Below are 71028 nucleotides of genomic sequence, written 5' to 3'. Positions count from 1 at the left end.
ATAAAAGTGCTAACAGAAATGAATGTTAAAAATTAGGTTTCTAAAAAACAGAAGACCATCTTTTCCTCTTTAAGTCAACAGTGTAATAGATTACACTCAAGGTTAATTTGAACAAACGAGGGCTATATATTAAATTAATGTTTTTAAAATGGATGATCTAGAAGGTATGGGAATAGCAAGGAAGAATGGCAACATCAGCTAGTAGTGAGAAACATCTGGACAACACCTTAGCATATTTAGTAACGCTAGAAGGAAAATACACCTGTCAGTTCTTCGGCTTTAAATATGTATCAGGACATTATAAAAATCATTTGGTCTTAAAATGATTTAGATACATCAGATGAAAAACAGCAGATGACTAATTACTCAGTCTCATAATTTATTTAATATAAACTAAGTCAAACACTGATAGAAATTCTATTGTCCATTTGCTGCTGTGCTTGTCCAGCTGCATGACCCCAATTTTAGCCAAGCTTTAGATGTCAGACAGATGGGCTCACATTTGACTCTAGAATACTTTGGAGGAGTCTTGTGACTGCAAAACAAGCCCAAATCATCACCCCTCCACCGTGCTTGACAGTTATGATGAGGTGTTTGAATTCATGCTACTGTACATTGTGGCCAAAAATTCAGTTGAATTTGATTTTTATTTATATTGCGCCAAATCACAACAACAGTTGTCTCAAGGTACTTAAGATAGTAATAATAATACAGAGAAAACCCCAATAATCAGATGACCCCATTTGGACAAACACTTGGCAACAGTGGGAAGGAAAACAGGAAGAGCTCTCTGGCAGAACCAGAACCTAATTCCTATAGAACAGTAAAGGTTTACTTAGTTTTTCCACACACTGTTAAATAAATAATGACATAGTGTAATATATCATATTACAGGCTTCATCTGAGCTTGTATTTACCTAATATTAAAACCTCCTAATGACCCGATTATGTTTTATTATGTCCTGAGACATAAAATCTTAGACTTTAATTAAGGTGTAGCTTCGTTTTACTATGACTGTAAATATGATGATGTAACATAAAATGTTTTAAATCTCTGGCAGTGTTTTGGTAAGTGTTGTAAATGAGACTGTAAGCTGCTGAAAACATAACTGTTATAGGCGAGCTGTTAGCATTTCCCCAACAAGCATTACTGTCTGGCCTAAATCTCACTGAAACCACATTAATATGAGTTTCTGTTTGAATTAGCATGAAATTCAATCATCATGAGTAGATATAGAAATTCAATTGTGATCATTAATAAAAATAGATCATTATAGCAATCCGGTTGGGAAAAATGTGGCCTCATTAAAATGCTGCTTTCTTATCAATTGTAGAAAGGTTTACCGTGTTTCTCAATTTACTTTCGATGCCATTACATTCAGAAGGAGAGTTTAATTTTGAATAGGTATTGATTGCCACTTCCATCAGCATAATTTGCTAATTTAAGTCAATCTCCATGACATGGCTCCACAAGAGGAATGGCCAGGGATGAATAATCTTATTGCAAGACTTGACAAGATGTAAAATGGTGAAAGACCCAGGAATAACCAAGATGTGCAAAATCAGTCATAGTTCTACCAATCAGAAATGCAGTTCCCATCCCAGATTAATGCTACAGACTGTGAAAGGCGAGTTCCTTGGCAGCGGGATCATCTGGATATGGATGGTATCCCAAGTGGATGTCCTCATTTGCTGTTTGGCACAAAATGTCAAGATTAAAATTTGTTAAGAATATGATAAGAACTGGTGACTACACAGAGCACAATCCTCTAAGAGATGAGATCAAAATATGTTTGTTGTCTGTTTGGCTTTGTTTATCACAGTGCCTCCCAAATGATGTATCATAAGGAAAGTTTGGGTGTGCCTTGTGATTTTGTTTGGACCATGCATTGTTACTTCAGTGTATAACTGCACAAAAAGTAATACATGGTAAATTGACTTGTTCTTATATTGCGCTTTTCCAAAATACTTGAGCACTCAAAGCACTTCTAACGACTGCATCGGGAGCAATTTGGGCTGCAGCAGACTGGAGCAGCCAAAGATCAAACCACCAACATTCCAATTAAAAGATAACCTGCTCTACCTCCTGACACATTTTTGCCAAACAAGCTAAAGGAGCAAGTCCAATAACTGTCTGAAGAAGTCATCAAATTGTAACATTGTGCCAAACAAGCTGAAGAAGGTCCTATTAATGCCAAACATCTGCTCTGAGAGAAACCTGGCCTACTTTAAAAGACCACTGGGTCTGAATCAGAGGCAGCAAGAGTATTTGTTGGACTGAGTGAAGGTGTGTAATAAGGCCAAACAGGCGAGTTATACGCAAATGGAGTATGTTTCAAAGGGGGAAAATGCAGGGACCGAGACAGCTGGCTACATGTAACACACGCTTATAATGAGAAGAAGAACTTGCACGGCTTGCACTTAAAATGACTGGCTGAGCAATCCCGGTGTAAATTTGACCAGGACTCCACACAGTAAAAAAATACTGGACATAGAGGATAGCTGGCACATCGGATGTTAAGACTCCCAGTCTCTACCATCCTGAAATAAAAACATCCTTCCAGTGTAAACTGTCAAAATGATACAAGAACTACTACAGAACAACACAAGTTGAAAAGTAAGACTTCAGACCAACACAGCACCTATTTTATGTAAAAGGCAGAGTAACACAACCCCTCCAGCAAAAACCCATCTCTGTGAAGAATAGCAGAACACCTTTCTCCTATCCTCGACACAGAGGAAGATTCAGGCATCCAAATAAAAATAAAATAAAATATTGAGCTGCATTTTTAATGTGGTAAATCTATAATTTTAGTACTTTAAGGTTCAAACTGCAACTAGTGCATTTACTGTAAGGTGATGCGGTGATATTGCACAGCAGCATCTTTTGCGTTGCTCCCTGTAACTAGAAGAAAGGAGATCGACTGGGTGCTGCATCTGTTTTCTTTAAAGTGGGCCAAAGGTTGTAAAGCATAACTGTTTGATCAGTAACCTAAAAAAATCCCAGATGAAGACATTTTATGCAGAATGTGACAGAGGAAGTCTTTGAGGATCCCACCTTAATGATGTCTGCTGCTTGGGTGTAGGTGCTAAAAAAAAAGTTGGGAGCGGAGGAACGAATAACAGACTGTTGGGAAATGTCTTCAAAGCAGAAGATGAGTGGGGGAAATTATGAAGGAAACAAACAGCTGATTAGGTTGAGAAGGAGACAGAGACCACTGGGAAGGAGATGCACATAATAGATGAGCTGTCATCTTCTGTAGCCCACTCACTTGTTCAGCTGCACTAGTAGGTGTGCGTTTCTTTCTTCCCTTCGTTGACTGGAATCAATTCAGCTATTGATTCTGACACAATCAAATCAGTGGAGCGGTCCTTGAGAGCACCTACTCAGCGCAGGCTGGAAAGCAAGAATCAGCACTGGCAGCAACAGCTAGATTTTCAATTACATACGCAAAATCATGTGTGAAGGGTTAAATTGAGTTTGGTGCTACAAATCATCCGTCCAATTTCTTAACCATTCCAACTGGAGCATATCCCAGCAAACAGAGGCACAATACACCCCCATCCACACCTACGGCTAATTTAGAAGCAACTATTAAGCTAACAAAGATGAGAAAACCAAAGCACTGGAGGAAACCCACGCAGGCACAGACAGAACACGCCAGCTCCACACAGAGAGGCCCCAAGATCCGTGCTCTTTTAACCACTGCACTGCCGCGCTGCCTGATGATACGTGCAACCTAAGTGTTACAGTATCACCCTGACAAATAGCTTCCACAGCATGAACACCAGGTCAGGGCTGATTCAGGATCAGCTGTAAGAAAAGCAAAACACAGTCAGACGATTCTAACACACACTAGCTCAAAACACGAAGCACTCCGAGAGTGCAAGGAAGCTCACTCTCTGAGCAGGATTGTATTTTGTAACAGTAATAGTCCTGTATGTTGTTTACATTCATATTCATATATTGTTTATAATGCAGTGAAAATCAGATAAGAGTAGCATGACAGATATTTCGTTTGAGTGCACAAAAGGGTAAGTGATGGATAACAGCTCGTTTTATAAGGTTTTAAAGACATTTTTTGAAAGTTTGACCTTATTTGACCTTGAAGATGAGGCTAGAGGTCCAAAGTCCCCATATATCATTCCTTATATGCCTATATGTTGTCAATTCAAATGATGGTGGGAAGAAACATAGTTTAAATACCTCTCTATATTATCACTTTGATGTGTCTTACTAAACCATTTACTTCCCTCCAACCATAACCTGACTCGCTGCAAAGTGGCACGAAAGCTATTATGAGGCAAAGGCAGAATTTTCCCGCATGAATTCTGATTTCAGTTTAGCATTTAACCTCAGATCAGTAGTCACTTACTGCCTCACCATACTGCCCAGGGTCGACACATCTTGTTCTTAAAGGTGATGTAAGGTTTATTATAAGCACTTTGACTGTGGTTATTTATTATTAGTGTAATACACAACTCTGGGTCCTGCTGCTGACTGGTATTGCCGGTAATGAACCCAGAGGAAAGGCTCCAATGAACAGCTGTTCATTCATTCCTGTAACCTGTTACAGACTCTGTTTACAAGCTGTATTTTATGGAGAGTTTAGAAAAAAGTGGGCAAACTCAGTAAGTGAAAACATAATGTGGGTTTTTTGTGATTTTGGAGGTCTGGTGTGGATGCATAAACTAAAGCTGTATGATATGGACAAAGGTATTGAGCCACACTTTCTTTTAATCTTTACACACCTGATCTGTATTGTCAGGCTAGCAGCTGTGTAAACACTGTATCAGTGCGTGACCATAACTTGCTTAAAGCAAGAAACAGCCCAGCCAGGGTTCAGCTGGGAAAACATAGTTGTATCTTTTTTTGTCATTCCCCCTCTAGAGCAAAGCCAACGCAGTGTCAGAAACAGGAGATGAATGCTGGGCTTTTACAAATATGCTAACTCGTGCCGACATCTCGTCCATTAAAGATTTTTCTCTACTGACTTCTAACCTCAGAGCTCGAAACTCCACAAAAAAGAGAGAGGGATGCACTTGAATAAAAATTGCTTGCTGAGAAGCCACACAAGCTTTCCACCTTCTGGGCTTAACGTGTACATTTTGCTGGATGACTGTGCACAACTGCTTTCATAGACTTTCTGAATGTTTCACAGACAAAATCTTTAATGGTTTCTGGCTGATGATAAACAGGAGACGTGGCATTCATGGACTCCTGAACAGCAATCCATCGGGAAACTCCAAAATGCTACAGGCAGCATTTTTCCACCCTTACCAGCAAAGAATCAGAGAAAAGCTGAACCAAGAAAACGTATGAGCTGATGTGTTGCAGTGACAACAGTGATAACAGTGTTGACTGTGCGATCTTCCTATATTATGGTCCCGGTGTATGGTTACCATAGTAAACATGTGAGATGTTAGCGGGCATAAGTGTTCTTGTTTTTCTTGACTAATCATATCCATATCTCGAGTTTGCATGTACTTATATTGAAGTATTTATTTGTATCTTGGTCACCCCTGAAATAAATGTTAAGGCTCTTAGCGGACCTAGCAAGTTTCTTTGATAATTTCATGCTTGCTAGCTTGTGTGGTAATATGCTTTAGAACAGGATTCTCTTGTTGAGACCGTTGTTGATGCCATGACCAGTTTGGGGAACTGTTTGCTTTGTCCTGATATCCTCTGACAGATGACTTTATCCCCTGAAACAGTACAAACTGTGCTGGGCACTTCAGGATGAAGGGTATACGAGTGAGTGTGTTTTGCACTGCCAGCTGGGGACATCAAAAATCATGCCAGTGGACACTTCTGACAAGCTGGGTGACCAGGGGGGAGGACATGCCATCTCACACACACACACACACACACACACACACACACACACACACACACACACACACACACACACACACACACAAACTGCACGCAGACTTGGGGAAATGTGATACATTACTAAGTTCGGTAAAGGGAAACATGATAAGCTTTGTATTCATTTGTGGAACATGCTCTAATGCAAATACACTGCTCAGTGCTACAACAAAGAGGTAGAAGATAATTAATGCACAGTAATGATTAGAATTTAATATAGACAGCAGGATGTTTTCAGTATTAGAGCACGATCACTGATTTCCTTTTATCTTGTAAAATTAAAGTCAAAAAACTGTGAAAAGTTTAAAAATTTTCTGATGTGAATTTGAGGCCCAACGTATATATACACTGGAAGCATTAGATGTTTGTGAATAAAAACATGCACTGTAAAAAGATGATGATGCTTCTAAACAAGAAAAGAAAGAAAAAAAAGATTCTGGGTTCAAACGATTCTCAGGAGAAGACAGCAGCAGGGAGAATTTCACGGTTTCCAGGAGTTGAAGCTTTATCAGCATCTAGCTGTGTGTATGTGTGAGGTACAATAGTATCTTAGATTATTGTATATTCAGTACTGGTGACCATTTTCAACTCAGAGTGCACTTGTTGCCAAATGCAGTGGTCTGATTGGTCAGATCTGTTTATTGAGCTGATAAAATAAATACTGCAAATTGGTCCTTCAAAGTTATGTGTTCAGTGTAAATGGCTGATAAAGAACAGGTGAGTCGGCAGAAAAAAATGTAATGCACAACATCTTTATACAAATTTTATGTGTCAGGTCTGTGAAGGTCTTAAGATTTAATTTTATTTTTTTTACACTGAAATGTAAGCTATTTCTTCATGGCTCGAGAAAGGAAGACGTTTTTTCCTGGTGACAGAGAGCTAGTTTCAATCTTTTAGCGTAATTTTAAGGATTTAACACTCTTACTTTATGCACTTCTTTTAGAAATAAATTAACTGGAAACATCAAAAACTCAGACAGATGCAATCTTGTTTTGTCAGTTTACTTGGAGAACTGAGGTTAGCACAATTAGCTTGCTAGCTAATGCAAAATAAGAAGCTGCTTGTTCCGTTAACAGATTTTTTTTTAAAAAGCATTGCTTCATAAAAACAGCTAAGAACATGGAAATTAAACTAGCCTCTGTTGTCAGAGTAAACTCCAAAGAAGCTGTTTGACAGGGAAAGGTTTCTCTAGGTGTTAAAAAAATCTTAAGAAGCTTTGATTTCTGCTCCCTCTAAAAATGTTTTAGAAGAATTTCCATCTTGAATTTTTATGGTCTTTATGGCCTGTCAGCTTCATTTGTATAAGTTTGCGTTGGTTTTGAGTCTTTGTGCAGTTTTATTGATCCTTTGTGCTCATTTTGTGTCTCTATAGTCGTATAGGCTTGAATAGTTTGTATGAGCCTCTTTGTGATGATCGTCCATGTCTTTTTGTTCTTTTATGCTCTTTTGTCTCTGTGCATACAGGAAGCTTTGGCCACACAATTATTGTTAAATAATGCATGGGTCTAGCTCATGTTAATTTGTTAAAATATAGTACTATGAATTGTTGTTATATACAGCAATATAATGACAAAAACACATTAATAACACACAGGCAGATTCCTCATCTAAATCATGATAAAAATAAAACATGTGGTCATTTCCATGCAGTGTTGACTGAGCTCCTTTGAATGCTGAACCTCATAAATCAGGCAGCAGTCGGACTGTAAAGACATGCTGATAGAGTAAAACGACTGCTGGAGTATCAGAAAACAGTCCCACTGACGGAGGAGGTGCTTCCACTTTAAGTGTGATATAGCAGTCATGTTTTCCACTGACACATGAAATCCGGGTAGACGCAGCTTGAGGCTCGTTGGATAACAGCACCAAGCTAATGGTGTGTGCTTGTGCTACTCTCCAGCTTTAGCATGCAGAGAGGTGATCAAGAGGTTATGTTAAAATACAGTGAATGTACCAGCACAAGGCACACCCTCAATCAGAAGCACACTTGGTTTCACTGTTTTTAGATGAGCACAGTGAGAAAGTTGTTGTGTGGAATGATAAGGCTGTTAGCACTTTGCATCATGACTCGGCAGACCACCTGCACTTTTGTGCTGATGAGTCTGTCTTCAACTCAAATTAATACAAGCTCTGCACTGGAAATGAAGCTGCACTGCACCATTTACAGGGTGACGTGGTAGGATGGGCTTTTTTCAGAAAGCCATTGTGTCGTAGACTTTGTAAGTGACTTGTTGGTTTGATCCATTTGCCTTCTGGCCAATGGTGACATGAGAAGGTTTAAACCTTTCTCATATTTGTGTAGTATGTAGCCAACAGCTGATGTGCTTAGCTCAGCACAAAGCCTGGATGCGGAGTTGGAAAAATGAGAATTGTCATTTTAAGAAGAACTTTGTGCCAGGCTAAAGAACTATTTCATAACATCCATTTGACATTAAACAAAGGTGTTAACCATACTAATTAAAGTTCTGCACCTAAATAAAGCTGGACCTTCATTAATGCAGTTGGTAACACCACTGTTTACCTAAGATTTCATGTTAAAACAACAGAACCTGAGACATTAAGAATCTCCAGGCAATAACTAATAAAGGGGACTTCTTATATTAATTTCAAGTTCCATATTTTATCATCTGTGTCTACAGAAGTTGCTTATTTATTTCACTGAGGAGTCATGTGACTGCTAACTGTGTCATTAACTTGCCCGCCATTTTGGATAAGTGGCAATCATGGTGACAATGTAGGGTGAGTGCACAAAGTCCCAGAGTCATGCAGGCCTACAGACTGATCCACAACCATCTGGCAACCACTGTCGGTGAGGCAAACACCTCTCTGCAACTGCTTTGGGTTGCTAGCAGACTGGTACAGTCACTGGAACATGCTGGGAATCTGTGATTGCCTATTAGTGTTTGCAGACAAATACATGTCTTCCATCCAAAGTAAAGCTGCCCCAGCAACCTGACAGTTTTGGGGTCACCTACAGTTTGAATGGAAGACATGTGTTTGTCTGCAAACAATAATAGTCAAGCGGTAGCTATCATATATAAATCATAAGGAGGTTTTTGGTACAGACACTCCAGCGACAACTGGTGACCTTCAGGAACCACTCTCCAATCAGATACACATTTCCCCTTGTAACTAGTAGTTGTATCACATCCTATATGGCGGACAGTTCTTGTGTAAAGTCCACATAATGTTGCATGAAAAACCTCTATACTGGGATGCGATGCTGCTCCTCAGTTCAGTGTTTCCTGTAGGGTAGGGTTTGTGCTCGGTCATGGACACATAGCAGCTTTAGAGAGTGCGGACAAATAGTCATTACTGGCTTTTCAAGTCCACTTAAAGTTTGCCTGAAGTGAACATGTGTAAGTTAGCATCATAGTGTAGTATCTTGTGAAAAAGTCTTCGCAGTTACAAAAAAATGACAGACACGCATGTATCTAGTGATAAAATTCTGTCACTCTGAGACAAACAGACTTACATGATGCCAGATGTGAAATTTATCTTAAACTGGAGAGCTGGTGGGACAGAGTCAATGCAAATAAGCTGTGGAACACTGAGAATAAGGAGTGAAACTCAGTTAAATGAATTTCAATGTTTGGGTTGTTTATGACACTGCTGATCTTAATTTCACAAAAATTAACTTGAATTATTTTTTGTAATTGAAACTGTGCAGCGCCTGCTCAGGGCAGGTAGAAAATTTTCCGACTGGGAGGGGGGAAATTAATGATGCATTCGCAGCATGTGGGAGAAAAAATCCCCCAAAGTTAATTACATGCAGACAGCTTAATATTGCCATCGCAATTTATACTCGATGGTTACGATAAAGCCATTTTAACCATTGTACGTGGACAAACGTAACACATCGAGTACATTTGATATATTGCCCACCCCTACATCCACCATTATAACAGTGTAGTCTTGGCACTTTCTTTTTACAAAGTGAAAACAAATGTGATAAAACGTTATCTGGTAAGCTTTAGAGAAGATCTTAGTCTGACTTGATTGCCAGGCTAACCATGTCCACTGTTTGCCTGTTTTATGCTAAGCTAAGCTGAGCAGCTGCTGGACGTAGTATCATAGTGATATCAGGTGTCAATATGTTTCTCCAGAGTCATACATGGAGTCATGGAGGTAAAAGAGGCCTGGAATAATGATATATATACATCTGCAAAAACGAGAACATCTGTCAACTGTCGATATTTATCTTTTGTGTGGGCTAAAAGTTCAGAAGCCCTGCAAACGGTATTGTTTGTTTACAAAGATTTCTTTGTTGGCTGAGGACAAAAGGCTAATAAATTACAACACAGACACAGAGATGTTGGTGGCTTACCCAGAATTTCTCAGTATATGCCACCCTAGTGACCAGGTTGCTATTTACTGCATTTACTGTTTCACATCTGGAGAACTGTGTTTCGATGGCAGGGCTGTGCCTCTGTTGCATAATAAAGGCAGCAGTCTGGGGGTATCAGGGTTTAACCCAATAATTCCTACTGCAGTACCAGTCCTAGTGTTATTGCCAGGTGTGACCTTATAACTGGGGCTGTGTGAGAATGACAGCAGGCTACTAGGGCAGGCTGAGGCCGGTTACCTGACATCATCCTCCCTCTGCTTCGACAGGTTGCGCGGAACCTACATATGCACACAGCCCACCAGTCAGCCGTGCTGCTCTGCTGCTTCACACCGCATCCAGCGCTCCCTAACGCCAACACACACACACACACACACACACACACACACACACACACACACACACACACTGGAGCACGTAAGGCTGTTTTCACCCGTGTCACCAAACCACCACTCTGCGCGTCCCACACAACACCGTGCACCCTTCCACGCATCCACGAAGCTTCTCAGTGGTCGCTTTTCACGCAGTCGCGTCAAGGACAAGCAGAGCCCGGGATTAAGCACCGAAGCAGCTGTAACGGGTTGGGGTGGGGGGGCTGGTGGCGAACACACCGTCCTGTCGCAAATTGCTGCACAAGCTACGCGTTATCACACGGTGTGAAATAAACACCAGAGTCCGCAGTCGCGGTGACATTCAGGTGCTCCGTGTACCGAGACCCCTGACAGTCCGCACATACGGCTCGCCCGACATTTTGCTCTGCGGGTGCGCTTCTTTCATTACCAGCCACGAGCCGGAGTGAGAGCGATTTGTTACAGGAATAAACGCAGCACACGGAGCTTACCCGGGTCGCCATCTTCACGGTTGCGGTAGATCAGGGGGTCGCAGTTCGAGTCAGCGGCACACAGGACAGCAGGGACGGTCAGGGCGAAAGGATCAACAGCAGATGGGCTTATAAGCTGCGGCGCACTCGGCTCTGATTGGCTGATTCGAGCGGAAGCGGAGGGGGACGTCACCCTACTTGTCTGGATCTTTGAGCAATTCCACGAGGCAAAAGTGGGTCTACATTGTTAAGAGTGGAATCCCGGTGGATAGCGTTTGCATATTTGGCACGTGCACATATATTAGACAGTCCCCCCCCCCCCCTTTTTTTCTAATAACAATAATGTGAACTCTCTAAATTCTAAAGTGACTTTCAGTGCAGTAAGTGTCATCGCACATTTGGTGTCCTGCCTCCATTTATCGGCTTTTTATTTTTTGGTAAATGAAGCCAGAGCCTCAGATTTCTGCATGTCAGCACCACGGACAGCGCTCTGCCCCACACGCTGCTGAACTGCACCACCCCACGGCTGAACTAATTCAGCACCACGGACAGCAGCGCTCCGAGAGCAGCGATGTCCAGGTTGTATGTTTGTTTGATCGCTTAAAGGTCCTGACAGCAGCTGAGACTTGCTAAAGCGTACAAAGTTAGAGCAGGAAGAAGCAGGAAGCTGAAGAAAGTCTCAGGCAAACTGCAACGATGATCGGCTAACTTCTGTGTTTACATTAAAGAATCATATTGAAACAGCAGATAACACTCTAACATAAACTGGACATTATCGCAGGGGTGTTTTTAAATGATTTTTTTTACTCTAATATTATTCCTGCAAGATCTCTTAGATAACTAGCAACAGCACATTGAAACTTAAAACTTAAAAGCATACTTCTATTCTATTCTATTCTATTCTATTTTATCAAAAGTTGGGAAGTTGTGTAAAATGTAAATAAAAACAGAATACAGTGATTTGCAGATCTCAAAAACCCAAAATCTGATGACAGAAGGCAAAGAAACCACCTGGGAAGGGACCATTGATGCTCAAAGGTGTATATACAGATTTCACAGCAACATCTGCTCCCATCCAGTGATGCCTCTTTAAGGGAAGGCCTTGAATATTTCAGTAAGACGATGCTAAACCACACACTGCATCTATTACAACAGCATGGAACGGCCTGCCTGCAATGCAGACTTTTCACCAACTCAAAATATTTGAAGTGTCATAAAACAGAAAGCAGAGCCAGGACTGCTGAGCAGCCAGAATCCTCCATCAGACAAGAACGGCACAACATTCCTCTCCAGCAGCTTCTCTCCTCAGTTCCCAGAAATGTATGTGCTGTTGTTGAAAGAAGAAGTGATGCTGCACAGTGGTAAACATGACCCTTCCCAGCTTTTAGAGACATGTTGTTGATGCAATCATATTCAAGGTGATCTCTCATTAAAACCATTAAACCCTTTAAGGGAAGAAGTAGAAGATTGTTACTGCACTTTAATTACTTCATTTCAATCTTTAAGTTTCCAAAATTTTGAGTTTGACTCTAACTTTGATCAAACATGCGTAACTTCTTCAGCTGTTGAGGTGGAAGGTTAGCTGACAGAGTTCAGTTAAGTTCAGTTTAAATGTACAGAATTAGACTCGTCTATATGCACCAGTGTTTGATTCAGATTCAGACAACTCCACGCTTTATTTAGTTATGGTGATTTATTGTTAAAAATTGTAATCACAAAGTTATTCCTGCCAGAGTGGGGCAACTACACTGGGAAAAGCAACTGATTGGTTTCCTTTGTTTTCCAAGCATTCAAAGGAAGCAGGTCAGAGGTTACATCAACAAGCTGACTCATGTACAGTCATATTGTGTCATATGAGGTCTGTTCTGTAAGTCTGCCTCGTCCTTATCTTTTCCTGGCCTTCAGCCATCACGTCTGTTTCTTAGTCATTTTCTCATCATGCAGGATTTAAGGACCAGTTTGGGCCTCTATCCTGGTGGTGTGAAATGTTCTTCTTCAAAGATGGTTGGATGGTTATCCTCTCTGGTTCCTGTAAGCACAGAGGAAAAGTAAACTCTCACGAATAACAGTTCACCTGCGCTCACAATCCAGTCGTCACTTGTAAATGAAAAGGGACCAGCACCTACCTGCATCTCGCCTGCCTGACCATTCTCCACTGCCTTTCTTCTCACTTCCTGTTGATTATCTTGGCCTGCCTGCTACCCCACCATCACCACCTTAAAGAAACAAACTATATTTCCATTTAGGCTCTTGTAAAATAATCTATAGACTTGCTATACTCACCAGACCTAAAGGTCTCTTTCTGTGAATTTCATAGCCTCTTTAATAAAAGTTGCAAACAATCCCTGGCAGAGATGGGCAGTAACGTGTTACTTGTAACGCGTTACTGTAATCCGATTACTTTTTCCAAGTAACAAGTAATGTAAGGGATTACTATTGCAAAAACGGTAATTAGATTACCGTTACTTTCACGTAGGAACGCTGCGTTACTGCGTTACTAAAACCGTGATTTTTTGCGAGAATGTCTCATGACAGTGACGTAAGCGAGTGCCACGTTAGTGGCAACAGCTGTGTGCAGATCAACAATGGATAATATATCGAGTGCGGGAGAGAGTATGAGCATGCAGCGTTTAAAGCGTGGAAGTACTGACCTTATTTTGAGTTTGATTCCATAAAAAGTGACAAAAACATTAGTGTCCGTTGTGCGTGGGAAGAAAACTTCTTTTTACAGCGAAAAAAACCCCTAAACTTCCAAGCAAGCAGCGAGTGCGCTACGACTGTAATGTGAAATTCACAGAGAAACTCGCGGATTCTTCAACTGACCGCCGCGGCACACCTGCACCAGGGTAAACCTCCGCCTACCCCACTCCTGCTTTACAGGTGAAAATAGAGCAACAGGACCGCTAGTCTTTGATTTTATTTATTTTCTGCTGTGTTTTACTTGCATCTATTTGAAAGAGTGAGTGTAAACACAAAAAAATATTTTAGGTATGTGCAGAAAATAGGTCTAAATGTTAAACAAATTTCTTCCAGTCAGAGAATGTTGCATATAATTAATTTTTTGCTTGATGCATAAAGTTAAAAGATTTAAAGTTTAAAGTTTTAAAAAGAGACTTTTCCATTTGATTACATTTTGTATGATGGATTATGCAGAAAAAGTAGAGTTGGGCTGAAAGATCTATTGCTTTATCACCTATTCAGGTTGTAAATCGTGTTTTTAAAAAGTAACTAAGTAACTAAGTAACTAAGTAATTAATTACTTTTGAAAATAAGTAATCAGTAAAGTAACGGGATTACTTTTTTGGGGAAGTAATCAGTAATTAGTTAGTGATTACTTTTTTCAAGTAACTTGACCAGCACTGATCCCTGGTGTCAAATCAGGATTGAAATCAGGATGCTGTGCTGTGTCTCTTTCTTAGACAAGTCTCTGGTAATACCTTGGGTCTTTTGTCCCTTCAGTTTAGTGTAAAACTAGGTCTGGAGAAGGACTGTATGTACTATATGCTCAAAAGCCTAGCGGCCGTTGTTTTTTTTTTTGTTTTGTTTCTCGCTTTTTATCAGACTATAGAGGTTAGTATGATCAGTTTTTCAATTGAATATAAAATCATCAGAAACTATGATTAAAGTTCAAGTATTTATGTGTTTAGCATTATCAGTACGTTTCTCTTTATGTCAGATGTATAGAGCAGAATAATCAATGAACTGAGGGATTTGGTATTAACATTTTTTTATCACCAACACAAGTTAAACCTGCTCTTAATGACTCTCAAGGGTCAGGTTAGGGAGCTAGTGAGCAGTAATTGCATTTTTTCAAAATTATTATGATGCTCTTCCTCCCAGCTCCTCTTCAGCTGCCTCAAATGTGCAGCTTCAGAGACTCTCTGCTGCCTTTCTGTGGTCCGAGTAAGAACTGTCTCAATATCAGTCATAACACCTGAACAAAATACAGAACACCATGCTTGTAAAGGTTTTTATATAAAGTACCTGTAACAGTTGATCAAAGTATTCTTATTTCTCACATACATATTCATACATCCACATAGTAACAGATTGCAGCATCAGCACTCTAGTAACACTAGTAGCCTTGACTTTGTTCACCAAAGATTCTTGTTTACACAATATGATTCACAAATGAAAAGGAAGGAAAACCAACTTCATCATTAGAAGCATATGTCACACAATAGTTTTTTTTTTGTTTTGTTTTTTGTTGTTTTTTTTGTCTTGTATGTCTCGCAAGATAAAATATGGCACATGGTTATGAGTTAATCAATGATGAGAGCATGAATCGGAGGGGGTGTTATCAACTCATACTTTCCTTCTCCATTGCAAGAAAAAGGTTCATTTAGAGGACAGCTTTCCTTTACCTTCGGTTTTCTCTTTCTTTGTTGTCCCTGCACAACTGACAGGCCTGGAGCAGGTGGAAAGTGATCATAAATATTTTGGTAATTTTACACATTAAGAATCATCACTCCTAACATCAGTGTCAAAATCGGACACTACAAGGGTACTGAATAAAGAAAATAGAATATTCAGTGTATCAGAGAACGAGTAGCGCTGACCGCTTGTGAAAAATCACGGCTTGTTTAATGATTGTTTAATCACAGCTTAGCAACTGTAACGCAGCACAAGAGGTCTCTCAAGCTTTGGGTTTGTTCACAATGTGGAAAGACGTATTTCCAGAGTTTAAGGTGGTTCCTTATCGGTGCCATTCCATGACAAATAAGTTAAGGTGTGTTTCTCATCGCTAACATAAGATACAATCATTAGCTTAACCAACAGTAGTTACCTAAAAGGCCAAGCAGCTAATTTTTTAAATAATGCAGTGCCCCTTTTATCACTAGCACATCCACTTAGTTGTATATACACTATCTGTGACTTTGATGCTATCAGAGTTTAAGCTAGTGTTAGCAGTGTTGTCCATTAGATCCACTAACATTTACTGTAGCAACCCTAGCTAGCATCACCCAAGATAACGTCACATTTAACAGACATCTTACTGTCCTAGCATTAAAAGAAGAAAAAATAAGAGTCCTACTGACATTATTCCCTATAAGGTATGAACTGAACAGACTAAGTTGATAAGACCAATGTTTTTATTTGGTGAAGAAGCTGACTTTATGCTTGTTAGCTGTAGCCTTTGTCTTCAAGCATGAAGTTGTTTGTAGCAACCAGTTGCTTCATTAAAAACCTTTTCATATTTCTCTAATAAATCAATAACTTTTTGTATCCGCTTGAGTGTGTCTGTTCCTAAAACTCTTGATAAATGTTCATCTACTTCACCCTTACTTTTGGTGTGTTTTGCTGAACATGCTTTGGTTAAAGGTTGTTTTGTAAGAGACTACCAGTGACAAACAACCACTGGCAACCACAGTGACATCTAATCCCCATTTAACAGGGCAATGGGTGTTGGACAATTACATCTCATTAGGAAACCTGTTGTCTTGCTTTCCCAGTTTCAATTTAGCTGTTTATTAGCAACCATATATGCACACTTTATCCATTAAGTGTCGGCGATAGGGTTTCTTTTAAAAAAATACTAGCCACTAAAGCAATAGCTCGCTTTAGCAACTGGTTTATTATAGTGACACAAACAAGGCAAATGCTATTGTTAGCATTCACAGTTCACCTGTGCATTTTACAGACAGAATTCATTCCAACAAGTAATTTTGACATGACTCAGCTATAGATAATAAAAAATAATTTAGGGAATATTTTAGCTAATGTTTATGTCAAATAGCCATCAAGTTAGTTAGCCTTTTACTGTTGTTCTTTAAGCCAGTAACCTTTGTTAGCTAGAAATGAGAAATTTGTTTTATGGAATTCTTTTAAGTAATGAATTAATTATTTATTTTTGGATCAATTACAATCTAAGATTTGCCACCACACCTGCTGCCCTTATCACTGTAAGATTAGACAACTATAGGCTTGGCCTGTGTTGTGGGGCTAAGCAAACCTGTACCCTTTAATTCGAAAACTCTGTCATTCTTCTATTAAATCTGTTAGATACTGAAAGTACTGACATGAATAAAAATTGCAAATTCTTGTATAACATTAACTTATTACAGTTCACATACATCTTGTTATGGAGTTGATGATTTGTAACCATTTGACCTTTCTTTTATCCTTTTGCCTGCAGAGAGAGATCCTTTTGGATCGTCAAGTATAACAAATTACAAACAGGATTATTCAACAGTCACCTTGTGAATGCCTTTGAGGAATATGCTACTTGTCTACTATTCAACCCATCAGAAACAGCTAGGAGGAAGGACATGTAAACAAGCATGTTTGCCATGGATTCATTCTTAGAGTGCATATTTGTCTCATGAGGTCTGACTCTGGAACAAGGCTACATGTTTTTCTTCAGAGCATGAAAGCGCTGCAGCCCAGTTGGTAATCATCTGAACATGAAACATCTCCTGCTTTGTGAAGAACGAGTCTGGAAAGAGGCATGACATTCTGTTTGATTGAAAATCCATTTCCTCATTTTTAAAAGCAAAGTCTTCATTTCTGTGTTTGTTTTGTTTTTTTCATATTACAAGGGAAGGCCAAATATTATTATACACAAATTAAACTGAATGTTGAACGCTCCAGTGTTGGATGACTCCAATTTTGGCATACATTTTGCAAAGTGACACACACAACTTCTCTGTATATTGAATTTACAAGCTTTCCATTTTGGCATGTATTCCTTACCATGTAAAGAAAGTCTTTTTTTTCTGGTCTACATGTCGGATGTACAATGCAGCAACATTATGAAACGCTTACTCATGACAACTTTATAGTCTTTCTTGGCTCATGTTTTTTTTGTTTTCTTTTTGTATGAAATAATGAGTCTTAGAATGATATGGCACAAGATCTCCGCCCTGCCGACAGGGCGCAGGTTTTCAAAAACTGAAAACATCTTATTGGGTGTTGTTAGACTTAGAGATATGACATCATCAAGGATAACACTCTCACCTCAGGGGGACATGTATAAGATCAGTATATCCATTTATCCATCATAATGTTTTGAAGGACTACCCTTACAATGGTCCTGTAATGGACCATCAAAGTTTTCAATAAACTGATTGGTGACACAGACTGAAAACTCTTCTATAATCTCTCTTGTGATTCTGGAGGAGCTTTCCAAAACTGAATCATAATTCCTTTGAGCTTCTTCATAAAATTCAGTTTTGGGCTTGAAACTTCTAACAAGAAAGACCCATACAATCTGAAGATGTGGGGTCTTTAAAGGTGGACTTTAGGTGATTTAGGAAGAAAAAAGTACCAGATTTAAGCACATTATGGAAATTGTTTGATCACACATTTTTAGACAGGAAGTCTAGAGATTTTAGTTTTCAGCCTGAAAACGTGGCTGCTTACCAAAAGTCAGAACTATTGTACTCTTTACCCTCTGAAGCCTAAGTAATCACCCTATACTATCAGAATATGTAATATTTGTTCATTTTTTCTAAGGCCTAGCAATAAGGGGACAAAGAACATATTGGTTCTAACTGACACATCAAAATGTGTTTACATTTGTCCAAAACACCCCTTTTTTTCTTGTCTACAAAACTTAGGGTTTGGGGCTTAGATCTCAGATGGTTAATGTACAATAGGTTGCTGTAGAGCCACATAGGGGTAGGATTAGGGATAAGATGCATTTTAGCAACATGCTCAACAGGTAGAGTTGCAGAAACGAGATGAAATTACCTTCTAAATCAATTCTTACTAAGATCGCATTCACGTTTGATCCAAAATGTAAAACATTTTGCTTTTACAGTTCATTAGTTCTCAGATTTCTCTTTGGACATACCAAATAAGTGACTAAAGAGACATAGAGGCTAATCTCGGTGGGCCCTTTTAGTCCTCTGTGTACATGAATACCAAAAATCTGTTTTAAGGGCAAGTGCTTGACCTTGCCTTGACTGATGGATTTGTAGTAATGGCATGTCCACTTCTAACCTTTCACATATTGTCCTCATTGGACCGTCCTTGCGCCTGGATGTCACATCGCTCAGTCTAGCTTTCAGCAGTTCAGCATAGCAACTGCTCAGTCTCTTTTGTAACATGAGGCATGGCGTGCCCAACACAAAGCAGCATGCTAGGAAACCTATAGAAGCACACATGCATGTCAAACAACTCCGTGAATAAGTAAGCCATCAGGTCAGTGGACCAGAGAGTCTCTAAATATGGGACAACTGGACTGAACTGCACCAGACAGGACACGACCGGTTCAGACCAGACCGGAGCGATCGAAATGAGAGAGAGAGAATCTGTGTTGATTTATTTTGTCCATGTTGCTGTGGAGAGCCATGAGCAGAGGAAAGAGGGGTGGGTGTTGGGACTTCAAACAGCAGCCGAGGTCTCTGGCACCAAGTGGTGACAGCAACATCAAAGTGTTGTTGTGGAAGAAAAGTCACATCTACAATTGTTGTGTCTGGCTCTGCACTTCCACAGCTGGAGCATACTCACATTTACTTTTGATTACTAATGTGTGTAGTCATTGGCTGAGAAAGCGATCACATGATCTGCTATAAGAACATATCCTCCATGACCCATCACCACCAGTCATTCATACAGTGTGATGCACCCAACACGAGTGTAGTCTTTTAAAAGTATTCTTTCTTTCTTTCTTTCTTTCTTTCTTTCTTTCTTTCTTTCTTTCTTTCTTTCTTTCTTTCTGTTGTCAGCACCAATATGGACTGCAGGAGAAAGTGCAGGGTAAGAGAAATAAATGAGCTCATTCCCTGTGTAAAATGTGCCCTGGAGGGGTCAGTATTGCATTTTCCCACGTATTTGTAAATGTAAACAGCTTACACAAGGGCTTGTTTAATAATTATTCATCTGTGCCAAAAGGATTAGCATGTCATACTCTTAAAAATAGACAAATGGTCTCCTAATTCCCAGAATATTTGACTGGATAAACCCAAATGTTCCTTTAAAACTACAGTACTTTATATAATATGCGGATGCATGAATCCACTACAGTACAATAAATAGGAGTGCCAATTAAACAATCTGGTTGACTTGATCTCATCCACGCTATGCAAGTTAATACTCTTTGTGTTATGCGAATGGACCTTGCAGAACCACTTTTGATGAGTGCAATAAAGCTTGGGAAGGACTTTAGGAATAAGGTAAAGCGGAGTTGGCAATAAGCAAGTGGTCATGTGCAAGGACATATGAAGTGACCTCATGCAATGTGGTTCAATTCTCTATTGATAAAAATGCCTCAATGCTAAATATATACTGTATACATATACAGTATATATATATATATATATATTTATATATCCAGCCTCAGTAACTAAATCTGTGTTGTCTGGCGTCTCTAAACCCATTTATGTTTCTATTAACTTTCACAATAAAACTTAGTCGGGACTTTATTTCTTAACATAAAGGCCAGACTGACAAATTTCTTTACACCCAAGGTAAAAGGTAAATACAATGGATCTCTTGCTCTCTCTATCATGCTGTTAATGTCACATCATGATCTCTGCTAGCCATGCTTTTGATGAAATATGACTTTCCTTTTCTTCATTGTCAGATATATTGTTGCTGGGAATCTCAACAATTGTATCTCAGCTTTAAAACTTGTTACCCTGAGCTCAGGGACCTGGATGCTGAATGCCAACAAGTAGCCTGTTAATCTTGGGAATCTAATCAGATCCAGTCAACATGACTGGTGGTTTGAGAAACACCTCAGCAACCCTGATTTTATCTGCTTTGTTGTTTAACTGCAGCCTTCGGGTAAATTTATCATCAACACTATGTTTCACACAAGGAGCTCTATCTTCTACATTTGAAAAGTTGGTTAATCATCACCAGTAGAGACGCCAGACAACATTACAGCTCAAAGGTAACATTACACTGCATTACATTAGTCTTCCTGTCCTTAACCTATTCACTGTCTATCCTTCCATCCCCCCCTCCCAGCGCCCTCTTATCGGTCAAGGCCTATGAGGAGCTTGGTCTTCTCTTCCTCTTTCTTGCTCTCATTTTTCAGATCAGCAAACACCTGGGTAAAGAAGTGTGGGTCGGTGTTGATCTGGAGCATCTTGCCACTCATGCGGTTGATGATGTCCAGGCAGCGGTCCCAGAAGGCTTCTTTCTCTGCTTCCACCAGGAAGGGCTTCAGTGGGTAGGAGATCTCGTTGCCCATGTAGGAGTAGGACAGATAGAGGCAGGTAAGCAGTGAGGCCTGCAGCTCGCGCTCTGAGGCCACCTCAGCTGAGACCACGTCGCGGCACAGCATGTAGAGGAAGACCACGTTGGCTGGAGTAATGAAGCCCTGATCCTGCCAGCCCTGAAGAAGGAGGGAGCGGTCCACACTGCGCAGCCAAAGCACTGGATCTGTCGGGGATAGACGCTTTAATCTGTAACACCGACGGCACAGGAACTCGCCCAGGCTGCGCATAAGTTCACTCGTGGATGCCTGTGTTTAGGAGAGAAGACTTGATCAAATTATGCATGCGTGAGTTTTTAGTTTTTCTTTTGCTATAGAGTGAAGGTTACCTGAACAATGACACGTTTTGGCGTTCCAGCTGCAGTGGAAGGCTGGATCCCAGAACCTGTGAGGGAATTCTTTTTGGCAACGACAGTAGCTACGTTAGCCAAGGTTTTGGAGGCGGGCAGGTGGGAGGAGGTAGTGGTAGTGGTGACTGCTGGGTCCTGGCTGGATGAATAGGATGAGAGGTTAGCACAGGACTGAGACTTCTTGAGCTTCAGGCTATTGGAGGCTGAGTTGGTGGTGGCGGCTGCATGACCATCCGGAGAGCTTCCTTTCCCTCCATCCCCGCTGTCTGACTGTAATTTTTTAGACCCCTTCCTCTTTGCTGATACAGCCACTATACGTTTCCATGGGAGCACACTGATGATTGAGGGACGTTTTAGGGACTTTGCTGCTGCAGCAGCGGCATCCTTGGCATTCTTGCTGTTCTGGACGGCGGTGTAGTGGCCCACCGTGGCCGGCCCATCCTCAAACAAGGCTGCCTTGCGGTAGCTAGGAGACAGCGATAACACTGTACCCATGATGTCTGGTTAAAGTTAGCAGCAGAAACAGGGTACAGTGGAAAGTAGTGGGGGAAAGCTCTTTGACTAGTCTAGACAAAAAGCTTGGAAAGGGTCAGCGTCTCACTTCTGGAGGAGTTTGAACCTGTGAACAAACAACAGAACAAAAGCAGCAATATTAGTTAGATTTCATTTCAACTGATGAAGTTTAGTCAGTCTTCTCTCAGTAGAGAATGAGATGTAGATGTGGATTGTTTATCAAAGCAAAGAATAGACCTAGACTCTAAAGTTTTGCACAACCATGACAACTTAACACTCCACTAGCTGATGAATATTGAACATAAATGATGAATATTTTTTGCCTGTTTGCAAAACCAGAAGTGAAGTAAGACACTGACTCAAAAGAGAATATTTATCATTGGGATGGTGAACTTTCCCCTAAAGCGTTCAGTCTATCGCCTTCCTCTGCTAAGAGACTTTCCTCACTATGAATTCAACCATCCAGTTAGATAATTTCATGAGGTTGCTGCTGTCAGCCTTGTCAAACATGAAAAATGAGCTACAGTCTCTGAAAAAGATCCTGGGATGAAAGAAAGGCTCGTAGTAATTGTAGTATGAGTTAAGTTTTCTTTTTACTATTTCAAATGCTACAATTCTCACGTCTGAGCTTTGGCTTGTTTTGGTGAGGAGAGAATGAGGAAAACCAAGAAATATTGTTAAAATCTCCCCAAAACATCTGTAAGTGGACCCTGAGTTAAATGGGTTGGGTTATACACAAACTAGTTTTCCAAGAGCAGAATGAACTGAAGACTACAGCCATGACAAGATATCCAGATGAAACACCCCAAATGGCTGCTGGACTTTCAGATAAGACTTTTCACAGTTTTCTAGCACAGGACTAAGGAGAGTTTTTACTTCTCCTTTTGAAAAAAGAGGAAAGAGAGTAACCATTGAGGTCCCATTGAGGTTGACTACTGTCTGCTCCAGTCAACCATGAAATGTGGTTGAAAGGCTCTGGAAAATATAAGCAAACAGACTTTGAACTAAGTGTGAGGTAAAAATATTTAAGTCCAAAAAGGACCTCACACACTTTGGTGCTCGAGGTCTTCACACTAGTCTAGAAATGACCCCTTACCTTCTTTTAACCATAAAAAGTGACAAATTTGGTTGAGAGTCCAAAGATATTTTGATATCTTTAAGATCAGAAAACATTCTATTTGTTTTAGTGAGGGAAAATAGGAAAACTTGGGAAAATGTTTGGGAAAACCTATCAAGATATACTTTCTATTTGTTCTTCTTGGGTTACAAGTAAGGAAGACCTTGAATATGATTTTAAAAAGTGAGATTAGTTTTCGAGACCAGAAAGGACACTCTGGTTCCTACTTTGTCAAAAGCAAATCAGATGAAAATGGCCCAAACAACAGTTCTCAAGGTCTTTTTGCTAGTTATTCCTCCAAGGCCCTCAGCTTGGCTAAATTTTTTAACTAGGAAGTCAAATTCTTGACATTTCAGTATCTCCTTTGCAAACAGCATTCAGACAAGCAGTGCCTTTTTGTTTTCTTTTGATGGAGGAAGAAATCCAAGCGCCTGGAGAAAACCCAGTGGACAAACATGGTTTTCAAGCTACAGGAAAATTTTGTTGTGATGCAACACTGCTAGCTGCCTCACCCACCTACTTTGCAGTAACATACAATAAATATCAATCATATCAATGTTTACAAATCACACATCTATCATTGGTGATCATTGGTGAAAAACCTGGATTCTTATCTGCTAGACCATGAGAAACAACCTGTAACCGGCCAGATAGATATTTACACAGTGAATCTGCTGTCCACTTGTAACAATGACAACTGAAGAAGCTCCTGCCTGGAGGAAGAGCCTGCAAATGCAGATGAAAGCAGGTCACAAGACCAGCTTCCCCCTTTCAGAACACGTCAATAAGAGGATTTTAGGTTAGGTGGTGGGAGTGTTTTTTTGTTGTTGTTTTTTTACTGCGCAACTCTGCTTCCAAGGTCCACATTGAGCTGTTGGTACTGTATGTTCATTAAGTGAAGAAAAGCACCTCAGAGCTTATGGTTACAGCAATATACCAATGAGAGAAAGAGTCAGCCAATTGCATTAGGTGTCTGTGCAGAAACTTCATGATAAATCGTGCAGCCACACAAATAGCTGGCATTCCATCACAGCAGTCATGTATAAATGGCCGCACCTCCCCACATAAAGCTGCATATAGACGGCACTGGTAGCCCCAGCATGGGCCTACCAGTGTTCACCAGCATTATATAAGAACCGAGATAAGGCTACAGAGGCAGGGAAAAGAAATGTGCGCAAGCATCCATCTTAGCTTCAAAATGGAAGCCTTGAACACCCCCCACCCCCGAACACCACCAACACCAGGCAGCATCAGAAACACACACCGAGAGGCATCCACGGCCCTGAACATTAGGGTGAAAAAAATGCTTTTTTCTCTTTTTTTGAGCAGGTGGCTGTATACTGATTGATTCTGCGTTTATCTGAGAATTATTTGAGCGTCTTTAATATTTCATTACCTGACAAGGATGGTGTTACAGGGAAAAAACATGTTTCCTACCTTCTAATTAATCTTCTCTTCTTGTGAAATCCATGTATCCCACCTTGACCTCCCCCGTACCCTCGCTGCTGGGTAAGATCAAAATGTGAAAAGGCTTTCAGCCCACGGTATCCACAACCGCCGGCACGAGCTCGTCCAGCCAAACGGGTCTCGCTCGAACACCGACAGGTCTGCTGCCCGCGCCCCTTCCCTTCAGAGCCTCATTCAGAAAGAGTCTCTCGCTCCTCTGCGGGAATACACACGCAAAGCGAATATGTGCCGCACTCCTTCGCTCGCAGCGAGTGGAGAGATGTCTTCCATTGAGAAGCCCAAAAAACTACACGGTGGAGGCTGTTTGATGCTCACAACTCTCCCAGACATGAATCAAACAGCACGCCGGCCCGCTGGTCTAAAAACCTACATTAACACAAAAAAGCGGTGACAGAGAGAGAGGGGGACAGAAAAACATGGCCACGATAAAGTCCAAAAATAGACGGCAGCTTATTCCCTCAGTAAAGCAGCAAAGCAAAGAGAGAGCGAGACAGGGAGAGAGAGAGAGATGCGGGCATCAGCACTTATTCGGGTTGGATGTGGGAGAGAAACGGCGTACTCTCATTGGCTGCTGCCCGGATGCTGCTGCCGCCGCTGAAGCCATTGGCCGCCCGCGGGCTCCAGCCTATCGCTCTCCGAGGTGCTGAAGCAGCCGGCCAAACGTGTCGAAGCTGCTGCTGCTGTGCTGTGGTGGTGGAGGTGGAGGAGGGTGGCTGCTGAGGATCAGCGCAGTGATTTTTGTGAATCACTTCATCACAGCGAGTGAGGCCCCGTTAACACCGTGTTTGCTAACAAAAAATAGCAGATTCACAGGCGAATCCTCCTCTTACAGGTACAAAGAAAGCCCCCCCCCCCCCCCCCCAACCCACCCACACACACACACACACACACACACACACACACACACACACACACACACACACACACACGCACCTTCACTTCCATCACAGGGCTAATACTGAGGGATGTACTAGTTGCTCTCTGATGTGTTCACTGAAATATGAATGTGTGTGAAGGTTAGAGAGAAAGAACTTGTGTTGTATAAATGAATGAAAGGGGTTGTATAAAGTGCTCAAGCTGAGTAGAAAAGTCCTAAATAAGAACAAGTCTGTTTACCATTTAGTCAGCTGACTCAGTCTTAACCAGCTCCTCTCTTAGAAATAGGGCTATGTTAAAAAATTATTTTCTCCTTACATACACAATCTACATAAATGTAGCGCCCTGGGACTATATTTTCTATTTAACAGGTAACATGAATACATTCTTAAAGAGACAGAAAGCTACATACATGTTCCCAGTGTGTCCGGGCAGGTTGTCGGCTGTCCAGGTCAGGGCTTCTTTGAGTGGTTGAAAAAAGGAAGTCAAATGGACTTCATCCAAGAGTCTTCTTCAGTTCTAAAACCAAATGGTGGAGAGTCCCAGGTATTTAACCCCTAATAGGAATTGTTCCCACAGTTCCGAGGGTCACTAACCCTATTAATCATGTGAGTCATCACATGAGCCAAGGTGTGAAAAAAGGCGTGGATCTTTATCATCACCGGGATTAAGGGTGAAACCCCAGTAATGAGATGAGATCTTCCCCCACCTCATCCTGCGCCTGGGAAGGGACCTCAGGACTCCTTAGGTGTTTTGTCCTTGTGTACTGGGATCATGATTTCCTCAGAGCTGAAACTTCCACTCTGATCCTGAAACCACGACTCCTACATTCCTGCTTTCTGAGCCTTTTATTCGTAAGCTGGTTGACATCACTACAACAGCAGGGATGAAGTCTCACAATCAGAACCTGGTTAGAAAGCTGAAGCTAGCTCGGTTCACACAGATATTGCTGGTACATTTATTTACTTATTTTTTGCAATAAAAACCATGAAGAGTGTGCTCTTTCTAACTGTGTTACATTGGCCACCCCTTGATTGAATCACAGCAATCTGGCAGACGGCTCAGAACAATCAACGCCCACATGCACAGACTGAAAAACAATTGCTTCCTCAGAGCTATGGCCTTCATCACAACCCTCCTGCTCATCAAAGCACTGATTACCGGAAATACCCCCCCCCCATCCACACACACACATTGCACTTACACATACAGATCTGACACCCCTGCTCTTTTTGGCTAAGGAAGAGTGTTTACTTAAAATGTCATTTAACACTTAAGTAACATTAAAAGATATCTAAAATTGGAAACTATTATGAAAATAAACAGTGACTTCAGTGAAATTAGAATCCCTTAAGGGTCTGTCAGCACAATTAATCAAAGAAGAAGCCATTATTTTGATGAAGTCAGTGAACAGCAAAATGCTTTTTTTTTTTTTTTAAAAAAAGAAAAAAAAAAGGAAAACTAGTGTAACTCTGAAAGAAGATAATGAGACAATAATCAGTTTGTCAGTTCAGCCAATCACTACCCAGATATTTCCAAAATGTACTTAGTTATGACGTTATTTCAAAAATGACAACCAGCACTGATCAGGAGGAAAATCACAAACCCTTTTGCAGCCACTTCTCTGGCACTCTGCAGCAGACACCAAAACCCGATGCTTCCCGCAGTCTCTCTCCAGATGAAAGTCAGTGTAAAATCAGCCTGTACAGCTGCTTTCCAACAGCAGTAACACTTTTTCATCCATGATCCAGACTCCATAAAAAGGCAGTGAGCTGGAAAATGGATTTATCTGAATGGCTCTCTTCCCAAATACAGCTCTACCCACGGGCAACGGAGGCCACTGAGTGGGACACGAGGAGGGACTTTTGTAAAGCTTCTTAAAGAGGAAGCTTTATCTAAATTCTGCAAAGAATAAGATACACAGTGAAGCACAGCTGATGGGTGACTGTATGAATATATGACAAATAAATCAATATTCAGATTTATGGATCAGATGCTTAATGATTTTCAATATTCTTAAAGGTACAATAAAGCACAGTGGGGATACAGTATTGATCAGCAATCAGTGCTTTGCTGTTGAGCTTATGCTTTGTGGCATGATGCATTCAGGATGCCGAAACAAAGCAGTATTCAGGCCCACCTCTTGCAGCATCGTATCAACTCTCCCTGGTCCTTTGTCCTGTGTCTTGTGGTATAACCCTCAGCTTATTCCACTGTAGAAGTAGTGTAAGGTTACAACTTACAATTGTCTTTAATTACAGTTTGTTCAGTGAACAAAACTTTTTTTAATTACCAAACTGTTGCCAGATACATTTCTGCATCCTGGTTGGTTCCCAGTTGGCCTAGCCACATCTTTTTTTCCTTTCCTGTGGCCCCGTAGTTAATCTGGCAATGAGCAGAAGTAATTTTAGGATTTAAATGAGTGTAGGAGACTGAGGATGACACACAGTCAGCTGTAATGAACAGCTAACTGTGTGTCAACAGTGTGTCAACAGCTGAATAAACAGATCAGGAAAGCTTTTCAAAATTTTAACATTTGATTATTTTGCTTTGTTGAATTAGAAATATTTATATTTAACTTATTATTGTTATTATTATTTATTATTTCAGGTGTAATTCATTAATTTTGTTTATGGTATAGTATCTTAAAGGGTCAAGGCACCCCTCCAGTAAAACCTCTCAAATATCGTCAGTAAAAACATTTCTTTATATTCGTTTTTTGGTGTTTTCTCTCATAAAATCTATTCCATAAATGGTGGTTTGGACACAGTTTAGAAATCTTTAAAGCAAGGGTGTCAAACATAAGCCCTGGGTGCCATAATTGTCCCGGCAAAAGCTCCATTCTGGCCCTGCTGCGTTGGAAAACATGAAGGAGGAAAAATTACATTTTTGGACTTTTAACTGTTTAAGTTTTACGGCTTTATTTATTTATTCATTTTTTTACTAATGTTACACCAAAGTAATCAGGTAATAGATAAAAAAAATTACATGAAAGAGGAAAGTTCCTGTTTTTTCACTTTTTCACAGTGACTTAAAAAAAACAACTTTCAGTTTTAGAGGCGAGTCACTGAGCTACACCTTCCAGAAGTTTTTCTAAAATTTGACACATTTATTTCCGTATAGTTTCTTTATCATGTAGAAACATTGAGATGTTCTGTAGAAATTATACTTCTTATTATTTTAATGTATCTCAGGGCTTAGATATGCAATTAAACCTCTTTATGCTGACAGAAGATTAAAATGGGATTTGTGTGGTCCATGACGTAAAATGAGTTTGACATCCTCCTTTCATGAATTTTAATACACTCGTGTCTAATCTTATTGCTTACCCATTATTTCAATTCTTTAAAGCTGACAGGACTTTTATTTTATTTATTTTATTATTTATTTATCTATTGTTTTAGTATTTAGTCAAAAACTACATAACCCGTCATGCAATCCGGGTCAGTACATGTCAACTTCCGGGTGGCGGGGCGTAAAGCCGGAATGTTTTGATTTTGAAGTCTTCTCCAACTTTAGCCGGTTGTTTCAAAGAGCAATTGTAAACGGACAGCCTCCACAGACTGTTGATGGACGCTCTGCACAGGCACCGCTCACTTTATAAAGGAACGACTCCGCCATGGAAAGAAACATATCGCAAGGTATTGCAAGGTGTCGGGGAGCTAGTTAGCTAGCATGTTGCTAACTTTTTCAGGCTATGACTCTAACACTGCAGTGCGTTATTTTCTTGTGCTTTTAAGCGCTGTGTAGACAGGCTAAAAAACAGTCGGGCCAGGCTGCTGGAGAAATACCGGCAGATGGGAGAGAGCCAGCAGTGTAGCAGCTCCGGGGCCTCCATCATCGTCCAGGAGGTGATGGAGGAGGAGTGGAGCGCGCTGCAGTCCGAGGACCAGAGACTGCCCTCACTGTGGGGACCTGCGGGCATGGCAGAGGTCTGTCTCTCCCAGCATATCCTCATTTCAGTTCAGTTCAGTTCAGTTCAGTTCATTTTTATTTCAAACATGTGCCTTCACAATCATTTCCAAATATCATTTCATTATTTGTTTGAAAAGGAGTAGGCAGAAGTAATTACTTATTTGTCCCTACCCCCTCAAGTTTTACCTCTCATTCTTTTAATTTTCTTTTAGTCTTAAATTAAACAAACAACATATGAAACAAAAGTACAGCAAAACAAAACAAAACATACATAAATAAAAAAAAAGAAATTAGCAAGCCCCACCACAGTATATTTCTTATTAGGAATGTCTTCTGTGTTTGGATTTCGTTAGTTGGTCATTTTTAGCTGTTAATTTAGATAAAAATCTGTATAATGTGAAAACTACTTTGGCGTTCACACTGTGCTGCATCTAAAGGCTTGATTACAATCACTGATAGCAGATCAGAGCTTAGTTGGTGTAATCTGAACGAGAACTGGTCTGACACTTTTCCTTACAGATGTTGGGTGTTATGAGGGAGTACGATGAACTGGCGGTGCTTGAGGAAATCCAACAGGAGCTCATGTCTGAAGGTAACACAGGTATTTTCAGTGGAGATCCAGCCTGTGTGATCCTGTTGATTCTGAGCCTCTGTGTTTCTCTGTGCTGCAGAGATGTCCATTATTGAAGAGTATGAGAAGAACCAGCTGTTTGAGCAGCAGTACATTTCATCTGTCGTGGAAGGAATGGATGAGATGGGTATTATTTGCCCCATATGTCACACGTGAGTTAAATCAATCGCTTTAAACACGTGACAGCAACAATTGGTTGTTTCTCATTTTGCGATTTCTAACTGGGATTTAAAGCGGTCGACTTGCCTTAAAATGTTTTCTGTCAGAGCGGTCGCACGCACACTTTCTTCTTTGTCACAAATAGAATCTGAAGGCCATTACACACCAAGTGTGTCATGAAACACTGACATGAAATTCAGAATTTTTGGCATGCGATCTTGACAGTCTTGCTTCAACCTGAGCTTGCTTCTTAATCTTACAGGAACAACTTGAACATCAACAGCTTCTTTATCTCCTGCCCCTGTGGAGTTTATATCAACACTAAGGTTTGTCTGCTGAACTCTAATCTATTAAAAAAAAACCTCATTATGAAGGCTTCACTAACTTTAGAAATCATAGTTGGTTGGCACTCTGTTATTGTCCATGATAGCCTTATTTCTATCAGTTTGCATCGTAAATTCAGTCTTTGTTCTCCTCCTTAATAATTTGATACAGTTTTGTAGACCTGTGTGTTCTTCACCTATCCCAGCAGCCGTCTGTCCCGAGTTTAGAATTTGGCTAAAATGTCCCAAAAGTGACAACCTGCTCCTCTCTGTGTGTACGGGCACACAGAGCTGTGTCAGCTTGATTGCCTTAGTGAGGAGATTCCTTCACAGTGTATTCCCTAGCCTGTTAATCCTAACCACAACAATTATGGTTGCATGAAAAAGAACAGGCCATTATAAAAATAAGCTTTTAAAATTATCTAAATACAACTACAGAACCTTGCAAAAGCACCTTTAGCTGCAATAACCTGAAGCCATCATTTCCTGTATTACCACCAGCCTCTCACATCATTGTGAAAGAATTTTGCTCTTTTAAGTTTCTACCACAACATTTCAGTATTTTTTCTTCTTCTGAGCCCTTCTGTTGTTGCTGCTGTTCTTGGATCATTGTCCTGTTGCATGATCCAGTTTCAGCCCAGCTGTAGCTGTCGGACTGATGTCCTCACATTTGACTCTTTGGTATACAGATGTGTGACTCTGTTACTGCAAGGCGCCCAAATCATGACCCCTCCTCCACTGTGCTTCACAGCTGTTATGAGGTGTGGGTTTCCTCCGAAAGGGGTGCTGTGCTTTATGGCCAAACATCTCCACTTGTAGTATTAAAAGGACATTGTTCTTTTGGTTTTCCTTGTAGTTCCTTCATATGCAGCCTTCCAGACCTAAGCTGAGCTGCTGTGTTCTTTTTAGAGACTCGGCAAACCTGCTGAGGACCAGATGTTTTATTTGAAAACTTAGAACTTTCTTATTAGAATGACTGTATGGTCCTTTAAAGTGTCTTTTCAAGGAAACGCATCTTGATTTGAATAAAATAAAAATAGTGTATGTGGCTAAAATATGCTGAAAGCCTGTAAAGGTAAAGGGAGAGGAGAGAAAGTGGAAAAATGATGAAATGTCTGCATTGTCCTTAGAAGCAGAGCATCACTCCTGATGTCCTGCAGCATCTTCTGGAGTCCAGGGTGTCGGAGCACATGGAAGACTGTCTCCACAACCCGGTGTTCTCTGTAGCTCCTAACATAGAAGGCTCTCCCAACCTCATGATAAGCTGCAAGGTATGGTGCCCGTTCATCCACACAGCTCGCACGTCAAGTGTCATTAACGTCTCAGAGTTTGAGGTGCTGTCAGTCTAAAACATCCAGATGTTCTCGTTTGCTCTGACTTCAGGTTTGTGACTACCTGTCCATCGTCCTGTGAATGCAGACGGCTGTCATGAGTGACTCCACTCGTGAGATTTGATTTTGAGTTTTTTGTGCTCTTTGTATATTTTATTAAATAAAGACAATTTTGTATATTTAACAGATGATGACGTTTCTTTTCTTTACTTTTCAGCGTTCTAGCTCGGTAGAGTCGAGCTCTGATTTTCTCACTTTATCTCAGTCCTGATGGAAAAAAAAAAATCAAGAATAAAACAAAAAATATACACAATATATACAATTTAGATAGATTTCAGAAAAGAATTTAAATGAATATAACAGTTTACATTGTTACGCTTGTCTGAGTTTACACAGCATATCATAAATGGCAAAGCTGTCACTGCTAAACTTCACCAAAAACTAGGAGCAAAACAGAAACAGTGTTGGTTTTCTAAACAATAATCGTGCTTGAGTTTTAAATATTTTTTTTTCTTTCATGCTTGTAGAACAAAATGACTGTGTTTAAATCAGAAGTTAGTCAAACTGGTCTCTGCATATACAGCTACCATTGGAAAAACCCATAAACTATTCTAATGGTCAAATCACGTCTTTATTGATATACTCAGATGGCAAAACTCACCGTTAAGGGTAAAGCGGAGGCTGTTAAATGTTGTCTTTATGGGGAAAAAGTTCATATTTGCACCTTTACTGTATGTAAAGGATGTAGCTACAAATCGTCTTACTCACTGGTTTGCAAAGTCCCTTTGTAAAACCTGAGCTGTGTAGTTTTTTGTGTAAATGATTGCACTGCACAGTACCATCATTTAGAACATATAAACCATGTTGTGTTCAGTTTGAGTTAAAACTGAAAATTGAGCCCATCAGCAAAGTGTTTATTGAGGACACTACTCTACTGTAACACGTGATGTGTTTTTTGCACAAGAGAAAGGGGTTTAAAGCCCCTTCACATTGGTTTGAGAACTGGAATATGTGACCATCTTTAATATACAGTCTTTCCCTTGCTGCGTTAAAACCCCATTCCTCAGCATTTTTTAAAAACTTGTCACAGAAATGGCCTCATTGAGGCTCTGCAGCCCCAGTCATTAACGCTCTGCATTAATGACTGGAGGAAACATGTATGTTAAAAATTGTTCAAACATAATTAACAAATGAGACAGTTAATGTTGTGCATTGCTGTTAGAGCTTAATATGCCGTGAAACTTTTCCAAGCGCCGTTTCCCAGCGTAGTACTGGGCGCGACCTGTAGAGGGAGACATTGTTCCGACCCTGTGAACGACCTGACCGGAAAACCACCAGCAAAGTGGAGCGGAGGCAGGCAGAGGAAAGATGGCAGCCGCGGCAGTGGCTGAGTTTCAGAGAGCACAGTCTCTTCTTGGAACAGACCGGAATGCCTCTATTGATATCTTACATTCAATAGGTAAATATATTCCGCAAAACGTGGCGCTAGAGAGAACGTTATTTTACGAGTAGACACAGAGCCTTTTACTTTGCTCCATCAGTCCTGGAGCAGCTCAGTTAGCCAGGCTTGCTCTTTGCTCGCTAGGTAGCGGCTAAGCTAACGCGAGCTAGCTAGCTCAGTGCTGCCCGTGCCTTTTTGCCGACTGCTTTGCACAGTGAGTCAGCAGCAGCGGGCTAGCCGGCTAGCAATATACCGGCTAGCTTATCAGACAAGCTAATGTTAGCTACCCCGCTCATTCATTTGACAGTGACTTGGGTGACAGCTGGCTAGTTAATGTTAGCTAGCAGCCAGTGTTGTTAGCAGCTATCCCTTGTCTGGTCAGATGACAGGCCGACAAAGAAACTTAAGTGAAAATGAGTTTGTTGCCTAATATCACCGTCTTAATCATAACGCATGTCAGTGCGGGGTTGTGATTCTTTCTGTCGTTTGTAAAGGTTTAGCGGTTTAGTCGCCAATGCCGTTTATTGTTTCACTGTGACAGCTCCGGTATTTCGCAGCTTCTGGAGCCTCTTGGCTGCTCGCCATCCACCTCATTCCGCTCATGATAGCTATATCTTGTAGCGTTAAGAGACGGAAGTGGTAATGAGACATCTGCATTTTCACTGTTTGTATATCGCGGTGATTCACGTTAACACGGATCAGATGACATCATCATTATGTGTGTTGTAGTGAAGCGGGACATCCAGGACAGCGATGAGGAGGCGGTGCGTGTCAAAGAACAGAGCATCCTGGAGCTGGGGGGGCTGCTGGCGAAGACGGGACAGGCCGCAGGTAAACACAACGCAGTGTCCTGATTTTTAACACGCTGTTTATGATTTGTTTACATACGCTGTGAATGTTGAGCAGCTAGACCAATAGGAAACCTGTTTTAACCAACTCTTGTTTGGGCGTCTTGATGAAACCTGTGAGCAAACTCCTGAAAAACCTGAGTCACATGAAATATTAGGGCTATGGTCCCTGCTAGATCAAGTACGATTGTTGTGTGTCCTAGGAGTTTGTTCTGGTCTAGGGGTTTGGTTGAATCATCAGGTTTGCTAAGAAAGGTTCATAAGTGAGTGAATGAAGTGAACCAGAAGTTAGGAAAGGTGTTTCATTGTTTCCTTCATTACCCCCTTTAGTTATGGATTCACTGGACCACTGAAAGGCAAAGAGACTGGATGAAAAATTTTTGCCCTCTCAGTGTGAGCAGGACTGGAATGACCAACATGTTTACAGGCTTCCAGGCTGACATGTGCAGATGCCAGATCTCTGGACATAATGGTGTCACACAGTTCACAGCTAGGTTTAATAAAACTTGCCGTTCAGGGAAGCAAATAGGCAACACTACTGAAGCTTGATTTAGGCTTCTGCGGGAAAAATTGGGTTCCAGTTTTAGTGTAAGCTGTGACGTAGATCTGATGCAGAAGTATAATATATAAGTGACGAAGATGATCGTGTCAATGAGTTCTGTCGCTTCCTAGTGTACTGACAGGCCTGTGTCTTGAACACCCACAGCTGAATTCTGAACCTTAGTGAAATCAGCTTGCTATGAAATTGTTTGGTATTGTATTAAATATGATGGTGGTGGGCTCTGTAGTGTAAATGTTTACATATTCATCTAACACATGAAAGGTCCTGGGTTCGAGACCAGGAGGAGTTATAAATACCTGCGAGGGTTGTGTCAGGAAGTGGGAAGAAAATCACGTCAAGGATGTAGATCCACCTGCTGCGGACGCAGCAACTGAAAGAAACTTCATTTGAAATGATAAAAGTGAAATTTTGCCATGTTTTAGGGTGATCATTAATTAACTGACTGCTGAGATAATGAAAGCCTTTATAAGAAAAAAGTTCATGTGGATAATGGTAGCAGAAAAGAGATTACGTGAGCAGCATTTCTTAATACAGCTGTTTGATTTGACTGCTAATGAAGTGGTATTTTTCAGTTTCCTTGTTTGTGTAACCAGAATAAAACACTGACTATGATAATATGGGCAACGAAACTGTGCTTTTTGTAGTTCGACATTGGGACAAAGTAGTTTGAACACTTCAGACCCACAACATCAAAATTCCCTGTTCCTTTTGTAAGATCAGGTAGATTCTGTGAGGCTTTCTTTGCCTAAAGCCTTCAAGGAGAACCTAAAATCTCCTTCACATCTGTCCTTAACTCCATGACGTTTTCACAATGAGGTCAACATAAGGTGACTGATTTTTGCCATGAAATCTGCCATGAGTGATCCTGGCAAATGAAAGGAAACGCGCCAGGAGCTAGTAGAGAAGTGAGCCAGTAGAGGTGGGCTGCAGAGGCTTTGCAGGGTGCTCATTCTGCAAAGTCCTAAACCAACTGGGCCTAACAGGAGTGGCTAGGAAGAGCGCCTTCTGGTCTGTATGTGAAGCCACAGAGAAGGACACAAGGTGGCTGTGGATAAAGAGGACTGATCCATGGGTGGCTGCTCCTGGGATGCAGGATGGGGTCTGATCAACCTTTGCTGGGTCGCCTGTGTGTACGTGTCCGATGTTGAAAGACCTGAAAGACCCGACTGCTGACAACTGCTGAGGACTTTAAAGGATCGAGTTTGTGTTTTTATTGGCAGCAGTGAATGACACAGGCCATTCTTTTAAGTTGTCGGTTGAGTCCAAAGACAGAAAACATTGAGGTTCGTGACTTACAGATGAATCATAAGACATGTGGCTTTATTGAAATCTAAAAGTAACAGACTTAGTGTTTTCCTCCATTACTGAGAAAACAGTTTGAAGTTGTCTTTTTCTGAAATTGCAGTTTATTTTTATTTGCCCAGATAAATAATTTTTTTCTATTTATCCTCTTCTCAGAGCTCGGGGGGCTGCTAAAATATGTCCGGCCCTTCCTCAACTCCATCTCCAAGGCCAAGGCAGCCCGGCTGGTCCGCTCCCTGCTGGACCTGTTCCTGGACATGGAGGCTGCCACGGGTCAGGAGGTAGAGCTCTGCCTTGAATGCATAGAGTGGGCCAAGGCTGAGAAGAGGACCTTCCTCAGACAGGCGCTAGAGGTGAGATGTGCTGCTGTTATGCCTCAACTGCACTGATCACTTTGATCAGTGGCCGGGTCTTTACCTTTCACGTTTATTTGGGCGAGCAGTAACGCTCTGTGAACAGGCGGATGTGTTTAGTTCCCTTTTTTATTGGAGTCTAGTCTTTTCTTGTGGGAAAGAAAAGGTGAGAAGGAAAAACTCCCTTTTAACAGGAAGAAGACCAGGATCAGGATTGAAAGACACCCAGAGAGTAATAATAATAACTTAATTTGTACAGCACTTTTTTTTTTTTTACCCATGTGAACCTAATAATAACATATAGCAGAGCTACAAACTAAATCTCAATAATCTGGATTGTGAGCAGCAAAGGAACCCAGCTCATCACCCTTTACATACCCCAGGATGTTCTTATCAGCAGGAATTAACAGTTTATCAGGTTTACATTCAGGGGGAGAAATAACCTCTCTTCTCTCCTCAGGCTCGACTCATCTCACTGTACTTCGACACAAAGTGCTACCAGGAGGCTCTGCAGCTTGGTGGGTGAAAATCTCCTCACATTTCAGTTTTTAATTTGCCTGACAAGACAAACCTTGTGTCTACAACTTACAGAAAACATATAAGTGTACTATAAAACAATTTTTTAAAATAGTTTTAGTCCTTATTTAAGGACTCCAGGTTTTCCACCTGTCTGAAGAAGAATCTCACGCTGAGATCTGACTCTACTGCATGTCTTCTTTCTCCAGGCTCCCAGTTGCTGCAGGAGCTCAAGAAGATGGACGATAAGGCCCTGCTAGTGGAGGTTCAGCTGCTGGAGAGTAAGACGTACCACGCCCTCAGTAACCTGCCCAAGGCCCGCGCAGCCCTCACGTCTGCTAGGACAACCGCCAATGCCATCTACTGCCCACCCAAACTACAAGCAGCTTTAGACATGCAGTCAGGTACGCTTCGTAAAAGCAAGAAACAAATCAAAATGTGCGTCTGTGCAGCGTTGCCAGCTTGACATTTGTGTGTGCTCACGTGTTTCCAGGGATCATTCACGCAGCGGAGGAGAAAGACTGGAAGACTGCTTACTCCTACTTCTACGAGGCCTTCGAGGGCTACGACTCCATCGACAGCCCCCGAGCCATCACAGCCCTCAAATACATGCTGCTCTGCAAAATCATGCTCAATGCGTAAGTGCTCTACATCACTGGGGCCTTTAGAGGTTAATACAGCTACTGGAAATACAAAACTCTGTTTCCAAAGGAGTCGCCATGCTGTGTCTGACATATCTGCTTCTCTGCCTCAGGCCAGAAGATGTCCAGGCCCTCATTAGCGGCAAGCTAGCTCTGCGGTATGCCGGCAGACAGGTATCACTCTTTGTTTCAACTTTTTATTTTACTTAAAAACTTTAAAAATACAATAGACTTTGCCTGGAACTATTATTTCTATCCTAGCCAGACTTCAAAAAGGGTGTGGAGCTTTGGATTGCTCTGTGCATGGTCCTGTAATCCAGATAAAGATGGACTTAAGTGATGGGCTAGCATTGCTTAAGTCTGCTTTTGAATTACTTTCTTTTGGAGCCAGAAGTGACCCAGTTAACCGTGTTTGTGGTTGTAGCACAAACACATACCTACTCATTAGTGCCAAGTAAGGACTGTGTAGAATACTAGAAAGGCACTCACCAAAACTGAAGCACAGACTCTTTGAACAGGCTCTTCCACACAGCACGCCAAATTATTTAGAATGGATCACAGTATTAAAAATGCTCCAACAGGCCTCAACACAACAAAATGCTGGAGAGGTGCAGTTCAGTGACTCCTTTTAGTGGAGGCGAAGCCAAGCAGACAGGTGTCTGCTACAGCTGCCTGAGTGAGCACAGCTGTAGGTCAGAGTGGGAGCACCCCTAACTTTGAGCCTCTTTAAAAACCAGGCTGTAAATAAGCCTGGTATTTGTAGCATCCACATGTTGCTGCTTAATCTCACCCCAGCTGAACGCCTGTTGGAGGTTTTGGACCGATGCGTTAGCACAACAGCAAATGAGGGAATGTGTTTTGGAAGCATGACGTTCCATCCCTCCAGTAGAGTTACAGAGACGTGATCCTCTCTTTGCACCATGACCTGCATAATATGCTGTGTGAGAATGGGCAGCCGTGGCAACAGTAACCATTTTCCCCAAATGGACAGCTTTCTGCAGCATTTACTGTATATTTGTGAACACTTGGTTGTTTTGTGTCCAGTATCTGTCAGTAAAAGCAGTTCAGTCATATTGACTCTGCTGTTATCCATCCCTCTCTTTCTGTCCCACAGACAGACTCGCTGAAATGTGTGGCACAAGCCAGCAAGAACCGGTCGCTGGCAGACTTTGAAAAGGTGAGTGTATGTAGAGTTTGATGACTTTTTTCTTGACATTGTGGTTAGTAGACTGGTTTGTGTGGGTTACATTTTCAGTTGTAATAATATTTAAACCCCCTCCTGTCATTTGTGATGAAAAATGCCCTCTACTTCCCCTCCCCAGGCACTAACAGAGTACAAAGCAGAGCTGCGGGATGATCCCATCATCAGCACCCACCTGACCAAGCTGTATGATAACCTGCTGGAGCAGAACCTCATCAGGGTCATCGAGCCATTCTCCAGGGTCCAGGTAATCCTCTCCAGTCACTTCTGACAGATATGAACATGGCTCATATAGAATAACCAGCTACCTGTGTAGTTCGCTGATTACTGCTTAGTGTTTATAAGCACTCGTATTCTCTTCTCTGACAGATAGCACACATTTCCTCCCTCATCAAACTCTCTAAGGTAAGGTTTTGTGCTTGCTGGTTAGTATTTCATTTTCATTATGCACCAGTTGCCTGCTTTAAGTATTTCCAAAAGGTTTATATTGTGATAGCTGCACTCATGCTGTGTCTGTCTTGCAGGGAGACGTGGAGAGGAAATTATCACAAATGATCTTGGATTCGAAGTTTCATGGTACGTGTGAGCGTTTTTTGTCAATGAATACTTGGGTTGTGTACATGATATGGATGGTGTAATGTGTTAGGAATGAAAGGATGCCAGGTAGTGTGATGGAAATAAAAACGATCAACCTACACAGGGCTGAATTCAAAGACACACAAGTAAAAAAATGATGCAGTGGGCTGGTCCATTTTGCCAAAATTTCACAATAGCAGCTCAGAATGGTACTGTAGATGATGGATGATGTCCAGCAGAATCTCCTCCCAGATCTGGACCAGGGCATCACTGAGCTCCTGGACAGTCTGAGATGTAACCAGAACATAATGTCCCAGAGGTGTTCTGTTGGATTTAAGTCAGGCCAGGATGGAGGCCAGTCAGTGGTATCAATTCCTTTATCTGTCAGGAACTTCCTGCATCCTCTCACCATATAAGGCTGGGCATTGTCGTGCACCAAAAATAACCCAGGACCAGAATGGGAGTAGGGTCTTATACTGGGTCCAAGGATTTCATCCTAATGCATAATAGCAGTCGGGGTGTCTGTAGAACTCTGTGTGTCCCTCCATGGATATGCCTCCCCAGACCATCACTGACCCACTAAACTGGTCATGCTGAACGATGTTACAGACGGCATACGTCTCCACGGCTACTCCAGACCTTTTAACGTCTGTCACAGGTGTTCAGGGTAAACCTGCTCTCACCTGTGAAAAATACAGATTGCCATTGTCAGACCTTCCAATTCTGCTGTTCTACAGCAAATGCAAGTCGGGGTCCAGGGTGTCGGGCAGTGAGCACAGGGAAAACTAGAGGATATCGGGCCCTCAGGTCACCCTGACGAAGTCTGTTTCTGATTGTTTGGTCACACAAATTCACACCTGTGGCTGCTGGAGTTCACTTTGAAGCTCTGGCAGTGCTCATCCTGTTCCTGCTTGCACAAAGGAGCAGATATTGATCCTGCTGATGTGTTGAGGATCTTCTACGTCCCCGTCCAGCTCTCCTAGAGTAACTGTCTGTGTCCTGCAGCCTCCACAGTCTCATGTTCTTGAGACTGTCCTGGGAGACACAGCAAACCTTCTGACAATGACACACATCCTATTGATGTACCATCCTGGAGTAGTTGGACTACCTGTGCACCCTCTGTAGGGTTCAGGTATCGCCTCATGCTACCAGTGGTGACGGTCACCCTAGCCAAATGCAAAACTAGTGAAAGATGAGGAAGGAAAAAATGTCAGTGTCTTCCAGCTGTAAAACCAGTCCTGTTTTGAACGTTGTCTCATTGTTGCTGTTAATCAGCTGAAACTCTGCTACTTCACTGACCACATCAATGTCCCACAAGTTTAACTGACTTGATGCTACAAGTGTTCTTTCATTCTTGAGCGAGGTATATAAAGTGGATATCTGATACACTAAGTTTTCTTTGCTTAAGCAAAGCCCTTGGGACAATATTTAAGCTACAGGTAAAGTAGCTAAATAACTCCACATTTTTGCATATGTTTAAAAAATATATAACAACTAAAGGAGTTTTACGAAAGTTTAACAAGAAGCCCACAAATATTCCGATCAGCTGACGGCTGTCTATTTATGTTCTACTTTTTTCCCCCCAAGTGTCAAACATTAATTATCCCTGATCGAAGGTCTTTTTTTAAAAATAGAATTTAATTGTGCAGTATGGTTTATAATGTTCACTCCACAGTCCCAGTCCTGATGCAGGTCTTCTATACATGACTGTGTACGAGTGTTTTCCTGTTTAAATAATGATGTTTTGTGGCTCTTTCCTGCTTTCACTCCTTCCTACTCCACAGGTATTTTGGACCAAGGTGAAGGCGTCCTGATTGTGTTTGATGAGCCGGTGGTGGATAAGACGTACGAGGCGGCACTAGAGACCATTCAGAACATGAGCAAAGTGGTGGACTCTCTCTACAACAAAGCCAAGAAGCTTACATAAGGTGAGTCTGATTGAGATCATTCACATGCACTGTAGAAAGATGCTTTTACTTCATTCCAGCAGTCTTGAGCAGTGATGAAGTAACTACACAATAAAGTGAGTTACTCTCCAAAGTATGAATTTTATTTTAATTTCTAAATATTTTGAATCCATGAATCAGTAAAATGTGTGTCTGGCTCTGCAGATCTTACAGGAGGCCAAGAACAATCTTGTAAAAATGAAACCTCAGAGCTTATTTGTTTTTATTAAGCGGTGACCTGACCTGTTTACTGTAAAGTATAGAAAACCTCCGTCAGCCTGTTTGTTACTGAATTAAAGATCAGAACCAGGTGTTCAGTTTGATGCCGCTGCCGTCTCTTTCTGTCACATAACTCGTGTTCACCTGCCAACTGTGAGTCTGGGTGTGGTGTTTGCCTTCAGCGTGATCATTATTGACTCACAGCGAGTTGAACGTCCTGTAGTTAGCGGTTTAGTGTGAGTGTTTACTGCTTCACCTCCATCTCATCGCTGTAAACTGAGCCTCTTCGGAGTTTTGGACTGATGGACGACTACATGAGATTTAAAGGTTTTAAAATGTGTTTTGACAGGTAAGATTGGGAATCGTTTGAGTGAATAGTTCTCCAGGATTGAATGATTTAATCAATTATTCTGGTAGCTGATGAAAATTGATTGAATAATTAATTAATGTTTTGCGGGTTTTTCCACCAGTATTGACTGATATGTGACGCGGCAGGAGAAAACACGGCTAAAGTCAAATATTTTTTGATGATTTCCTTTTTTTATGTTTCCTAAAATTACAAAAACTTTAAAATTAACAAAAAAACAGGTTTCATTTATGCCTTTCAAAACACTTTGACCATGAAGATGTCAAAATAGTCCATTCTTTGAGTTATTGTAGTTTAGTAATAATACAAACACGTAAATACACACTTATAGAACGATTGTAAATTTTTAAACTTGTCATTAAAAACAGCTGAAAAAGCAAAAGTCACCAGTGTCACTAACTGCAGATTTATGCTTCAGCAGAAAATCTATACCTCAAGCACCTTGAGACAACTGTTGTTGTGATTTGGTGCTATATAAATAAAGTTTTGTTTCATTGTGAAAACACATCACAGCGATGCAGACTACAACTATTGTTGTGTTGATTCCTCGTGTGTATTACCGGCTACTTTTTCACTGCAGTTTTTTAATTTATCACGGAGAGAATAAAAATCTCTGTCTCGGTATGAAGAATAATGATCCTAGCACTGATAAAGAATAACAAATGTCAGCAAATTCCTGGGGGGAGATATATGAAGAAGGTACACGGTGGTGTGGTTGCGCTGAGCCAGGGTTTCCTCCTCATGGCGTACAAGTTTGCTGAACAAGGACCTGGGTTACAAACGTGCTTTGTTTATTTGCAGTTTATTCATCAGAAGCTGTTCAAATGATATTTTTCAGACATATTTTTGAGAGATTTTTTGCACACAATGAAGTTAAGATTACAAAATATTTGAAGGTCTGCTTGTTCTTGATTGTGTTTTTTGTGTGTGTTTGTGCAGCCAGGATTCTGGTTCTGTATCTTTAGCTGAGTTTTTGTGTACTGGCTCACATGTGTGTGACAGGTTGAGCACAACTCCTGCTGTAACAGGTCCAGAGGTTTTATAAATGACTTTATCATTGGCACAATAATATGTACATGACAGGTTAAAAAGCGTGTGTACGTCCTCAATCCTTGGAGGTAGCTGTCTGATCCCTCCATCACCCGATGTGCCCAATCCAATGTTCAAACAAACGTAGCACAGAAAAAAGAAGAGCGTTTTCTGTCTGCTCTGTAAATCAGAAGCAGCTAGCCTGGTCCCGAGTGTGGTGTGTCCTGCCTGTAAGGCAAACATAAACTAACCTCATCCTGGTGTCTGTTGATCATTTTTTCTGTCTTGTTTCTCTTTATGGTTCTCCTCAGAGTGACACCATCTGTCCTCCTGTCTGGAGTGACGTGGGCCAGTCTGACCTCCGTCGATTGCTTCACTTCAACCCGGGAGGGACGAGGGGAGAAGGATGAGGAGATCACAAAACACTCAACAACCCAGCAAGCAAAACAACCAGCTGCCCCACTGAAGATGACCCAACAGAACAGCAAACTGACAGGGTGGACTGCCCGCTCCTCCTGGTCCTCCCTCAGCCCTCTGCTCTCCCGCCCCTCCTGTCACTGTCTCTTCCTTCCAATGTAATTGGGGTTGATCAGACACAAAGTGCTTCTCCCTATGGACAAATCCAGGCACTGCGCCTTTCTTCTTTTCTCCCACCACTGATTTTTACTGTATGTAAAATTGGATGAGCCTCTTTTCCTTTTTATTATTGTTTAGTTTTTATTTTGGTTCCTGTTTCTCTCTGCGCTGGCCATCAGGGAATCTTGTAAAATACCAGTAAAGAATACATATACAGCACTTATACATAAATGTATTATAAACAGACACACACGCGCACACACACACACACAAATGTTTGATCTGTTCTCAGAGTGTAAAAAAGGGTGAAGGTGGGTTGGTTGGTTGGTAGATCTGAATTCTACCTGCTCTGTTTAATTTTCCAGCCGGCCCTGAAACCGAACATTTGAATTTTATCTGTTGTTGTGAAAAATGGACCCCGTGTTGTCCACAGGACATCAAATCAGCCCTTCTTTCCTTCCCACAACTTTTGCCACCCTCTCCCTTTAACGTTTTCACCCTAAGTGTGCTCACTCGCTCACTCACAAGGCATTCTGGGATTTGTGGACCATACAGGGAATTGCTCTTCTGTCCACTCGGGACCATGCCATAGGAAAAGGGGAGAACAGTCATCACACCATGCTGGGGTCTCCAATACCCCCTCCTCTTTCCTCCCCTCTGCACTCCCACCTCCTGTTTGTATATAACATTGCCAAGCGCCTCTGTTCATCCCAGGCCTGATGATGTATTCACACTGTTCCCCTTTTTTTATAATCCATAAGAACAGAGTATACCTTGCCACTGAGAGCTCGGTCAGTCACATGAAGAGCTTTTGAGGTTTAAGATGTGACTTGATGGTGAACTCTGTGTTCTGAGATATGATGAGTCGGTTGTGCAGAAAAGGGCAGTCTTTGCTGAAGAAAATAAAGCTGTACATTTCTGGGAACTTAATTTTGCAAGGACTCAAAGGTTTACCATATATGACATAGAGAAAGAAAAATGCTAATAAAAAAGTCAAACCTGCAAGCGGTGTGCTTTTACAACACTGGGAATAATCAGCCATTCACTCTTTATTGTTCCAGCAACTTGGTAGTATGTTGAAAATGACATTTAACTTGTTTACTTGCCTGTAGTAAACTAACTGTCAACCAATGATATTGATAAGAACACAGTTGTTCAGTTAATTATAAGGCGAGTCTGCTGAGCATCTTCTGGGTGAGCCATGTAAAAGCTAGCATGTGAAGAAGGCTATACAATCAAAGGCAGTGGTTACAAAAATTGCTTTTACTAAGACTAATAATTAGCTACCAAACTGAAATGAAATGGATGAAAAGTATTTCTAAAATGATTACGTTGGTAAAGGATAATGATGAATAACTTGGTAAAAATGACGTTTCTTGCAACAAAGGACTTTTTGCTAAAGCAGTGTTTAAATGTATTCTAATAAAGAAATGTATAATTAGCTAAAGGTAGCTGATACATTAATAGCAATGAATATGGAAATGGATACAGTAGCTACAATTCAGGTTGAATGTGTTTATGAGCAGTTAGAGAAAAGTCGATGCAAGCTCAAGTATATTTCTGTTACTAAGAAAACCAGTAAATGGTTAAAATGTGTTCTTTAAAGCAAAGAATGGTTAACCAAGAAACATATATACGAATAGATACAGTAACAGTTTCAGGTTGGCAAACATGCATTCTAAAGGCGATAGTTAGCTAAAAGTAAAGACTAACTTGCTAACATAGTTAGCTAAAAAGAAACAAGTATGTAGTTTACATGTGTTCCTAAAAGAGGGAGCTTCTCAGTTAAAAGTGTTAAACTTGTGAACAAATCCTGCGATTATTGGTTAGAGGTAAGAACAGTTCTATTACATCAGGCCGGCTGTCCGACTGGTTAATGAAAGCGTTTTCATTAAAAACCCCTGTAGTCTCAACAGCGACGCCTGGTGGTGAGATTGTGTTATTAGATCAAAGAGCCTGTGAGGGAGATGGAAATTTGTGTATGCAAAAAGCCAAATTAGTATTGAGTCTTTAACAAACTCCCTCTGTTACTGCAAACTATAGCACTTTGTACTGTTTCACTTCAAACTGAGGTACTGCAAGGAAGCTTTACCCATTATCCTCCTGTATTGTCTCTCGGGAATGTCACATGCACTCAAAATTTATAGTAGGTTTGTTGCTGGCCGTTTCTCTCCCCCCCATCCCAGGCAGAGCAGAAGCCCGGGGGCCCACATTGACACATGTAAAAGAAGAAAACGACAAGCCTTGATTAACTGTAAATAACTCCCAGCGTGTTCTTAAACAGCACCTGGCTCTATTTGCATTTAAATGGGAGGCAGCACTATTACGTTAATGCGTTAACACTCCTTATCGCAACACCATTACGCATAGTTTGGTTAGTAGCTACATATTTTATCTGCTCTGCTCACGGTCCTCTATGCTAACTTGAATATATTTCGAGGTAGATAAAATAAGGACTTTTGAGTAAGTCCTGCCAGCTGTTTACGCGCTCTGGTGAAGGCCCTAGGAGAGGCTTACTGGAGGTTTATGTGGGGAAAAGAAGGGAGCCAGACAGGCGACAGCGCTGTCTTGGCCTCAGGGCAGAGGCAGGGAACGAGCAGGCGAGCCAATGAGAAGGAGACATCCACTCCTCTCTGTCCTGCTCGGCTTGGCTCAGTTCGGCGCGCCCTGTAATTAGGAGCTCTAGTTGGGTTGGGCGCCGCCACGGTGGACAGCCTGGCTGCTGCGTCAAGGGAGTTTGGGAACGCAAGCTTCAGACTGTGTGAGGAGTTTCTAAACAGTGCTGCTTCGGAGCTCAGAGCAAACCCGATCTGAGACGACAACAGCGAGATAAACGCCTGAAAATGAACGGGCAGTCCTCACCTGTCTTCGAGGAGAAGAAGCCCTCCATCCCCGTGGCCGGCGGTTCCATCTCGGCTTCCAAGGATTCCCCGACCATGCCGGAGTCCTCCTCCACAGATATGGGCTTCTATAGCGGCCAGAGCGCGCTCCACGGCTCGCAGGATTTCTACCCGGCACAGCAGCCGTACTCCGCTCAGCACATGAACCCGTACGCATACCACCACTACAGCCTGAACGGAATGGGTCCCGGCGGTGCCTACCCCGTTGGGAAGGCAGAGTACCCTTACCCCCATGCAGCGTACAGGGAGCACGGAGCATTCAACAGAGAGGTTCAGCCAAGTCTGCAGGACAGCGGTAAGTTCACCCGTAACGGAAAGTTTTAAAAAAATATGAGCATAAATGAGAGAAAAAAAAAATAAATATCCAAACGCCTCCTCTGTGATAAGCACTGTTGCTTAAGCTGCTCTCCATCTTTGTCAAAGCCACACTGACCACCTGAGGCTGATGTATGGCAAGAGCTCATGTCTAGCCACATGAACCCAATAATTGCGCATGAGTTTTACGCACGAGAAAAAAAAGGAAGTTATTTTTGTTTTTCATTTTTCCACTGCGTCCAACTCTCCACACATCACATTTCATATTTGGAAGCATTCAACGGATTCTCAAATAACTTTCTATTGTTCATCACGAGAAAATGATTAGACAGGAGCAAAATCCCACACACAATGGTGCTGGGCTCAGGGGAGAGGCGCTGGCTATCACTTTGTTGAGAAATAACCTTGTAACGTGTCTGTGTAAAGAAAGAAAGAAGACTCACAAAGATATTATGAAGAGTAGCTGTTCTTCAACTCTAAAAGTAATTTTTTCTACAAAGTAAAAAAAACAAAACAAAACAACCATGTTCATATGCAGCTGATGGAGTGCTACAGTTTGTGTTACCTTGTTTTAAAAGTCCCAAACGCTTTAAAAAAGGAAAGACAAGTCTATAAAAATCTAAGCTTTAACGTCAATAAACATATCAATGAGAAGCTTGTCTGGGATATCATAAACAATTAAGGCATCAGTGTAGTTTCTATGAAGCAGGATGACGTGTTGGGTATATATTCCTCGAAGAAACGGGGATCATCACCGGTGAGCTTCAGTCACTGCGAGCAGAGCCTCGGTGCAAAACGCTCCTGTTTATCATCACTGCTTTGAACCTGATTCAGATCGTATTTTGATAGGGAAATGGCGAGCTGGCCGAAGGCCTTTGGATGGGAGCCACGTTCCAGCTCTAATCAGTGACTTTTCAACCTCACCGGTATCAGCAGCGAACGACTCATTTGTTAACACGCAACCGGTTCACGGTGGGCTCAACGTGCTGATCCCGTGTCGGTATTACAGCACAGCAACGTCAACATTTTCAACAACAACCATAAAGCGGGTTCTCTGTAACTTCCCTTTGAGTGCAAAACAAACAAACAAAAAAGATTTCTCTTTGGGCTCCTTTTTAGAGCTTGGAAGGTGTGCCGGCGCAAACTACAGGGAAAAAACAAGCTTGACAGACTGGTGTACTGTTTTTGGCATTCCAGTTGGGAGTTCACTCCTGGAAACGGCCCCGGGGGACTTTGGCCCACAGCCACGTACATCAGGTGTCACGACTTGTCAGTCAGCCTTGGCCTTTGAATCATTCAACGTGCATGGTTCCTTATCACGCAAAGCCTGTCGCCACGCCCAGAAAAATAAATAAATAAACAAAGGTGCAAATATGTAAACCCTATCATACGTAACCGAACGATTAATGAATTTGAACACAGCCCAGAAATGTAGACCTTTTTTTAAAGTATAAACTGGTTCTTTAAATACATTTTATTCTCTTTTATAAATCCTTTAAATTCTCTTTCAAAAGTACTGAGTCTAGCACATGACTTTTTAAACGACCACAGTGTGTGGGTTTAATATAGAATATAAAAGTTTAGTATAAAATAACTCCCACTTTGGCTACAAAGCCTGCAAGAAAAACACTGGAGTGGAATGTAATGAGTCTCTTTTGGAACTCGTACACATGAAAAGCAATTTCAAAATGATGTTTTTAAGCCTATTATAATTAAAATAGCTTGTAAAAAAACCCTGTCAATATAGACTGCTTTGTAAATAATTGCCTTTCAGATTAAGGCATGCATGCAGTACTTTACTATTGTTAAAAAGCTGCTTTATTCAATGCACCTGTACAAATCACACACACTGATGATGCAATGGGGATTCATTTAGCATTCATTATTACTACTCACTTGTCGAACACTGCAGACCGGAGGAGCCGAAGATCAATTCGCTGACTTTCTTATTACTAAATAACTCACACTATGTCCTGGGCCTGAAGCGCCCAATGTGTTCTTCAAATACAAACAACGAGGGGTTGTATATTTAAAGAAAGACCCCAAAAAAAGGATACAAGAATAACAACAGGACAAATGAGCGGCGTTGTATACAGTCAGGCCTCCAGGCTACATGAAAAGCACCTATAAATCTCTGTCTCCCTCCCCAGCTGTGGGAGACACTCAGACCAAAATTATAAGCTCAGAGTGCTGGCGGAATTTCTTTGAAATTTCGGGGTTTGCAGTGGCTCTGGCTATTTTTGTGCTAAAACTTCTCTGCACCAACTGCCCTGTAGTAAAACAATGCAAGTTTAGTTCATTGTATGAGAAACGTAGGTGTGAAAAGGTAATACGTCAGTTAAAATATTGCAGTATTTTTACTTCTTTTTTTTTTCCCCTCGCCGCCACTGCAGTGAAAGAAGAACCAGACGTGGAAGTTAGGTTGGTCAACGGGAAGCCCAAGAAGGTACGCAAGCCCCGGACCATCTACTCCAGCTACCAGCTGGCAGTTCTGCAGAGGAGATTCCAGACAGCCCAGTATCTGGCCCTGCCAGAGCGGGCCGAGCTGGCTGCACAGCTGGGCCTCACACAGACGCAGGTGAGACTTTATGGGTGATAACTTTGCAGTTCAGGCATGACTTGCAGAATTTAAAAGCATCGGATGTACGGGCCGAAGTGGAAGCACTGAAAGGATGTGAAGTGTCCTGTGAAATGGATGCGCTGATAGTATTTCACATTCAAATTTGGCTTCCTAAGGTCATTTTATATGTAAGCCAGGAGCTAAAATGAAAAGGCCCTAAAGCAGTGGAACTATCAGAGACGTGAGAGATGAAAGCAGCTGAATGGACAGTGACGCTGGCTTTTTAGCAGCGATGTCAGCTGAATGCAAAGATTCACAGCTTTTAATGTGGAGATGCAGAAGCAGCACAGAAAGCTGAGGTGTTTGAGGTGTACTCTAAAGTTTCAGAGGTTTCAAAACTTGAAGATAAAGATGCTACAATATATAAAATTTACAAAAAACTGAACTGGAATCACCCCGAAATAAAATGTGAAATGTATGAAAAATCACGCTTTAAAACCCCCCAGATCAAAATAGAGGAGAACACAAATACACTACACTGAACGTCTGACCTCGACTGTAGGCAGCGCTGCGAGTTGTTGCAGTGTGTCAGTCTGGTTTTTGCTGTCGTAATCTCCGTGCCCTGATGATTTACTACCAGACGAATTATCTGTGCTTGAGTGATAAAAGACAAAACTTGAGGTGTGGGTTGTTTTATCATAGCTGTTGTAAATCATTGCACTGCGTCATGCTCGGGTAACATTCCCAAGCTTTAAGCAAACACAGACATGAGCACAGTCCCCTTCAGCTTGAAAAAGCATAAAATATGATTTGAAGCATTCACTGACAAATAAAAGAATAATAGGGTTAATAATAGGGTAAATAAGTCCACATAAAACAAGAATTAATATGCCTCATTCTTTTTTAAAACCTTATTTATTTAAAATTAGCTGTATCAAGGTTTATTTGGTAACAGCTGTTTAATAGGTGCGTTTTAGAAATGACTTTGAGATGAGATTAAGGCAATGATACAGACATTTAAGTAAGCCAGTGAGTTTTCAAAAATTTATATAAATCTGTATTTCTTTAAAATATTGGCTAATGAAATATGACAAATATTATAATAGACTTGGAATACTTTTTCTTGGCCACATAATGGATATAACTCAGTTTTTGCCTCCTCTGCAGCTAAATGCTACATAGCGTTTACTAGCTAGTTGCTAAACTTGTCTGTAAGTCATTTAATTAAGACAAGTTGCATGAAATTAGATTATTTAAGCTTTTTACTGCATGTTTTGGCTAGAAAGCCTGAGAAAACTCACATTTATGCAGAGAAATTCTACTTGATTAGCAAAACAGTGCTAAAAAGAAGGAAGAAAATAGGTACATTAAAAACTGACAGTAAGCTACCCAGGTGCTGGCTTTAGCTATAGAGTTAGCATAGAAAGTTGAAGGAAGAAGTTTATCTTCAAACTCTCCCCATTCTGCTTGTGGCTTAGATTAACACTATAATGTACCCATATCTCTAACTAATCTTACCAGTCAATTATGCGTAATATAGGCGGCTGGTTTTGAAAAATATGAATAGAAATTTCTCACGTGAGTTTTCCAGTAGTCACGTGGAAACCGGTCATGGAGGAACAATGTGTATTCCACAACTAGTTGGAGAGTGGTTAATGGAGGCTGGTGGCTGTCACAAGGTGCATGCACTTAAAACCACCTTGTGATTGCCTTGGTCATGAGCAGATTGCCACAGTCGCCTGTAGTTCTTGTGGAAGATGCCAACTTGTCTGCAAACACTCACTGCTAGTCGATCGGAAATAAAAGTTGAGGCAAACTTCAATAGCTCTGTTTCTGTCGTAGTTATTTTGATGCTTTTTAAAAAGCATAAAATAGATGATTTTGCATGTGAAGGCAAAAATATACGAAATTCTAAGATGGAAAAAATCCAAACCAAGGCGACACCTTTATGGTATCAATCCTAGTGAAATTCCAAACAAGAAGCCAAATAAGGATATTTTACTATTTCAGACTTTATAGTTACAAACTATGCTCAAACTATATAGTTACAATATGTCACACACAAGTGGCCAAAAACCAAATCCTAATATTTAAGTTGCTTCAGCATTTTATCTTCTTCCTCTCAGGTCAAAATCTGGTTCCAGAACCGTCGCTCCAAGTTTAAGAAGCTCTACAAGAACGGAGAGTTTCCACTCGGTGATATTCCTCTTGAACACAGTCCGGACGCCAGCGACTCCATGGCCTGCAACTCTCCTCCATCCCCAGCTGTGTGGGAAAACAACAACAGTAGCAATGGTAACAATAACAGCAGCAACCACAGCAGCGGGAGCGGCAACAACCCAAACGTCAGCAACGGTAGCGTCAAAAATAGTGCAATGCTGGATCCTACCAGTAGGGGGCAGGTTCCCTATCAGCCTCCGGTGGATTCTTCACCCGCCTATATGGGGGAGTACACACACCAGAACTGGTACCAACAGCAGGGTGCACACTTAGGTCTCTCACAGTCAGGCCAAGTGCACCACGCACCACCAACTGCTCCGTCGGCCACACAGAGTATGGGAGCCGTCTACTGATGTAGAAAAATGGACAACATTTCGACTGGAGTCCAGGGCTTCACCTGGGGCTTCTTTTTTTTTTTTTTTGGAAGATTCTGAGCTGTGCTGTGTGCAGAAACACCTGACAGTGATCATCAAATCCGAGTCATAACTGTAAAAACCCGAAACACATGTTGTCACACAGGCTGCAAATGTGGATTGAAAACAAGTGTCGGCCTCATTTACCCTCCACCGCTCACAAGGTGAACTCACAACACTGTGGGAGACCGGGGTAATTCAAATGGGTTTTTTAGTGCAGAGACTGACATTTATATTCGATATCACTGGTAACAGTTCATGTTTTGTTTATAAATATTTGAATTATGAATATATTTATGCAGAAAAATATAGAAATGCTCAGTATTTCCCTCACACGTTTCTTCTTTCTGTAAGGGGCCAGAGTTAGACAGACTTATTCCACTAAAACTGGTAATACTACTGAAAGTCGCCCATCAAAAGAAAGCCTGCCACACTATTTCAGCGCAGGGCTTGGAATTGATATAAAATAAGAATATGACAGCTTGATGACCATTACACGCATAACATATCAACGCAACAGCCTAAACAGAGGAGAAAAATTACCAGCATGTAATTTCACATTTGCTGGAATGAAACTTGTTTTCCTCTGTGGAACAACAAAGCGGACTTAGCAACACAAGCAAACAGGTGGTTTTGGTTTGTGTGGAAGTGAAGAGCAAAGCTTGTGCTCTCAGTTTAGAGGTTTGGCTTAGACTAAAAGTGATCCCCCCCCCTTCAGATAGAGCCGCACTTCTTGTTCCAGTATTTACACCAAGGGTTAGGCAGGTTAACCAGCTGCTGGTTGTAGCTACAAAGTCAGCATCTGAACATGAGTATAAGCAGTTTATTGAACTCACCTCTGGGGGCTAGTGGCTAAAAGCCAGAATAGCTGCTTCTAGCCAATATAGTTAGTTAGAAACAAAGCTAAACTAGCTGAAATATGTTTTAAAAACACTCAAGATGCTCTTTTAAAAAGTGGCTCATATTCAATTCCACCCCATAATTTCAGTGCATGGCATGATGCAGTCCGCCATATTGGTTGTGAAAAATATATAATCCCCATCTGGTTGGCGAATGAGTCCTGGCGGTTGCTTGCAGCCAACGGGTGAAATTGGTCACAAAGGGGGTGCTGCATCAAAAACCACTTTGTAATTGCTCCAATCAAAAGCAGAGTGCCACAACTGCCTGTAGTTTGCATAGGAGACGTGGACTTGTTTGCAAATCATACATGGGATAAAAGATGAGGTGAACGTTTCTTCCGTTGCCGTCTTGGTGGCAAGAAACTGAATGTGAGAAGAAGGGGTAAGCGAGGGGAAAATACCAGGGCTAAATTCTCAGTTTTGAAACATGGTATGATGAAACGTGATTTTGTTTTTTTCCAAAATAGCTCTAACTCAGTATGACCCAAACTAAGTGACTAAGACAATGAACTCAGCAGGAAATTGTTTACAGAGGATAATTTAGAAAACGTTTTTGCAACAACAGCTATCACCATCTAGTGGCCTAGATAGGAATAAGGTACATCTGCACTGGCTTTATTTTTCTGACCTGGAAGCTATGTCAATTTTCTTTTGCTATTTATGCACATACTCTTTACTTGATAACTACTTTCCAAGTCAACTACTTGACAAGTAGTTATCAAACCTTAAAAAAGGGTGATACAAACTACACATGGAGAATATTTGCCTTCACAGTAAAGGTTATGTCAGTGCTACAGCCATCACATTTAAAAAGGCACAGTTTTTACTATGAAGGCAAATGTTCACCACTTTGGTGGTTTGCGTCACCCCTTTTCAGTTTTCCTTACTGTTAAACTAGTAGTTAGTGAGTGTTTGCTGAGAAGTCGTCCAAACAAACTTTGGGCGAACATGCTAATCTGCTAGCAATCAATGCAATTACAAGGAGGCTTTTTTTGCGGCACCATATACTTCTTTGCGATCAATTTCACCTTAGGCGTGCCAGCAACCATTTGCCTGCTGGTGGAGGGTGGTTACCAGGGGGTCAGTAACCAGTCTCTTGGGGTCTGGGGCCTTAAGCTTTATTTAGATCTTTGCATTCATTCTATAGAAGGTCTGTGATCTAGCCTACACATTTATAACTGTGTGTAGTGAGCCTTTGTTGCTCTGCAATACCACTGCCAAAACATTATTTGAAGTAGAGTTTCTCTCCTCAAGTTGATCCATTTTATTTCAGTCAATTTAAAAAATTACGACAGAAGAGAAAGTAGCTGGAAGCGCAGAGGAGGAATCAGCGATACTGGTCTTAAGTGTCAGTGCAGGTGGCGCTGATCCGAAACATAGTTGTATTTATAAGGAAGTACACATCAGACTATGGCGTAAGTTGCGGTGTAGGGTTTTAAAAAGTTTATAAGAGCATATAAGTAGAACTAATCTAAGTTAAGATAGGCTAAGCTAACTAGCTGCTAACTGTTGCTACACAGTGAATACACATACTTGAGCGGAGTTTGACTCCTCTGCTGGAATCCTCCACTCCCGGTCACAGAATATGCATTGCATATCCAAAGACAGACATATTATTCAGTTAATCTTTTTTTAATAATGTCTCCAACAGAGGTTTGGTGCGCAGCTACAAAAAGTTGAAGGGCAGCTGAGCCTGAGCCAAGCTGTAAAAATGCTAATGCTTAAAATACAACCTACAAGTGCCATAATTCACCACATTGTAGTATAAATTCCCACATCTTTTAAACATCATAGCCCGGCCTTTCTTTAAATCTTAAACCGAGATAACCCTGATTATATCACTTTAGTTATTTCCTCACACTTTTAAAGCCTTTCGGTCTTTTCGCTAGCTCAGTAGTACTTTTTTTATTTTAAAAAACAAAGCAAAACAAAATCCCCTGGCCTTTCACTTCCTAGCAAGTTGGTGCTAAAATATTTTAAAAACAAGTTGTTTATAATCTTTCAACAAGTGTGCTGTGCTCAGGTTTTTTATTTATAGTGTCAAGTGTAGATATGAAGTAGCACAACAGTTTGTGCCTTTGGAGCTTTTTTTTCTGTAAAGTTGAAAAAGCAAAGCGAAAATAAAATGTACTATTTTGTGTATTTCAATCTGCTGCTGGTGTTTTCATTTCTACCCGTGTTTACGCGTGAATACACCAAACACACAAAGGTGTAGTGCTGACGGTGCGCTCTTGGTGTGCCTCTCGGAGTGAGTCAGACAGCAGATCCAGGTTGCGCCCATCTATATATTTAAACACACAAACAGGCAGGGTGCGTGTAAAGGAGGCTGTGGGAGGTGACAGCGCAGCAGACACTCTGGAGTCTCTGGATGCTAATAACACACCGCTGACACTGAGAGAGACGGGTGTATGCCGCTTTCATGTGGCACACACTTGAAAAGGGGAGGAGAAATGTTTGTGTGGCAGTGTTAGTGTGTGTGTGTGTCTGTGACAAACAAGCTACACTTAACCAACCAAACCCGTGGGTTAGCTAACAAAAAGAGGGTGTGACAAGGAAGAAGAACACAGACTTGCATGCTTTCAAACAATGTTACTAGGAAGAGTGAAAACATTACATTGTGTCCATGTCTGAAATACCATGACATTAAAAGGAATGCTCTGCATTGTTAGATGAGATAATTTCATGTACCACAAATCTTGGCATACGTTGACTTACGGTAAGTTATGCAGAGCAGTTTAATCTCCCACGAAATAAAATAATCTTCCTCCATTGTTCAACACCATTAATTAAAATGCATTTCTAGATTTTTTGCCTGTCTTGCATTCTGTTGTGCTCAGCATTGGCATCTTCATATTCCTGCACTCCTTCCTGGTTACCGAATGCTTAGATTTTACTACTTCTAAAGTCACATGGAGGAAAATGTTAGAACTATTCCTATAGTCTAAAACAGCTCAGTATACATAAAGCCTCAACATATACAATAGGAGCAACTGTGACTACATATTTTCCTCTGGGATTAATAAAGTATTCTGACTCTGATTTATCACTAGCACAAAGTGCATTCATCTGCATGCAGGCCAACCTAACCAAATACAAAAGTGCTGACTGAAGTAACACACTTAATATATCTGTGGGCTTTTGTGTGTATGTGCTTTTAAGTATGGAAGCCCGTTTCTGCCACAAAAAAAACCTATCCATAACTCAAAATTTCGAGTTAGCTCTGCCAATCAGTAATCTACGTAAATGACGTCATTTTCTTGTTACCCGGAAGGATATGGCGCAGAGGAATGCACACTCAAAACCAGATCGCAACAAATTGGCGCTTTCAAGAGTAGATGGCTGATAGTAACGCCATTTGATTCAGCTAATAACACAAGGATTTCATCATTTGTGAAGCCACACTGAAAATACTCAGCAATCTGTGCATTCATGACTGACTGTGATACTGGTAGCTTAGCTGTAGTATTTGTAGCTGAGGGCTTCAACTTCCGGGTAACAAGGAAATGATCTCATTCACTTAGATTACTGATTGGCAGCACTAACTCGAAATTTCGAGTTACTTTTCTCGAAATTTCGAGTTATGGATACTTTATTTTTGTGTGTGGCAGAAACGCTCTTCCATAATTATGCCATGTTTAACACATCCCAACGAGTATGTTGTATGTCCTTGCTATGTGGATGCTAATCCTGGATACTAAGTCACAGGCTCATGTTAGCAGTTTCTGGTTATTCTCAATGCTCAAAAACCGCTAATCTGCCCTTCTGTACTTGCTGTTTGTTCTCTAATGTGAACCATTCAAATTTTCATGCATTTTATCACATCTTCATGTAAACATATAACAAATGACACCTGAATTGCTGTAAAGTAACACTGAAAGCTCAGAAACTTGGATCAGGCATTCCTTTGGCCAATAACGTTTGTTTTCAAGATTTTATTTAAGAAATCTCATACCTTGCTAAGGCAGAGGAAAACGTGAGAACTATACTTAGATGTCTACATTTGCTTGACACGTTCCCCTGAATCCATAAGTGTGCAGGGTGTGGACCCTAAACCATAGATCCACTAAAACACCTTCCATGTTTGCTGAGGTGCTTACCTTCCTGTGCTGAGCCCTCAGCTTCCAGGTGTCAGGTAGGAATGTACCTGAACATCACAGGGAGACAGACAGTAAGGGCAAACAGAGACTTGTAGCGACCTGTGACTGGTACTCCACTGTGGGTTTTTGCCTGACAGATTACAGTTTTAACAAATAATCTTCAGCTTATATTCATGCAACCAAAGACAACCATGCCAAGTACTGAGTTTTACAAGCATGTTCACTCACTTGGAGAAAATGAACATCTTATTATATTAATGTGAAAAAGTTGCGCAGTGTGTTTGGAGGGTTAGCCGAGGTGGCAGTTAAAAAAATTCTTTAACATTTGCAGGAGGGCTGAAAGGGTGAGATGAGGTGAGAAGAGGTGACGGCATAACCCGATGCAAGCCAAGTTGAAAAAATCAGCAGCGGAAGAAAGGTTTATGACAGCTTCTTGACAGACTGGAAGCTGACATTACTTTCCTTTCCCTGCCTCAAGGTGTAATGTGTGTGCTGACCTTGGAAGAATATGTGATTTTGAAATCTGATACTAAAGCCACCATCTTTATTCCGTCTGTGTCCATTTTGAGATATTGCCTTTTATGTTACAACAAAAATAAAATACACAACAAACCAAATAATAACAGAGGGATATTCTTTTCTGAAGAATGTACTTGCTGAAGAGTCAGTTGACCCATTTGAGCCCATCAATTTGTTTAAGCCAATTCAATTTCATTTATATGGCGCCAGTTTACAAAACAGTCATCTGTTGGTACTTTATAGTATAAGCACAAATCCAGTAATATTATAGACAGAACTATCACACCATCCCCTATAAGCAGGGACAAACAGGAAGGAACATACTATAAGTGCAATTTATGTCTCTCAGTAATAACATAATGTAAACAAATGGGTGCTACAGATAATGCCTAATAATCAAAGCTACATGTATCTGCGTATTTCTACAGTAACTAACTGCTTGTGGTTAACGGCTCACGATTTTGCAAGGAGCAAATCACAACAACAGTTGCCTCGAGGCGCTTTATATTGTAAGGTTAAGACCCTACAATAATACAAACAAACAGAACAGCAGCAACAGCAAGAAGGTCCTCGGTTTGAATCTGCCAGCCAGCCTGAGTATACATGTTCTCTGTGCCAGCTTGGCTTCCAACAGGTTTATCCTCCCACATTGCAAAGACATGTTTGTTAGTGTTGTTAATGATTATTAATTGAATGCGACTGTGAGAGTGTGTGGTTGCCTCTTTGTGCTAGCTTTCTGATGGACTTGAGTGAAATTCCTTGAAATAGGATAGGCTAGCTTGCTCATGTGCCCAGATAACTATAAGTTTTGGAATTTCGATATGGGCCAATGTATTTGTAGGAAAAAAACTAAGTTCTATAAAAAAAGGAAACCAATTTGGTTTCCTATTTTTCATGACCAAAATTAATGCTGGTTAGTTTGGATCCAAACAATGCATTTAGACTGAAATAAAATGTGTACACTGTATGACAGTTTGCCCATACCTTTATCCAAGCGAGCCTTATTCCAGTGTACGTCACTCAAACAAAAGCATATTTGTATTTGGTGTTGTTGTAACATTGCTTCTTGGCAGTAAAGCTTATACTGTTGGAAAGCCTGTTTATTAACACTTACTTGCTGCCACATTTGTAACGAAAATGCATTTGTGGGTTGAGCAGCAGAGTTGATTATGTGGGTTGCGCCCATGAAAAACTTGCCAAATCTTTTCTTTCGGTACCAGACAGGTTATTCTGCTACTGACTTGTTTGTTTTTTGTTTACTGGATTAGATGATTTAAGTCTGAAGAAACAAGATATACTGGCAATTTAACAATTTATTCATTTAACAAACAGGGGCTTCAGCACGTGGAAGAATCATACACAACAGCCTGATACCTCCTCTTCATGCTGGTCACCAGCTTGGTCACATTTTAAAATATGGGACGTTATCCAACAACAATGTGCGACCAAGCTGGCGACCACCATGAGGAAGTGGTTGTGTTAGTCACTCTGGCACAAACAGCAAACCTGAGCTGATCACGCAACTGTTCAGTGGGGTTGAGGTTGGGACCGTAAGCAGGAAATTCCATCTTCTCCACGTCCAAATTGTCGAGGTAGTCTCCGATAAGGTCTGATCTATGGGAGCAAGCATTATTATCTTGGAGATCAGTTTGGCTGCGAACTGTGTTAATATGCCACTGGTTGCAGAATCTCATCTTAATATCTCTGTGCATTGAGATTGCCCACAATAATGACAAGTCTGTCTTTCTAATGAGGGAGATGCTCTGCCACACCATCATGTAGCCTCCACCAAAAGCCGTTACCCTATTGGTGCTGCAATCGCTACATCTTCTGCGCTGAGAACTGCCTTAGGCTGAATCTGACCTCATCACTGAACATAAAGTTCTTCCACATGTTTAGGTTCTAGTGTGCATGTTGGGCCTAATGGTAAAGGGCAGTCATGACAGGCCTGCTGGCAGCCCTATGAGGCCAGGGATTTGCTGTGTGCATCCTGTTCCAGATTGTCTGGATAAAGGCCATATAGTCCTGTAAACCTTGTAGAACCCTGCCTACAGTCCCTGAATACTGACAGCTAGAGGAAACGGTCTTCTTGTGGTGTCATCTCCTGGGGATCTTAACTTTGCAGCCTGTCTTTGACATTCGATTATATGAAACTTGGCCTTCAATTTGGTGATGGTACTAGGGCTCACTCTAAAGAATGCTGTTATTGGTTCTGTGGAACTTGTGCAGCTTGAAGTCAACCTGTGGCATGTCCCCTACTCCCTATGGTGTGCTTTGAGCAGACACAAGTTCAAAACAAGAGTCAGAATAAGCTGTTTGGTCCAAGTTGTTCATTGGCGCTACCCACATGCTCAACTCTGCTACTCAACCCATTAATGCATTTTTTTTGTATAAATTTGGCACCATTTAAGGGGAAATAAAAAGGCATTCCAATAGTATAAGAATTATTGCTAAGAAGCATTGTTACAACAAAGAAAATATCAACCAAACAGAATTACCTTAGTTTTTGTGCTATGTTATTTTTGGGACATTTTTAATATAAATTCAAAGATATGTACTTCACCAGTGAAATCAGAAAAAAGGGATTCTTAGTTCCAAGTATTGCATATCTGTTGCTTATATCTCATAAATTTCATTATTATTTTCACTTTTTTTTTTATTTTATTTTTTTTTACTATGTTTCTGTAATGAATATGCACTTAGAATGGAAAGAAAGAAAGAAATGGCCAGTGCAGGGTTTTACATTGGTTGATTGTGCATTGACCTATTGGTAATTGCTCCAAAAGGTGGAAAGGTAATTATCATAAACAAACTCCTACGCACTTAACATTTTACTCGTAACTGTTACTTCACGGCTGTTCAATGTGATAGAAAGAGGTGAATTTTTGACTCTATTGTGCTTGGGAGTTCCTGTTACTGTCTAAGCTAGTTTTGCTATTGTCTGAGCATATTGTTGTAGCTATTCCAATTAGCCATTGAAAGGTTTATAGTGCTTAGAACTTAATTTCATCAGTTTGAAAAGTCAGTTAATATGTCAGCTAAAATATATAAGTTAAAAAGATCTATTTAGTTCATGTAACAGTACAGCACTGCCTTAAACATAATTTGTATTAGAAGAAAAAAGAAGGATAACAGTTTAAAAACTGTGGACCTGAGACCAAGTGTATTCATGAATAGAAAGGCCTCGCTTGTACTCCATTGCAGACATAGACATGAACCCAACCCGACACCTGAGCAGTCATTCCTGTTAAACTTCTTCGAACTCTGCATGCTTGGTTCATTGTAAGGTAAATTCTCTGCAGACAAGCCAACACGGTCACAAAAAACAGGCAGGATGTCCACATCATGCTCACCAGCTAATGATGAAAGTCATGTCACTCAGACCCAAGTTGACCCTAGCGGACGCGGAAAGTAAAATGTAGATTTGGTAGCAATGACTGTAACTCAAAGTGAGCACAGACAAATGAAGTCGAGAGCTGTGTCTTCTCTTTATTCATTTCCCGTCATTTCTTTGTTTTTATTATGTCACCCTTTAAGATCACAGCACATTAAACAATTAAATTTGCCATCTAACCCCTTCCAACCTGTCTTCATTTTGTATCCTGCACTGTAAATACATTGTCCTTATGTAACTGATTTTAGTGTCTGTAATTGTATTATTTTATCTGTACATTTTGCCACATCCTGAGCAGTATAGTAAGTAAAGTATATAACACTAATGGTTACCATCAGACCTTAATTTAGTAGAATTTGTGGTCATTATTTCAATAATTTTATGTTTAGAAATGTAATCCTTGTGTATATGAAAGGAATTTTAGTGGTTGTCTGGCAAAGAACAGTTGACACTACATTATTGATACAGTAAATGTAGGAGATGATTGAAACGCCTGGATGACGCGATTGTCTGATATCAGTCGATATCATTGTGCATCAGTGTCAGGCTTATGCATTAGCGCATTACAGAAACCTTGAGATGTGCATACACACACACGAAGCCACATTCCCATACACTTGGGCAAAAACAGCCAAAGTTCTGCAGTATCTCCGTTGTACTTAAAAACTAAGCATGCATGTGTTTCTGCACTGCATGGGTCAACTTTAACAAGCAAATAAAAAGTGACCCCTGCTGCTTATGACTTGTTTTAATTAATGTGTTTTTTTCTCATCTCGCTCCCTCAATATGTCTCATTCATGAATCCCCCTCTTTATTTGCTTTCTACTCTCTAAGGGGTCACATGCTGTCATCTGCCCAGTAGCAAGTTGTGAAGGCTTTAGTTTTATAGTTTTTACTTTTTAGTCCTCACGCAAGAAGGAAAATTTCCCCCCTTTATTTCCTATTCATCCTGCACATGCCTGATGTCTTCTTATACCATAATGTACTGTGGAATACCATGTTGTGAATGTATATGAATATTTGGATGGGAAATTTCTTAAATATAAAAAAAGTTGATGATAAAAAGACTTGATAACAAGTCCAGATAACTTAGTAAGTTGCTAGATATGTAACTGCCTTGTTAGGCCTTTAGCATCCAGCTAAGAAGTAGCAGTTTATCTAACTTGCTGTTGGCCCATCTGCTTATTTATGGTTCACTCGGTTACAATATTTTGTAGCCACACAAATAGCTGGTGCTAGTCATTAGCTAGGTGAGTCACATATCCATTAGTAGATATCTTAAGTTCCAACATTTAAGCTTGTGAGAGGACAAGCATACTGAAAATTTAATGGGTTCTTGCAGTACTGATTGTTTTCTGTTCACTCACTGTAAGGTTGTGCTTTACAAGTATTTGCATTCTATATTTGTATGGTTAGGTTGCATCAAAGTCCACAATATACGTGGAAAAATTAACTCACTTAAGTATATTATGTAGTAATCTGCCTATTAGGTTTAATTACTCATGCCAGATTTGCAAATCATTCTAGCTCAATTTAACCTGAGCTTAACCATAACTCAGAGTATACAGAGTATGTATCTTTTTTCATCTTTAAAAATTGTCCTCCCAGGTCTTGGCAATCAGGGGACAGAAAATAATTATTCTAAATAAAATCAAAAATATCAGAGGCTCCTCTCGTTTCCCCCCCAAAACATACTTTCTGCTTGGCTTCTAAACAGAGTGTAAAGGTACAGAAGAGGATTAGGGCCACTGGGAAAAAAAATTAATGCTGTTTTTTTTTTTAAATCAAGAATTCCAAGATAAAAGAAAAAGCTTTTTTTCTTTTTCCAGTGCCCCTAGTCCCCTTCTGTATAAATGTCTTTACACACCAGACGCCCTAAAATTCTTTTTCAGACTCATTTGTTCTTACTGTTTCAGTTCACTGGACGAATTTGCAGCATTATTTTTTTTTTAACCAAGTTCAACTGTTTATTTTTTGAGGTTCCAAATGAACTGATTTGACCAGTCAGACAACTGAATATACAATGAAATGGAAATAATAAGATGCACAGACACACAGCTAGATGCTGCTTTGGGTCAATCGGATCTCTGCAATGATTTCTCTGCCTCCTCAGGTGTGGTCCAGACTCTGCCAACAAGAGCTCAAACTGCCTCACTGACATCCTGAAATATGTATGAAATCAATCGTGATACAACTTCAACTCCTGGATCAAACTATGAACTTCTCCCTGCTTATTCAGTTTAATGCCAGTTTGCATGTATTTATTGTGGGTATTTTTCAGTTTTCTAAATGAGCAAAGAGGAAACAAAGAATGTCTTTAGGTGTTCCTCCTCCCTTTTTTCTCCCTGAAGAGTGTATTGAGTTTATGTTGGTCTGGACCTGTGTGAGATTAAAGGATTGTTACCGTCCTCAGCCCTCCTTTCCTTATAAATGTGACATACCACATTGTAGCTGAAAGTGTATCAACAAAAGCGCTCAGTCATTTTACAGAAGGTTCGAATCCTCTTGTGTACTGACTGTATTCAAAAACAATGTGAACATGCTTTTTAAACATAATCCTCAAAGTTTTGTCTGTTATTAAGGGAATAAGAAAAGGACTTTAGGAAATATCAGAAATGCTCCTGTGTTTCGGGATCTGTGTTTTATCAACAGCAGCTGGCAGGCTAAGCCTGGAGGCTTGGAGAATAAAAGGCAAAGTCAGCACACAGGATCTGTACCTACATGTCATGAGCAGACAGCAGTTGTTAGTGGTATTGAAGAGTTAGGAAAACAGCAGCATCTCACTGGACCCAAGTGATATTTGCAGGTATGTGGAAGCAAGGCTTCACATGTAGTGCAGGGAATAGACTAGAATTACCAAAGTGAAACTAAGGGGCATTTTAATTAAAATAATTCAAAGAGTGTATATAAAGATCAATCTTAGTCCTTAAAGTCATCATCATCCCCTCAAAAGTGTTTTCTTAATCAACAACCATCATATCCGCATATCTAAATGGCTGAATAGGTCTCCCTCCAGTGACTTCCAAAATACTAAATGAGTGTTTGTAGAAATGACACAACCCAACAAAGTTCAGGGACATCTATTTGGCCACAAATGGTAAAGATCTTTTCTGAAAACAGCAACATGACTATGAAGTATTACGCTAACTGTCCATTGTTGCAGTCCTAGCAATGAGACGAGCATGGCTATGCTCAGAGCTCTTAATGATTGCACTTTTCTTAAAAAGTCAAGGAAAGGCATCCAGCAAACAATCAGGTATCTTTCGTCATGCTAGCACAATGTTTGTTTTGGAACAAATTTTCAACGTGACTTATAAATACACGTTTATTCAGTCAAAATGTTTTTTGGGTTCGTGCTTGCAAACTTGGACGCAAACCTAAATCACCTTTTTGTTAAAATGTTTTTGGAAAAACAGTGTTGGAAACACATAACAAACAAAAGACTTTTACCCAGGAAACTGGGATTTGTACCTTATACATGACCATTATTTTAGAGTTAGCTAGCTGATTCATTAGGAGATGTGATCAGTAGTAGTGAGAGCAGCTCAATATAACCACTTCAGTAAATCTGGCTAGTCTCATGTTCAAGTTGATCTTCTCAGGTATGTCCACACAGCTTCCACATAGCTGTTTGTTTTTTTTAGATCACTTGTTGGTAGTCCCCTTTAAACAGTTTCAAACACACCCAATTTCATGAGGAGAATTATTTAGTATAAGAACTATGTCTTCAGCTGTGACTAAGCAGTTTTTTGCCATTTTTAATTAAAAAGTGTAGAGTTTCGTAGTTTGAAGGCAGCACACCAGATGAGCAGCTAAACCAGAAGAATGCTTCTCCTGTTCTTTTATCCAGCATTCATGAGGTTTTGCACCGTGACATCATTCCCCAGGGATACTGTTAATGGAGAGATCTATCGAAAGGTTATCGACATTCAGAGGAAACAATGAAGACCGAGTTGAAGGAGCATAGTTTTGCTATACTGTACTGGTGCAGGGGGACACAATAGAACTTCAGAGGTCCAAAAACAACAGCTGCACTGAAAAGAGATTAAAGGCATACAAGGCGAAGATGATGGCCAAATTTAAATCAGGTAAGGCATTTGATAAATACAGAGCATTTCTAATTTACATTTTGTAAACACAGACTTCTCTTCCATTTTTTTAGTTACCATGGTGAACTAATAAATGACTGGTTGCCTGAGGATGAGTGGGTTTTATCGACATCTGGTCTTTTTAAGCCCCTAAAGCAATCAACTGAAACAGACTCTTTTTGAAAAATGTGAATGGTTGTTTATGTGTGTCACGTAGAATGATACTTTTCTTTGTTCCCTGATTGCTAAGAACTGAGAGACCAATTTAATCAAAACAAAAATTTCAAAAATTACATTTTGATTGCCAGAGGTTAGAGTTAGTGTTGGAGTTGTCACACTTGATGAATTGGTCCTCGGAGGGTTAAAGGTCTCTGCTCCCGCTCTGCTCTATCTGCTATTGTGTATGTGTGGCCCTTTGGTTCTCTCTCAGTTTTTCTTGCCTCCTTCATTTGCCAACACTTCAGCAGACACCGTTATGTTGCCATGGTTCCTCAGCCTCCAGGAGGCTTCCGTCAGTTCATTAGGACAATCCGACATGTCTGAAGTATTCCATAAAACTCTATGGTGTGAACTCTGCCAGGGGCAACAGGATGCTGCTCTTGGTAGCAGATTAAATCAATTGAGGTCTCCTAAAAATTTCCAGTGTGGGCTTTCTTTTGTTCCAACGGCTGTTTGATGGTTGGAAGAAAACTACACAAGAAAATGCATGTAACTTCCACTCCTCTTCCATACGAATCGAGGGCTTTTAATGTAAATAAGTCCATTAGACTTCTGGCGTGAGCAATGCATAATGCTCAGGTACTCTAATATGTGTTTACTATGAAAAAGACAGCAGTCAACTGTCTCAATTTAAGAGGAAGAGGAAGAAAATTGTCCAGTGGTGTAAAATAATTTACTGTTGCAGTTAAATCTCTTCCTGAAAAATCAAGCCCCTTCATGCCCAGGTTCAAATGACTCCTTTCTCTGCTTCTTCATTTAATGGCACGAAGGGTGCAGCGTCATTAATAACGGATTATATTTTCCTGTCCCAACCCAAAATTACACATTTAGAAGCACTATATGAATACATATAGGGAATGATTTCAAGTGTTTGTTATTATCAACCTTAACTCTTTATATGATGTGGTATAAACAGATGGTTTACAGTGGACGACTCAGTTTAATTCATTTTAATGGTTTGAAAGTATTTCTATTGCCTCATTTCACAACAATGGCACTTCACTTTGTTTTCTACTGTAAAGTAAAGACCCTGTGATATTCTAAGATCTGATGACAGTCTGTGAGGAACAGTAGAAAGGAAGAGCACAGCTCAACTGTAACATAAGAGATATTTAGTAGTAGGCAGTTTGAATGTGAGGGGGAAAGAGGACAGGATAAAAAAAGAGCGGTGGCCTCCATTATGCCACCTTGGCACAACTTTAAATTTCATAGCTAATGTGTCATTTGAACAGAATCTTTGGTTTACATGATAAAAGAAATGAGTAATTTTCTTCTCCACACTATTTATAAAATCACATTTAAAACACAGGTCAATCTGAAGAATAATCTTCCTCTGAAGCCGCTGGTCTCACAGTGAGAGACCACAGCATTCAGCTTAACTAGACTTTCACCTTACATAAATGCATAAATGTTAGTTTTAGAAGCAAAGTATTGTTATTGTGTCATTAATAAATCCCTCACATATTAATAATGTGTGGAAAAACAAAAACAATGTCATATTGTTAAAAATCTAGAGAGAAGAATAATGAAGTTACGTTTTTATTTATTTTTTTACCCTGTCATTATGGGATAATGTGAGTATAATTTTGAGGTAAAAATTGAATGTAATGCATTTTAGAATAAAGCTGTAACATGACAAAATGTGGAACAAGTGAAGCGCTGTGAATACTTTGTGGATGTAGTTGCCTCTTCCTGACATGTCTTCCTGTTAAAAGGGAGTTCTTCTTTCCCACCATCACCAAGTGCTCACAGAGGACTGTGAGCTCATTGGAGTTTTCCTAGTATAATAATGTTGGCTCTTTACTATATGAAAACCCTTGAGAGGATTGTTGTTGTGAACAGGCATTTCATACAGTAAATAAACTTGCACTGGACTGAGTTTCACCAATTACTATATTACAACAATGGAATGTACTACCTTATAATGCCCCTTCCTGACTTCTTGTTTTTTTGCATATTGTTTGCAAAAACATTTTTAGTATTTGACAAAAATAACTTACAGATAAAAAGATAGTAAACACAAAATACCATTTTTAAGTGATAATTTAATTTATGAAAGGATAAAACCGTACCTGGCCTTACTGTATGTAAAAAAAAGTAATTGCCCCCTAAATGTAATAACTGCTTGTAACATCCTTGGCGCCAAAAACTGCAATCAAGTACTTGCGGTAACTGGCAAGGAGTCACATCTCTGTGGAGGAATTTTGGTCCTCTCTTTCTTAATTCAACCACACTGTTTTTCATCATGAACAGCCTGTTTAAGGTTATAACATCAAAGCATCTCAATCTAATTTAAGTCCCAACTTTGACAACCAATCAGAGGTGGACTTACTGGTTTGTTTCAGATCAATATCCTGCTGCATAACCTGCGTGCACTTGAGTTTCAGGGCACAAACTGATGGTCAAACATTTTTCTTCAGGGTTTTCTGCTACAGAGAAGAATTCCATCAAATAGTTCCATCAATTACGGAAAGTCATCCAGGCACTAAAGCAGCGAAGCGGCCCGAGACCATCACACTGTGGTCATGTCCAAATTCATGGGCTGCCTCCTCCTGAGGCCGCATTTGTAGACCGATTACGTCACAGCGACGCGCCGAAGGCTGTCCAAATTCATAGGCTGCTCCGAATGCAGCCGACAAATGGGTACTCATTTTCTCCGAATTTGAGGATGGGTATGATGTATCCTTCTTTGCCCACCATATCCCAGAATTCATAGCGCGGCCCAGCCAAACTCTAGTTTCCGGTAATGGCGGCCGGTACTACGTTTTAAAATTACTCTTATTAATTTTTCTGGGTCACAAAATAAACTTTTAACATATTTTCAGGCGAGAAAGTAGCTGTGTAAACATCAAATATCTGCTCGGTTTATCAAGATATCGCATATTTGGAAAAGTGCTTCGACGTTTTCGGAGACGCCTGCTACCCACCAGCTCGATAGCGAGCCGGGAGCTCGAGGGTCACTGAAGCCGACGAGAACGGCACAACTCCCGGCACATCATTTTCAGATCACCGCGGACTTTCGCTACTCGGGTTAAACGTAGTATATAAGTACCTGAGACAACCTAAAAATGCTATTGTTGGGCTTTTACAGTGTTTTGTTTGTTCGTGAGTAAATCGGTTTGGCTGAGATTAAAGTTATTAGATTAGATAAAATAAAACTTTATTAATCCCCCGAGTGGGTTCCTCCTTGGTTTTTATACAGCTGACTAAACGTCAAACAGAAAACTGATTAAACAGAAGTGTGAGACGGTCGAGAATTTACGCCAGTGTCCTGTTATATTTTATATAGCAAGGAGCAGACAGCCGAGTTTATTAAACTCCACCGAGACAGCGGTGACGTTAATCAGAAGGCTGGACCGTCCAATTTCACTGCCGTTTACTTCCGGCCTACCCGACCGTCTGAGGACCCGGCCCACTTAGATTGCGAAGGCCCGGTCCTCAGGAGGATGCAGCCCATGAATTTGGACACGACCTACCACCACCATGTTGACTGTTGCTATGATGTTTTTTTTTTTAATGAAATGCTGTGTTAGTTTTACAGCAGATGTAACAGGACTCAAGCTTTCCAGTAAGTTCAGCTTATCTCTCATCAGTCCACAGAATATTTTGCCCCAAAGTCTTGGGAATCATCAAGACTTTGGGGAAGACTTTGGTCAGCAGTGTTGTTTCCTTGGATCTCTCCCATGGGTGCCATTTTTGCCCAGTCTCTTTCTCATTGCAGAAACATGAAAACAGACCTTAACTGTGATAAGTGAGACCTGCAGTTCTTTAGATGTTGTTCTGGGTTCTTCTGTGACCTCCTGGATGAATCACCAATGCGCTCTTGGGACTATTTTGGTCGGCCGGCCACTCCTGCGAAGGTTCAGCACTGTTGCAAGTTTTGTCCATAGTTCATAATGACCATAGTTTACTGGAGTCCAAAAGCCTTAGAAATAGCTTTCCAGCTCCTTCCAGAATGATAGATGACTGGTAGACTTTGTTTCTCAGTTGTTCTTAGGTTTCATCTTCTAGATCGTGGAATGATGAGTTGCTTTATGAAATAGTTTAGCCTTTGTCAGACAGGTTTTATTTAAGAGATTTCTTTATTCAGCATATCTGGCAGTAAATAGTGAGGCTAGTGAAATTAAATTCAGCATTCCAAAAAAATGTTATTAATCTCAGTTAATTAATAATTTAACAGAGAAGGGCAGTTAGTTTTTCCACACAGGGCCAGATAAGTTTGTATAGTTTATTTCTCGTTATAAATGAAACTGCTTTTGTATTTATTCATCTTACCTTGTCTAACATTAAAATGTATTTGATGATCTAAAACGTGTGAGAAATATGGAAAAAAACTAAGAAATTAGGAAGTTTATCACGGCACTGTAGCGATTTGCTTTTTCTGGTCCGAAGAAAACATGAAACTCATGTTTTCATGCAAATCTTCAAAAACCGTTCAGCAAATCAATTTGATGCGAAAGGATTAGGCCTCAGTAATCCAGTTTGATGCAATCCACTACTTCCTAGACTTCTCCCTCGAGGGCTGGAGGCAGAAGGATATTCCCTTGACTGACAATTAAAGATAATTACAGCGTCAGAGTGAAAGCTTTATTTAACAAGCTGTGTCCTAAATTACCTATAATTGACGTGGTCATTTTATAAAATCATTGACAATGTTTGACGACTCTTTTTGCATTTCCAGATGTTTGCAGGGGTGAAAGACGTGACTTGCTTCTTCTGATTTACGACTTTAAAGAAAATGGCTTTGGGCCACAGGGACGCACAAAGAACTTAAACTGAGGAGGGGATGTGTTATTTTAGCAACAAGTTACTGTTGCCAGAATTCGATATTCTATCAAAGGTGCAAAGACAAATTACGTCCACCTTTGAATTTAAGTTAAATAAACAAAATCAGCGATCACTAGGTTTGATTTATTTCAGATAACAAAGGCTAACCTAAATCTGCTATTGGCAAAATGTTAATTTGGGATTTTAAGAGGTCGTTGAGTTGAAAAAAAAAAGTTTGGAATATAAAGTTGAAACTTATGGAGACGGTCTTTGTAATTCATTGGAGAAATAAAATGAAAAGTTCATAAAAATGTAAATCAGCCTATTATTTTCCACCAAACACCCCAATCCCACTAAAACTATCTGAGGAAAGAAGTGAACAATGAGTTGAATGGAGAGGAGCATGAAGCCCAATTATTTTAATTTAGTCAATTTTTCACTTATGTGGATTATAAAAATGAAAAAACACTGAGCCAAAAAAAAAAGAAAAAGAAATGAAAGGCTTTTACGAAACACCCTAAAATGACTCTTTATACTGACACTATATACTATATAAGTGCTATTAGTACTTTTTTATATTTGCCTTTTGCACTGGATCCTACACAGAACACAAACACACAAATGTCAGCATCACAAGAACGTTTGTTTTCATCTGTGTTTTAATTTGATCTGTATTTAACATTAAAAAACCAAAGTGTTCATTAAAAAACATTTATGAGGACGCCCTCTTTTTACACATGTACCTGCCCGAGTGTTAACCCAAATAAAAGGCAAAGAAAAAGAGAAGCCTCCTGAAATGTCCAGAAGCAGTGTTGGCATTAGCTTTGAGTTATAGCGTTACCTTGTAGCTTTATCAAAATGTGTTAGCAGGCAGAGCTGCTCTGGAGGCAGAACTAGGCTTTTTTTTTTTTTTTAACTTAGGTAAGGTTATTTTTAAAAAAATATATTTAAAGCTAAATTCCTCCTCATACAAATGAAAAGCTGAGTTCTACTGCTACTGTAAAGCTACATTTGACATTTACCATATTTATACTGTAACTGAGACTTCCTGGACCCGTGGTCACCAGTACAAATGCAGTCTCGCTTTAAATTGGAGTCGGATACGCGCAGTTTGATATTAGGCAACTGGCAACGTAAACACCAAAAACATGACAGTGAAATACTTCAAACAGG

At 40.6% G+C, this 71028-nt stretch overlaps 5 protein-coding genes across 7 annotated transcripts in view; 3 read left to right on the top strand and 2 right to left on the bottom strand.

The window, feature by feature from the left end:
- Positions 1-11189, bottom strand: part of LOC134625867 (vesicle-fusing ATPase) — a 63223-nt gene extending 52034 nt beyond the window's left edge. For 2 of the 3 annotated variants that reach the window (XM_063471181.1, XM_063471182.1), the window contains exon 1: positions 11059-11186. In XM_063471181.1, coding sequence (XP_063327251.1) covers positions 11059-11070 — 12 coding nt within the window. In that variant the 5' untranslated portion in view covers positions 11071-11186. Of the gene's footprint in view, positions 1-11058 lie in introns of all 3 variants that reach the window. The other variant, XM_063471183.1, reaches the window with a different exon arrangement.
- A 3810-nt stretch (positions 11190-14999) lies between these two features.
- Positions 15000-25170, bottom strand: LOC134625866 (cyclin-dependent kinase 5 activator 1-like). The gene is made up of 3 exons (XM_063471179.1): positions 24623-25170; positions 21535-22174; positions 15000-21454 (listed from the first exon to the last, which is right to left on the bottom strand). The coding sequence occupies exons 2-3, from the start codon at positions 22048-22050 to the stop codon at positions 20963-20965; spliced, it is 1008 nt and encodes a 335-aa protein (XP_063327249.1). The 5' UTR covers positions 22051-22174; positions 24623-25170; the 3' UTR covers positions 15000-20962.
- A 3833-nt stretch (positions 25171-29003) lies between these two features.
- rpain (RPA interacting protein) lies at positions 29004-32071 on the top strand. Its single transcript, XM_063470452.1, has 7 exons — positions 29004-29169; positions 29269-29460; positions 29963-30035; positions 30115-30226; positions 30496-30559; positions 31687-31827; positions 31940-32071. The coding sequence occupies exons 1-7, from the start codon at positions 29098-29100 to the stop codon at positions 31967-31969; spliced, it is 684 nt and encodes a 227-aa protein (XP_063326522.1). The 5' UTR covers positions 29004-29097; the 3' UTR covers positions 31970-32071.
- A 1144-nt stretch (positions 32072-33215) lies between these two features.
- Positions 33216-44505, top strand: LOC134625864 (26S proteasome non-ATPase regulatory subunit 11A). The gene is made up of 13 exons (XM_063471177.1): positions 33216-33346; positions 34058-34159; positions 36197-36393; positions 36854-36911; positions 37119-37313; positions 37403-37547; positions 37664-37724; positions 38665-38727; positions 38873-38998; positions 39121-39156; positions 39276-39327; positions 41112-41255; positions 43200-44505. The coding sequence occupies exons 1-12, from the start codon at positions 33256-33258 to the stop codon at positions 41252-41254; spliced, it is 1269 nt and encodes a 422-aa protein (XP_063327247.1). The 5' UTR covers positions 33216-33255; the 3' UTR covers position 41255; positions 43200-44505.
- Positions 44506-46307: 1802 nt separating this feature from the next.
- On the top strand, positions 46308-51812 carry LOC134625865 (homeobox protein Dlx3b-like). The gene is made up of 3 exons (XM_063471178.1): positions 46308-46659; positions 49073-49257; positions 51366-51812. Exons 1-3 carry the CDS (start codon positions 46308-46310, stop codon positions 51810-51812), a joined length of 984 nt encoding a protein of 327 aa, XP_063327248.1.
- The last annotated feature ends 19216 nt before the right edge of the window (positions 51813-71028 follow it).

The sequence above is a fragment of the Pelmatolapia mariae genome, linkage group LG4 (assembly GCF_036321145.2).
Source record: "Pelmatolapia mariae isolate MD_Pm_ZW linkage group LG4, Pm_UMD_F_2, whole genome shotgun sequence".
Lineage (NCBI taxonomy): Eukaryota > Metazoa > Chordata > Actinopteri > Cichliformes > Cichlidae > Pelmatolapia > Pelmatolapia mariae.
This window is presented reverse-complemented; position numbering and strand designations above follow the sequence as displayed.

What these genes read in the sequence shown, in the direction of transcription:
- rpain (XM_063470452.1), top strand. Translation starts at nt 29,098, where the DNA reads ATGGACGCTCTGCACAGGCACCGCTCACTTTATAAAGGAACGACTCCG. An exon ending in GACCTGCGGGCATGGCAGAG is followed by an intron (nt 29,461 to 29,962) that starts GTCTGTCTCTCC and finishes TTTTCCTTACAG; the next exon opens with ATGTTGGGTGTTATGAGGGA. An exon ending in ACAGGAGCTCATGTCTGAAG is followed by an intron (nt 30,036 to 30,114) that starts GTAACACAGGTA and finishes TCTGTGCTGCAG; the next exon opens with AGATGTCCATTATTGAAGAG.
- LOC134625866 (XM_063471179.1), bottom strand. Translation starts at nt 22,050, where the DNA reads ATGGGTACAGTGTTATCGCTGTCTCCTAGCTACCGCAAGGCAGCCTTG. An exon ending in CAAAACGTGTCATTGTTCAG is followed by an intron (nt 21,455 to 21,534) that starts GTAACCTTCACT and finishes TCCTAAACACAG; the next exon opens with GCATCCACGAGTGAACTTAT.
- LOC134625864 (XM_063471177.1), top strand. Translation starts at nt 33,256, where the DNA reads ATGGCAGCCGCGGCAGTGGCTGAGTTTCAGAGAGCACAGTCTCTTCTT. An exon ending in TCCTCAGACAGGCGCTAGAG is followed by an intron (nt 36,394 to 36,853) that starts GTGAGATGTGCT and finishes TTCTCTCCTCAG; the next exon opens with GCTCGACTCATCTCACTGTA. An exon ending in TGCAAAATCATGCTCAATGC is followed by an intron (nt 37,548 to 37,663) that starts GTAAGTGCTCTA and finishes TCTCTGCCTCAG; the next exon opens with GCCAGAAGATGTCCAGGCCC.
- LOC134625865 (XM_063471178.1), top strand. Translation starts at nt 46,308, where the DNA reads ATGAACGGGCAGTCCTCACCTGTCTTCGAGGAGAAGAAGCCCTCCATC. An exon ending in GCCAAGTCTGCAGGACAGCG is followed by an intron (nt 46,660 to 49,072) that starts GTAAGTTCACCC and finishes CCGCCACTGCAG; the next exon opens with TGAAAGAAGAACCAGACGTG. An exon ending in TGGGCCTCACACAGACGCAG is followed by an intron (nt 49,258 to 51,365) that starts GTGAGACTTTAT and finishes TCTTCCTCTCAG; the next exon opens with GTCAAAATCTGGTTCCAGAA.